Source organism: Cucumis melo, chromosome 1 (assembly GCF_025177605.1).
Source record: "Cucumis melo cultivar AY chromosome 1, USDA_Cmelo_AY_1.0, whole genome shotgun sequence".
Taxonomy (NCBI): Eukaryota; Viridiplantae; Streptophyta; class Magnoliopsida; order Cucurbitales; family Cucurbitaceae; genus Cucumis; species Cucumis melo.
In genome coordinates, this window is record NC_066857.1 from 8,479,529 (window position 1) to 8,551,617 (window position 72,089).

At 35.3% G+C, this 72,089-nt stretch overlaps 4 protein-coding genes across 9 annotated transcripts in view; 3 read left to right on the plus strand and 1 right to left on the minus strand.

The window, feature by feature from the left end:
* Positions 1-4,069: 4,069 nt before the first annotated feature.
* LOC127151379 (CDT1-like protein b) lies at positions 4,070-5,012 on the plus strand. Its single transcript, XM_051090960.1, has 2 exons — positions 4,070-4,211; positions 4,623-5,012. The coding sequence occupies exons 1-2, from the start codon at positions 4,089-4,091 to the stop codon at positions 4,923-4,925; spliced, it is 426 nt and encodes a 141-aa protein (XP_050946917.1). The 5' UTR covers positions 4,070-4,088; the 3' UTR covers positions 4,926-5,012.
* A 437-nt stretch (positions 5,013-5,449) lies between these two features.
* Positions 5,450-7,212, plus strand: LOC103500400 (uncharacterized). Of its 2 annotated transcripts, XM_008463686.3 has the most exons (4): positions 5,458-5,709; positions 5,870-6,028; positions 6,280-6,498; positions 6,844-7,212. In XM_008463686.3, the coding sequence occupies exons 1-4, from the start codon at positions 5,494-5,496 to the stop codon at positions 7,183-7,185; spliced, it is 936 nt and encodes a 311-aa protein (XP_008461908.1). In that variant the 5' UTR covers positions 5,458-5,493; the 3' UTR covers positions 7,186-7,212. The 2 variants fall into 2 exon arrangements, with proteins under 2 accessions (XP_008461909.1, XP_008461908.1); XM_008463687.3 differs by lacking the exon at positions 5,870-6,028 and having other exon boundaries at positions 5,450-5,709.
* A 2,676-nt stretch (positions 7,213-9,888) lies between these two features.
* LOC103500402 (protein GIGANTEA-like) lies at positions 9,889-55,141 on the plus strand. Of its 5 annotated transcripts, none has more exons than XM_008463690.2 (15): positions 9,889-10,162; positions 10,431-10,819; positions 21,187-21,258; positions 21,491-21,545; positions 21,634-21,776; positions 22,618-22,889; positions 27,602-27,657; positions 45,772-46,012; positions 46,099-46,249; positions 48,268-48,477; positions 48,612-50,153; positions 53,312-53,380; positions 53,587-53,805; positions 53,927-54,019; positions 54,494-55,141. In XM_008463690.2, the coding sequence occupies exons 2-15, from the start codon at positions 10,733-10,735 to the stop codon at positions 54,788-54,790; spliced, it is 3,507 nt and encodes a 1,168-aa protein (XP_008461912.1). In that variant the 5' UTR covers positions 9,889-10,162; positions 10,431-10,732; the 3' UTR covers positions 54,791-55,141. The 5 variants fall into 5 exon arrangements, with proteins under 5 accessions (XP_008461912.1, XP_050942197.1, XP_050942201.1 ...); XM_051086240.1 differs by lacking the exon at positions 9,889-10,162 and adding an exon at positions 10,197-10,272; XM_051086244.1 differs by lacking the exons at positions 9,889-10,162; positions 10,431-10,819; positions 21,187-21,258; positions 21,491-21,545; positions 27,602-27,657.
* Positions 55,142-71,116: 15,975 nt separating this feature from the next.
* Positions 71,117-72,089, minus strand: part of LOC103500403 (40S ribosomal protein S18) — a 2,559-nt gene continuing 1,586 nt past the window's right edge. The window contains exons 3-4 of the mRNA XM_008463694.2: positions 71,619-71,807; positions 71,117-71,494 (exon numbers count right to left, since the gene is read on the minus strand). Of these exons, the coding sequence (XP_008461916.1) occupies positions 71,389-71,494; positions 71,619-71,807 (295 nt within the window). The 3' untranslated portion in view covers positions 71,117-71,388. The remainder of the gene's footprint in view (positions 71,495-71,618; positions 71,808-72,089) is intronic.

Genomic DNA, 72,089 nt, shown 5'->3' on the forward strand with positions numbered 1-72,089 from the left:
ATTTAATCGAAATTAAAAGTTTAGAGTGACATGAAAAATTATTATTATTATTATTATTATTATTATTATTATTATTATTATTATTATTATTATTATTATTATTATTATTATTATTATTATTATTATTACTACTACTACTACTACTTATTAACGTAAGTATATGCTATATTCTCACTATATTTTCTTTTTTTAAAAAAAATCTCGTGATTTTGGAATTGATTTTAAATTTTGAAATAGAAAATAGAAAAGAATTTCTATTTCCTTATTCTTTAATGATTTTGATTTGTATTTTTTTAAAAGTATAAAAACGGTGATCGACTCCCAATATTTATTAGGATAGTTGCAAATGTAGCAATTTTTTTCAAAATAATTAAGTATATAGCAACATTTTAAAAAAATTGAAAAATATAGTAAAATCTGTCAAAATCTATCAATGATAGGAGTCTATCACTGATAGACCATGTAGCAAATGTTGGTCTATCACTAATAAACCATAAGAGCCTATCAACGATAGAAGTCTATCACTGATGGACTTTGCTATATTTGCAATTTTTTTTAAATATTGCTACATACTTAATAATTATTCTAAAAATCGTTATATATTTTAATTACCCATATTTATTCAACTTCGTTCTTCTCAGTTCACCACCTCCCTTTGACGAGCCCACAACACCCAAACCATTTTCGCAGGAACTCCACGTATCAAGCTGACTGTGCAGTGCCATCTCCTCATTCCCGCCAAAATCCAAGAATCTCCCATTTCCTCTTTCTTTTCCTTCTTTCAATCGATAACAATGGCCGACTCCTCAAATAAAATTTCTTCTTCATCATCATCATCAACTTTACCACCCTTCAAATTGAAGAAACCTTTGCGTTCTAACTTCAAATCTTTACTTGAGGATCCACAATCCTTGAGCTCCAAGATGCCGGAGAAGCCAGGGGAGCTCTCTGTCAGAACTAAGAAGCGTAAGGTTGCGCCTGTCCGTGGATCAAATCGTCGGTTGCCTACTGAAGATAAATCGGTCAGAAGAAAGATAGATTTGTGGTCGAATGAAAGTCAGTAGGTTGAAAATAAGTCTAAGAAATTTCCTGAGAAGTAAGTGTTTTTGTTTCTCGATCTTGGAATGTGGTCTATTGATGGTTCGTGGCTCTTTTAGATCTATTTTGAATGTTTTGTGAATGAGTTTTGTTATTATTGTGGTGTTTGCAGGTTTGAGAGTAAGTTCTTTTGTAGTTTGGATTCTGCAATGCAGTTGTCGCGATTTAAAGGTGTTGCATCCAACTTCTCTAATGTTTGTCCTAAGATCGAAGCCCTCACTGATGGGCACTTATTCTGCCTTCCTCATCGCCTTTTTCTTTTCCATCCATTTACATGTTGATGCTACTGCAGATTAATTTAGTATTTTAGGATAATTTATCTAACTGGCCGCATAAGTAACAATGAAGAAGTTTGTTGTAACGACCCAACTCTTTATACTAAGCCGAAGTCATTACTATTTTAAAAGATAAATAAAATTCATAAATTTTAAAATAGAAAAATAAAACAAAACCTCAAATTTCTCATTTAAAAGCTTAAACAAATGTCTATGGAAATAAATCTAAAATAAAATCCTAACTTGGGCCTTATCTAGTTTTAAAGAAATAAAATAACAATAAAAGAATAAAATAAAAATGTAAATACTGGAATTCGAACAATGACATAAAGCGGAAGCAAACGGGTCCCTATAGCTCGCCACAGTCACTTCTGGTCATTCGCCAACTTACCTTTATTCTTACCTCTGCCTCTGCTTGAAAAATAGAAATAAAAAGAGTGAGTATAAAAATATACTCAGTAAGGGACCCACTATTAGTCCCGCTAGATGCCTGTTAACTTCCTATTAGAGTCCTGAAAAGTGGTACCCCTGAACTAGCACGTTCTCGAACACGTGCAATCTGTGATCCTGTAGGAACATATCTGGTCATTGGTGAACCCAAAGGAGCACCTAGGACAAACTGGTCTTTAGTGTACCAGAAGGAAACACTAAGACAATCGGGCTGCGAGTGATCCCGTCGAATCACTCGAATCATGTCTATGTCAATGTCAATGTCAGACTGGGGGTCTCGTTGGACTATGCAGTCCTAAAAAGGTGGTGATCTCGAAGGACACCCATGCGGGTACGACTCTAAGAGCTAAAGCTAACAAACACCATATCCATAGCATGTAACATGTCATAACATCATCGTAAACATGTCGTATCATAAAAATCATAACATACTTAACCAATATCGTAAACATGAACACAACGCAGTCATCCTCATCGATATACTACTAGTCATAACATAACATCAATTCTCAGCATCAGTAATCAACACAGTGTCGGTCATCATCAATATCATGGCGTTATGCAATTCAGCTACCATCCAGGCATAATTATAAATACATGCGATCTCTTAATATCACTCGTAGGTCTAGTAGTAGAATCTCTTACCTGGAGATTAGCTCACAGTAAAATTATCCTAACAGTCACGGTCAAGCTCCCCAACAGTCAAGCCCTAAGCACAAATGAACCCAACACTAAAATTAATAAATTAATTACTAATTGCCTAGGGTCCAATTCCAATTATCTCAACTTACCCAAAGTTGAAGAAAAATTCCAAAGTTATCCTCGGTTTGGGAAAAATCTTCGGATCAACCCCTAATTGACCAATCATGAAAATAATTCAATTAAATACATAATTAAATTATTTAAGGTTTAAAATTGATCTTTGTTGAGAAACAACCAAAACCCAAACAAAACTTACCAAAATAGGTGAAAAGGATCAAAAATTGGTTTGGCGGCTCAAACGGCTTGAAAAACAGAGGAAACAGCTAGGCGGCTCGACTAGAAGGCAGAAGGTGGCTCGGGTAGGCGGACAGCTCAGCTGCGTACGGTTGGGTAGGCGAGCGGCTCAATTACATGCAGCTCGGGGCAGAGGAGGGCTGCTTGGGTTGCGCAGGAAGGCGACACGTCGACCTGCGAAGAACACTTGCTGACGACACCGAGCGATGACCGTGACGGCGAGCCAGCGATCGACGACTTGCAGCAGAGTGCTGACGGAGACACTGCAGCTGACGGAACAATGGAGGTGACAGGCTGCTTATGAAGGTGGGGAGACGACTCGGGCGACGGCTGTTGGCTCGATGCCACTGCTGCTCGGCGGAAAGATGATCGGCTGCAAAGACAGGGGCAGTTGTTGACGGTGGCTGGCGAACGCAAAGGTGGTAGTGGTGGCGGTCCTTGAGGCTAGGGTTTGTGGAAGAAGATGAGTACTTATTTTTCCACTTTCACGCTTTACGAGGGTTCTTTAAATAATAATAATACTACTACTATTATCATTATTTCTTTTCTTTTTCCTTACTCCATTCCCTGAAACAAACTTAAATCTCAAAACTTTTCTCTCTCCGTTTAAACCCCTCAAATCTCCATTTTTAAACCAATAATTCCACCAATCACATCCACCTTTCCCCAAATAAAAATATCATAATTATCTTTTACTAAATAATTATTATATTTTCCATTATATAATTATTATTTTAAATTTCTTTCTCTCTCCACAAAATATTTTTCTCCAAAACAAATATCTTTACATAACCATATTATCCATATAATATAATTATTCCAACTTCAAAGTTAATTAATTACATAATCACATATAGTCCATCAAATTTCTCCTAAATACAAATCTCATTACACAAACAACTTTAATCAAAATTCCATTAGCACCCAAATTAATTTCAACACTAATTAAAATTAACTTAAGATAGTTAAAATAAATTACCTTAACTTGGGGGTTACATTTGTACATTTGTTACTTCTTTAAAATGCAATTGTGTTTGTCCCATGATATTGTGATGACTGTTTTCAAATCCTTCTAGTTTTAGTTAATTCTGTGTCATTTCCTTCATAGACTTTTATACGACTTGGAGAGTTTCTCTGTTTTCTAATTCTGAATTTGATGGCTATGAGCGCATGAGGTTTTCATATGGGCATTTAGCTCAATTTAAGTTTATTTTACCTGAAGCCATTATTCTAAAAAAGGTTGTGGTCTATGATGAGCGGATCAGCTGTATGAAGCCGGATCTTCACATATCTTTCAATTTTGGTGTTCTAGGGAATCAGGAGGACCAGTATATGCAACTGAGGAAGTTGTTTCGGGAACGACTTTCAAAATTTCTGAGTTCCTATCTAGAGGTATGCCAACTTTTTCCTTCTGCGATTTGTAGATTCAGTATTTATCTGTATCTTTGCTCATGAATCCTATAATGTTTGTTCTTTCTATATGAAATGGGAATACTGACATCCCTATATCATTGTTAGCACTTTGCTCTTTTTTTAAGTGGATAAGAATGTCTTTAAACATAGTACATTGGTGCTCGATGAATATTGCTTTTCATAAATTGTATAGTTTAGGAATTAAGTTATGAAACAACAAGGAGTTGTAGCATTCTGGTTATAGAAGTTTGTTGTTATCATTTGCATGATGACCACCAAAATGCCTTGTTTTCTCTGTTTCGTTTTGGAAGTCATTTTTCTTATATTTTGGCTATATTATCTCTTGGTCGTTCAAAACTTCTAGGTTCTAATACATGCTTCTATATTCAGATTGATGATGTTCCAAAGGATTTGCTGCCGAATCCATTCAATTTCCGAAGTAAAGATCTTGTCGCAAAATCCAACTTGCTATCTTCTATCGAGACATCGATTAAGCAATTGGCCCCTGAACAACCGATGCAATCAATAGAAGGGACTTCTGTTAACCACCATTTAGAAGAAATTCGAGGTTTTCGAGCTGTTAAATCTACCACTGGCTCGAGTAAGCAGAAGGAATTCACGGGGTTATCTCATTTCTCACCATCTTTTAGGTGGTGTTTCTCTTGTAAAGTTGTTGATAAATCAATATATTAAAAAAATCAATATTTAAATCAAATTCGAAAATATTTAATTGTAAATATCTGTTCCACTATGTATATTTTTTTAATCTTTTGTTCCCAACTACCTATTAAATATGATTGATAATCCAATTTAAAACCAATAAAACTTCCCAATCAAATCTATTATAAATAAATCTATACATTAATATTTTATCTACATAAAAGCTATAATTTTTTTTAATATATCTATAATCTATTAATTTTTATTTGGTAAAATTATATGTATCACTACAACAGATCACTAAAAAAACTAAATGAGGAAAACATGTGTATCTTTTTATGTATTTTAGATAGTATAGATTTTTCAAACTTCAAAAACTAAAATGTCCACAAACCAAAAAATATCACCTTTTTATTTTGAAAATATATGACCACTTTTAATTAACAACTTAAATGAGCCACCACTTTTGATGTCATTGAAATATTGAAATTAAATTAAAATAGATGGCTAAATTAGGAAGAATCTTTTTTAAAGATGAAAATGATAGAATTGTAAATGGTCAAAGAGGCCCAATTTCCCAAATTTTGTAAAATGGATCTAAATGCAGAATTCAGCCAAGAGTGTCTTCGGAGCAATGATATTATTGATACAGCATTTGCCTCATCTTCATTCTACTGTTGCCAAGCGGGAACAATTCTATGACAAATTTTATTCAAAATTACGCCATTTTCCCCATCTTTGCAGTTTTAAATTCAATTCTAAAGCTCCCTTGAAGTGCTTTTGCAGCAAGAACCAAACTACTCATGAAGCTTTTCAGGTGAATTCCAAAAAAAAATTCTTCATGTTTCTTCTTTTCTTTTGGGTATCTCTGGATCTCTAGAAATTCTTGTTGAAATATTCAATTTTGTTGTTCAAACATCTCTGGTACTGTTGCTTCTCATTCCAAAGTTCGACTGCAATTTTCTATTTTGAATTAGGGCTTTTCTGCTCTGCCACGGGATACCCCTTGGGACAATGATACTGTTTGGAGCACAATGGCTCTTTACATTTTCAGTTTGCATATTCCTCTGAGCCTTGGAAGCTTGTCTTTGGTTTCCCAATTAATGCATATGCCTATTCTTGATCCTCAAACTAAGGTTTGTGCTTCTTTAGATTATATCTTTTGAACCATGACTCTGAACTAAACTTCATATACATATATTACAATCTTAAGTGCAGTATGGCAAATGGGTTTGGTTTGAATTTGAACAAAATTGAGTTTTATGTCATTTGATAAACATTTCTGTGATTATCTTAACCATCATCAGATACTTAGTTTGGTTTGTTTATAATTGTAGTGACAATTACTCTTTGGCTCATTTCTACAGTTTATTCATTTGCAATGCAGGCACTATCAAGGCTTGCAATTCAAACTCTAGAGTTCATTCTGACCCTTCTTCTACTAAAGCTCACTGCTAAGCCAAATTACAGATTCAGAAATTTCTTTAGAGATAATGAGTTATGCAGCAAAAGGAATTGGATATTTGCATCAGCGTTTGGAGTTGGGTTCCTATTGTCATTAGTTTTCCTTACATCACTCCTTGCAGAGAGAGTGATTGGACCAAAGGTCAGTATGGCGAATTTCTGTCTGTGGCCTACTTTTGCATTTCCTATTGAATTTTTTAAAATTGCTTCAGATCGCTTGGTAATAGCATTGTTTGGTCTGTATCAGAATTGTAAAGTTTATAGGACTACAAGGCCTTGCTCCATTTATTGATCACAATATAGAATGTATAAATCATTTTTTTAGTTGTTTTTACTTCTACCATATCAAAACCATATTCATCATTGTTAATATTTGAAAATTCATTAAACATAGATTTTCTTGAGACTTGCAAATTTTATGGACATTTTTTTATAATTCAGAAGTGTGATTTCGCGTTCACAAGATTACAGTTCCACTCGATTGTAGGCTGTAAGCAACCTTGTGCTGAAAGAGATTCTTGACTGCAGCAACATCTCAAGAACAGCATGCTTCATAGCATATTGTGTTGTGACTCCCTTCTTAGAAGAGACTGTATACAGAGGCTTTCTATTAGCATCAATCTCATCTGAGATGCAATGGCAGCAAGCAGTAGTAATTAGTTCTGCAGTCTTCAGCGCAGCTCACTTGTCTGTTGAAAATTCCTTACAGCTCTTCATTATTGGGTGTGTCCTAGGATGCTCATATTGTTGGACTGGCAATTTAAGGTCTTCAATCCTCATACATTCTTTGTACAATGCAATGACCCTTCTTTTAACTTACCTATCCTAATGATTACATGCACGCATTTCTTCCTAATCGTACTTTGCAGCCGAGATGTGTTAGCTTTATTACTATGATGTTGGATTGTCGTGAACGACATTCAGGTCAAAGTTACAAGTCATCAGAGTTGTATTTACTTGAGATCTTTTTGGATTAAAGTTTGAATACAAGGAGTTGATGAAAGTACACTTGAGAGAGGGAGAATTACTCATCTCTTTAAACTAAAAAGAAGTTGAAGGGACTTCTTTTTTAAGGTTTTGTCTGATTTAATATGTTCCCTCGTAAGATTTTTGAGTTGATGATATTAAAGTTGCAAAATTTTAAGGTGCCACTGCCACCATCAATGCTACCCACCTTTCACCTACACCAAAAGGTTCTATTTCCACTTGTCAACTTACACCAAAAGGGTCTATTTCCACAGAGAGATATGTGTCTGCAATCACTCCCAATTAGGTTCTTTGGCTTTAGCCTCACCTGTCTCGTTCATCAACTTTGTTTTCCTATGGCATTGTGCATTCAAAATTCAAGATCAAAATCCCAAATTCCCATAAATTCAAACGATAAAAAAAAATATATTCATTTTGAATAGTAATACCATTTGACTCTTGCTAATTTTATTATTTGGCATGTATAAAGCACTCCTTATTCTTCAGATTAGTAGTAAAAAAAAGCTGCAAGCGTGTTAGAATACTAGGTAGGTTTCGGGATCAGACCAAATGCAACATATTATTCATTAATTGCTTTGCAGCTCATCTCAATATGGTAATATTGATGTTTCATTTGACTTGTGTAAGTCTTGGGCTTTTGTTTCCTTTCATGGTGTCGCCAATTGCATCACAAAACATTTTCGGAAGGTAATTGTTGGATTTGTACCTTCAAAAGAATGTTGAGAAAAGTGAGATCAGGGCAGAGACCATGCATTCAAGATACAATTGAAAGATTCTTTTTTTTTTTTAAAAAAAAACATTAATTATTTTCATTTTTTAAGAATAAAAAATTTCATTCTTAAAATAGGATTTCTCACCTTAATAATTTTAGAAAATGAGACTGATATCTTTTAAGTTTTGTTGTATTTTTTTTTAGAAAAAGAAAAACGGTCAAAAACTATTTTTTTTAGAAAATATTGATTAAAAAACTTTTGAAATAATAATTTTATAAACAAGTAAATTCACAAAAATATAGTGAAAAAAAGAATCTCAGGAGAATATCCAAAAATACAACCAACTTTATAATAATTATATCTTGAGAGCTAAAGTCTTAACTTTGTTAGTACAAAGTATTAGTGTGGTGATTTTATTCCAACGTTGTTCCAAGATTATTATAACTTTACCACTACAAAACATTTATGTGACACTTATAGTTTTTATTACATAGTATTGTCAGACTCAATATGAGAATGATTTTTATTTTATTATAAATTTATAACAATATATTTGTGTGACTTAGTCATATGGAGACTTCATTTATTTTGTTATATATATTTGTTTATGTATGACTAAATCTTGAGTTACTATAATTGAATGTTCTTGACCACTAGTTTTTCATTCTAATTTCTAGTTTCTAATGATAATTACTCACTAAAAGTATATAAACAAAAGAAACCTGACACCTTTTTTACTATGTCATTGTGAATTATCGTTGTATCTAATTCATGATGAAAAATCTCATGACAATTTTTTAAAATTATAAGAATGAATACGCTCTAGTGATCAAAGGTATTTTTAAAATTTGACGATTACCATACCTAAATTACTTTTAACTTTTGGGACTAGAGCTCTAACACACTTGGTAAGCATGAAGCATAAAGAGAAAGAATCAAAAGGTTGTAGTAAACAAACATAAAACCAACACTGATGCACGTTTACCCTACCAGACCTAAATTTTTTAACTAATAGATTATGATAAATTTAATTATATCAATACTTTAACACTCTTCTCACTTACAATATGTACAAAATCCGACATGTAAAAATATTAATTGGGGGATGAGAAAATGACATTGCAGAAGTCTGGACACGTGGCTTTTTTGTGCCCTGCTCCTAAGAGATTATAGTAAGTTTAATATTACATTATTACTCTTCTAACATTATTCAACATTTCTTTTACTAAAAAAAAGTAATATTAAGGCTACGTATATGAAAGGTATATTCCCATTTAACATTATTCAAATTTTTTTAGTAAAGCCAGATTCTATAATCTATATTAAGGCTACGTATATAAAAAAAAAAAAGTCATGGTTGAGAATAAATAGACACCTCCAACCCACTAAAACTGTGTTAAGATTATTTAATTAGGAAAACAACCTTTTGCATCTAAAAAAAAAGGTGAAAATAAAGTTTTGGGGGTCAAATGATTCAATCAATATTTAAAATTTAACGAAAATAAAATAAAAACTAGGAATCCAGCACATCAGAAAACAAAATTATAACGCAGCAGATGATTCCATTAAAAAAAAGAAATCAACGGCTTAAAAACGAGAAGAACACTGAAGCCTCGCCACACTGTAACATAGCTCCGAGTGGAAATATCTCATCAAGTCATCACGGTCGGTTTGTCTTTGCCTTACAAATAATTATTTTTTACGCACTAAACTTTCTTAATGATTAAACTATTCCCACATATTGAGGGTAATTTAGTATTTTCACCTTCATTTATGATGATATAGTAAAATCTATGTATGAAAGGATTTCAAAATGAAGAAGAAATAAATATCAATGCCACGTATGCAATAACGTTAAGCTCTCACAGCGCTTCTAAAGATCTTCCCTCTTTCTCTCTCTAAATTCACAGCCCTTCTAAAGATCCTTTCTCTCTCTCTCTCTCTCTCTCTCTCTCTCTCTCCCTCTCTCTCTCTCTCTCTCTACAAAAATAAAAAATAAAAAATAATATTAATAATTAATTCGCATTTAAACAGAGGAATATACTTTCTAGAGAGAGAGAGTTACAATTTGTGATTTTTTTTAGGTGAAGCGAAATCGATTTCGAGGTACTTCTCTCTCTTTTTACAATTTGTTCTCGTGTATTGGTGACAATTTAGAATAGAAGTTCTGAATTTTGAATTGAAGCTTCTTGTTTTGATTTTTATTATTTCTTTTGGTATCTGTTGTTTCTGTTTTGAGTTCAATTTCTTGTGTTTCTGATTTGGTCTGAATTGTTTATCTTTGGTTTAAGAATTGTTCATAATTTCATTTTGTTGGTTATGGTTTATTGTTTGTTGGATTTACGTTTTTTTTTCTTTGTATTTATCTTTGTAGAGGTTTGGTTATGGCATTTGTAAATATGGGATTGTGAACTTGGGAACTTCTCAGAAATTGAAACTTGGAACATCAACAGTGGAACAAAAGGGTCGGATTTTGGTGAACTTGGGGATACATTTCTTTAAGCGAACTTTCTTTTTCGAGTTCGTGGCTTATCAAAATTGGTTGTCGTTTTGGGATGTTGAATTACGACATTTGGATTCTTGATTGGTAGTATATGAAGATGGAGTTTGTGCATTTACCTGGTTAATGTGTTGGTAATTGAGGAGGTAGCTTTAAGTGAAATTTATAGAAAGTAGATGGCAACTTCGAGTGAGAGATGGATCGATAGACTTCAATTATCCTCTTTGTTTTGGCCTCCCCCAGATGATGACCAGCAAAGAAAGGTACAGAAGTTTTCATGTTTGACATATAAATTTGGGATTGTACTTTCTCGCATATTATGGCATTGTTTTTCATATAGTCCAAGTTGATTAGTATGTTTGTGTATCGGCCTGAAGTTGTATTTGTCATTCTTCTGAAAGCTGCCGAATCGTAGCTCTTAAATAATGTTTTATTGGTTTCCTTGATTTTTTCTTCGTTGATAACGTTGTATGATGTGTTTTAGATTTTTAATTCTTTATCATGTGGAGAATTGCTTTAATTGCTCACAGAATTAGAATATGCTTCAAATTTGCCAAAATGATAGTGCTCTATCTCCTTTTCTCATTGGACCGAATTCTCCATTAGCTTCAGAGGTTCTCCTCCCTTTTGTATATTTAGTTTAATTAATGAAATGTTGTACTTTTAGGCTATTTCCTTTAAGAAAAGAAAGAAAAAGAAAAGAGAGGAAGTAGCAAGCAAGCAAGTCATATAGTTTTAGTTAGCTACATCATGCTAAAGGATTATATACGTGTGAACATCTGCTGGAAATAAACATGTTTAATCTATGTATATCATATGTAATGGATGCATGAATGGATCTTAATTAGATATTCACACATATAGTGTTTTGAGATCCCTGAAATGTTGATATATACGTACGTGATGTGCTCAATTTGGGAGACTTAGCAAACAGAGTTTGTGTTTTATGAAAAATTTCAGTACAAGGGTCTTAATATTTTTGCTTAATTTTCATTTGCGACTGTCAGCCACATGCTTCTAACTACCTATTAACTTTGCTTGTGACGGGTTCACTTAAAGAGTAGATTATTAAAAGGGGCTGCCCTCTTACCATATGTGTGTATCTGTTTTAAAATAAAAAAAAATGGAAGCAGAAACTTTTCATTGGTGTAATGCTAAAAGATACAAGTGACCCCAAAGGGGAAAGAAATACATAACAAACATAGAAACAATAGAAAAGAAATATAATGGTAATATAAAAGCGTTCCAGTTAAGACAAATATTCTGAATTCATGTGTATTAGAATAGACCACCTCAGGTGAAGATGATATTGAAAAAGGATATGATTGCAATGGGAACAAATGAGATACTATATGAATGGCCTTAGTGGCCTTATTTTCCTATGTAAATACTGGGTTGTGGTGTGAATATCAAAGGCAAAATAACTGAGACACCTTAGTTTAATAGTGTGGCATTGAACGTAAGGGATTTGACCTATAGCTTCTAAGTATTATGCCAAGCCTTAGGAAAGTTGAACCTAATTATGTTCTTTAGAAATAAAAAATTAGGGGTAGTTTGAGAAAAAGTTTTTTTTTAAATGGATTTAATATGTTTTTGTACCAAATGGGAACCAAATCTTGATCTATGAGGCCTCTTATCATGCAAACTTCGTCTAGTAGGGGTAAAAAAGGGATCTAGTTAAAGACAGCTAGTGAGTGGGGCAAGGGAGACTTTGCATGGTATGGAAAAGGAAGTTTATTGTCTTTTGTAGGGGAGGGAAAGGAGGTGAAGGCATTGTGGAATTTTGTGGTTGAACTGCTTGGTAGTAGAGGTTCCCTACTCTTTAGTATTAGGCGGTTGTTGTGGTCTTTTCTTATTTTTTCCTGGCGCATTTGTGCATAAAAAGTGAGAACGACTTTCTGGAGCCTTATTTTTCATCTATAATTGAAACACAAGGAAATTTCTGCCTTGCAATTGATTTCGGAGATTCTTGCTTCTTTGAAGGTTGGCTCTTATGAAGATTCCAAACTTGGACTCTTGGTGCATCAGGATTGTTTCTAATGAAGTCTTAGACTTGACATTTAGCCTTTTTGGATCTCCTATGCAAAAAGACTTATATTAAGCTATTTGAAAATCGAAGAGCTCCAAGAGAGTTAACATTTTTCTTTGAATTATGCCAAATGGAAGTCCTTAACTCTTGTTAGAAATAGTGGGCTTGGGTCATGTTAGTCCAAGGGTAGTTGAGATTTACTTTGCACTAATTTTTTATTATTTTAATCAGGCTCGTGTTACCTATAAATATTTTCCCCCTTGTACCTTTATTATCATAAGAAAATAATAAGAAATATTGGCATCGTGGTTTAACTCCCTATACTAGGGTTTCCACATAAATTTTTGTTTGTTCTACATCTCTACTTTCAATATGGTATTTGAGCGAGATATCAAATAAACCCTAGACAATCAAACACTTAATGGAACCCTAACAGAAGGGACAACTGTCGACATCAGTGCAGCCGTTGCCACAATAGTTGATGCCCAGATCAGCGTTTGTCATGGATGAGTGGTTTCGGCGTCTTCAGAACCCACTAGCTAGCCTTCCTGCTCAATTGCAATTGTCTGGCAACCAGCAGCCTTCAGCTGCATTGGTCCCATACATGCCGATGATTTGGATTCCCTCATACGCGCCGCCTGGTCCTCAGAATTGTCGCCCGCGCCTACACCTTCATTGTATGCACTGCCGCACGCACCGCTGTCAAGACTTCTTCAACTATCGACCTTGGTTCAGTCTTCTGCTGTTGGTGTGATTGCGTCGTCTCCTGCTGGGTTAGCCGCAAACCCTAGTGGCTGCCCTGAGGTTGGAAATCCAGCCCACTCTACCTTTGAGGTAGGTGAATCCTCAGTGCAGTCAAGGGACCATGAACAGGGCCTGTCTCTCGGTATTGCTCATTAGTTGACATGCTACGATAGCAAATTGCAACGATTGAGGCAACGCTAGGGGCTCCGTCCAACAACTGTTTGACCTCACCGGTGTATTATGAAAATCTGATAACCTCGCTCCCTTCTTTGTCCTCTTTTTATGTGTCTAATTCAGTGGCACAATCTACATGGTATTTTCCAGGGGAGAAGTTGAATGGTCAAAACTATTTTTCGTGGTCCCAGTCTATTAAAATGATTCTTGAATGGTGCCACAAGTTTGGTTTCTTGACAGGGGAGATACCTTGCCTTACATCAGGAGACACTTAGGAGCGATACTGGAAATGGGAGGACTCTTATTCAGTCCACATTGATCAACAATATGGATCCATAGATCGACAAGCCTTTACTGTATGCTGCAACCGCTAAAAACATTTGGTATACGACTCAAGAATTGTATTCCAAGCGTCAGAATGCCTCTCATTTATACACTCTGCAAAAACAAGTTCATGAATGCAAACATGGGACAATGGATGTGGCATCCTTCTTTAACAAACTTTCTTTTATCTGGCAGGAAATAGACCTATGCAGAGAAATTGTTTGGAATTGTTCCAGCGATGGTATACAGTACTCCAGGATCAAGGAGGTTGACAGGATATATGCTTTTATTGCAGGTTTCAACCTTAAGTTCGATATTGTTCGCAGGAGTATATCGGGCCAGAGACCTATACCCTCCTTGATAGAGGTTTGTTTTGAGGTTCGCCTTGAGTAAGATCGTACTTGTGCTATGAGTAGTCTAACGAACCCCGCTATTGATTCCACTACCTTCAGTGCGAGGTCCCTTGTCATGACAGTGAGAAGCATACTGGAAAACTGATCTCTGTCTGTAAACACTGTAAGAAACAGTTACATACCAAGGAGTAGTGTTGGAAACTACATGGTTGTCCCTCAGGAGGTAAGAAACGCCATTCCAACGACAAATAGAACATGGGGCGAGCTTATATGAGTGACTCTGCTAGCCTTTCTCAACTACCTGGGGATCCCAGTTCAACTACACTAGGAGCTATTGCCCAACCAGGTATACCTCAATCCTACAGTCTTATTAGTGTTGGTGGGAAAAATCCCTAGATTCTTGACTCCTGATCATTTGACAAGATCCTCAGAACATTTTGTGTCCTATATTTTGTGTGTTGGTAATGAGAAGATACGAATAGCAGATGGTTCCTTGGCTCCCATTGTCGGGACGAGGATGATTTTTCCTTTTGAAGGATTGACTTTACATAATGTGTTGCATGTACCCCAAATTTCCTATAATGTATGTGGGATCTCATCCTGCTGATACACCCATTGAGTTTAATGCCAAACTCGGAAGTAGAAGTGTGAGAATAGCTTCAATAATCCGAAAACTCGAACTATCCAACCCATATTATATGGGTATGGGTTGGGTTGGGTTAGTTTAAAATGTGGGTTGGGTTGGGTTGAAAATTTTGATTTTCTTTAGGTTAGGTTGGGTCTCGAGTTGGAGGGTTGAAAAATTCGAGTCAACCCAACTCAACCCGAATTAATATAATATATATATATATATATATATATATTTATTTATTTATATTATATTTATATGTATGTATGAAATTTTGAATTAATGGATGCTTGAAACTTTGAATGTACAACAATTTTGATTTTTTTTCTTTTTAAAGGAACAATTTTGAACTTTACAAACATTAGAATTTAGAAATGATAAAAGAAACAATACAACCCGACAACCCGACAACCCAACCCAACCTATATTTTACGGGTTGGGTTGGAAACTTAATTCAAGTTATTCGAGTTGCCAACTTAACCAACTCGAAAATATGGGTTGGGTTGAGAATGTCTTCCAACCCAACCTAACCCATTTACACCCCTACTTGGAAGTTCAGGTGATAGGATTATTGTTGAGAAAGTGAAATATCAACGTCTTGTGTGAAAGCTGATTTACTTGTCTCACATTAGGCCTGAGATCTCCTATGCTGTGAGTATTGTCAGTCAGTTCATGAAGGCTCCTTATGAAGACCACATGGAGACCGTTAATAGAATTTGAGGTATTTAAAAGCTACTTTGGGTAAAGGGTTAAAGTTGGAAAACTGCAGAAGGTGTATTGAGGCCTATATTGACTCTGGCTGGGCAGGGGCTATTGTTGATAAAATATCCACCTTGGGATATTGCACTTTTGTGTGGGGCAATTTTGTTACTTGGAGAAGTAAGAAGCAAGGCGTTGTGGCTCGAAGCAACGTTGAAGCCGAATACTGGGCTATGAGTTTGGGAATTTGTGAGGAAATCTGGCTCTAGAAGGTGTTGTCTAATCTTTATCTTGACTATGAGGTGCCTACGAAACTATTATGCGATAATAAGGAAACTATTAGCGTTGCCAATAACTTGATCCAACATGACAAAACCAAACATGTGGACACTTTATATCAAAGAGAGACTGGACAGTGGTAGCATCTGCATCCCTTACATACCCTCTAGCCTTTAGATTGCTGATATATTTATAAAGGGGCTTTTTAGACAAAACTTTGATTTATTTGTTAGCAAGTTTGGTCTTTTTGACATTTACGTCCCAACTTGAGGGGAAGTATTAGAAATAGTGGGCTTGGGTCATGTTGTCAGCCTAAGGGTAGTTGAGATTTACTTTACCTTAATTTTTTATTATTTTAATTAGGCTCATGTTGCCTATAAATGTTTTTCCTTTTGTACCTTTGTTATCATAAGAAAATAATAAGAAATATCAGCATCGTGGTTTTTCTCCTTGTACTAGGGTTTCCACGTAAATCTGTGTTCTACGCCTCTACTTTCGATAACTCTTTTTTTAAAGGAAACTAAAAACTTCGTTAAGAGAATGAATGAACAGAAGAATACAAGGACAAGATATAACAAAGATACAAACAATCTTAGGATCAGAAGGTCCATCTGGGCACCTTAACTAGGTTGACACGCCCTTAGCACCCTCATCACTTTCAATATCTAAAAGAACAAAATCAATCCAAAAGTTACTGAAAACTTTCACTAGAACATTGATAAGAGAAAAAAAAGATCATAAGACCAATAAAGGAACATAACACCTTGACAACTTGAATGAAGAAGTCTTCAAATGGCTTGGAAGAAGCGCACCAAGAAGAAACATTTAAACGAACTAATTCAAATCGATCCATCCATCCAATCTTTTTGTCATGAAACACCCTTTGATTCATTTCAAACCATTTTCGCAAGCAACGCCTTGACAACATTAACCCATAGTATCCGAGGGCCTTTTTTAAGACCTGGACCAACGAGGGTCTGCCCCTAGGAACATCAAAGATAGAAAACATCTTCCACCAGCATCTAGCAGCATAAATGTCCATTGTAGTCCCTCCAGATTTGAACCATTGCTGCCTTTCCCAGGTTTCTCTCGCATGGGTGGATGAGTTGAAGCCTTGCTGTTTGTGGTAGCCGGCTTCTTATGGCTTTTGTGTTTTGGTCTCCGTTTTTACGGCTTGCCAAAGGGGAGTATTTTCTGGGGAGTTCTTTTGGAATAAGTTTCTGTTTGTTTTGGAAGATCTTTTCGAGTTTTCTCTGGGTTCTTGTTGGCACTGAGAAGAACAATTTTGAGGTGGCCAGCTACTTCTCCTTGGTGTTTCTCTTTCTCCTCTCATATAGAAGACTTGAGTGTGCAAGTTATCATATTTGAATGGGCTCCTCTTGATAGAGTTGTCAAGTTTTGCTTTATATTTAGCTTTCTTCAGTTTGTTTTGCCTTGAAAAGGCTTTATTCTGTTTAACTTCGTTTGTTTAGGTTGTCTTCTTCTTGTTGCCTAAGTTTTCAATTTAGTTTGTATTCTCTCATAATTCTTTTGCTCTTAGTACAATATTCTTGTGCTTTGAGCTTAAGTCTCATATTTTATCATTAATTAAGAGGCTGTCTCTGTTTAAAAAAAATGCAATAAAAAACAAATGTTGCAGGTCTTCACCCACCGCTTCAAAGGTAACAAATGGATGGAGATAGGCCATGTGAGGGTAACTACAAAGAAAGTTACCCTCGCTTCTTTGGGAATCACTTTTTGGTCTGACGTATAGGTCGGTGGCATACCCCTTAATCTTCGACTCCCAAAGCTATTTAGAATTGCATTGCTACCCTGTGGTTTTGTCACACCCAACTGAGTTCGAATTTCAACATGGAAATTGCATAAATGAGAAAGTAACTCAGAACGATCTTTTGTAAAATTAACCAAATCATGTGAGAGTGATTATCAACAAAGGTAACAAAATATCAAGATCTAGTTTTGGACACAACTGGACATATACCCCAAATATCAGAATGAATGTGCAGAGGGGGAATTTGCTCGTTTATCAACTCTAGGATTGGAGCTAAGACGATGAAATTTGGCAAACGGACATGAGAGTCACAATTCAATGAAGAAAAGTTATGAAACTGAGAATAAAGCTTTCTTAAAACTGAGAGAGATGGATGACCAAGATGGCAACGTGCATAAGAAAGAGAAACAACTCTAAAACAAGCAACAATTGTTGATGTCGATACTTGGTGATAAAAAATTTAAAATCCTCCTGATTCACGTTCTTTCCAAATAATCTTCTTTGTTACAAGATCCAGAAACAAGCAATAGTCAAGATAAAATGAGACACAACAATTAAGGTCACGAGTGATTTAACTAATAGAGATCAAGTTAAATGACAATTGAGGTAAATGAGGATAGATGACAGAGAAAGGAATGTGGTGAGATTTACCGTGCTAGATCCAATAACAAAATACTTTGATCCATTTGCTAAGGTAACACTGGTAATGGTAATGGATGTAAATGACAAAATTATAGAATTTTTTTTAGGATTACCTGTCATATGAGTACTAGCATTGGAGTCTATGACCCAATGTGTAGAGGAGGAAAGGAGACAATGATTCATGTTACCTGAATTAACAATTGTTTTAATAGGGGCACATGCAAACGATGAAGGAGATGCTTTCGACGAGGTTTCGTAATTTTGAGACAGAGTAGATAAACCATGGATGGATTGAGGCTGCAATTGAGCCACATTAGACATCACTATGGGATCTTCTTTGGCCATAGGATAGTAACAACCAAACCAATGAGCCACACCAAACCAAATGAACAAAAAACAGTCACAGAACGAGAAAACAGTACCCACAAAATAGAACAAAGCAGCCACAACCCCTGGAAACAAGTCAAATTTCTTTCAGATATCGTTACACCTAAATGGATTTCAATGGAACTGAAGGCCCAAACCGACAGAAAACCAAGTTTTGAGACGCACCTAATCACCAATGACAACCCAAATTGGAACAAAACAACGACAAACCCCAAGAATAAAGGGTATTTTTCCAAAGAACCTCACATCCGATTAGATTTCAGAGGAACCAAATGCATAAACCAACCGAAAAACACAAATGGAGACAATTCCAGCCAACATAGCACAAATCAGACCTCCCATGCACTAGCGCGAGGAGGACAAGGCAGCGACTTATGGAGGCCGTGAAGCCCACGTGTGGCTTTAGCGAGAGACGAACTCATACAAGGGAGGACAGTGGCTACACTCCTTCTAAGGTGGGTAGTGTCAATAAATGGACACTCGAACTTGGTGACCCAAACTTAAACCCTAACGTAGCTGTCAAATAATAAACAAATAGACGAATGTTCTAAACCCTAGATGGGCTCTGGTACCATGTTGTAGTTAGAGCAAAATATGAAACAACTCCCTTACTTCATTCTATACAATAGTGTCCAATACATATAGGCATAAATGGAAACCCTAAATAAATACTAGTAAATTACAATAAAGGACAAAAGACTAATAAGCTCCTATAGGTACATATATACTACAACAAGAACATTGAATTAATTCTTGCGTAATGGAGTCACCAGAAACAAGAAAGGTATCTTTATGCCATAGAGTAAATATGTCATTGATTGCTATTTGGGATATGAAAATTGGGAGCCGAGCAATGTAGTACTGCAATAATACCTAGTTTGCAACTTACAAAAAATGGAAAACCATTAAAAATCTTGAGAAATGTAGAAGATTGGTTGGCAATTTGAATTATCTTACGGTGACTCGACTAGGTAGCATATTTAGTAAGCATTGTGAGTCAGTATATGACTTCACCCAATGTGGATCATTGGTAAGAAGCATCTTAAATCACCAATTGACCCAAAAACTTAAGCTTATGGTTGAAGGAAAATTTAATATTACATCATTTAATGCTTGCCTACTTGTGAACTTGAAATATCTAGAAGACCCAATGAGTGAAAATCAACATTAATCAGGGAGGAAATAACATTGCAAGGGTTATAACACTCAACCTCTTGGACCACCCACTTTAATAACATTTCAAGGGCATGATCAAGGGCATGATTAACATATGTGCTCCAACTTGAGGAGAGTGTTATATTGCAAATATTAGTATGATTAAATTATTGTAAATTTCCTGGTCATGTTGTTCTTTACTTCTCCTACTATGGTTAATGTTTTACACTTATATATATAGATGGAATATGATTGTCGTGCTCTCAAACCTTAGTTTTTCCACGTTATATTAATGAAAAGTTGTTTTTTGTGTAGTAATTGTTGTAGTAGACTTAGTAGTAGTAATAGTAATTATAGTATAACTATAACAACAAATGTATTGAGAACCTTCACTCTCAACTCCAGCACATTCCGAAATTTTCTCCTTCATTAATCTTTCTGGTTGCGTTAAATAACTTGTACAGAATATCCTGCTATCACTATTGGCACCTCCCTAAACTACTGCTAGAAAATACTCCACTAGTTTAGCATCCTCTAACTGTTTTCATGTATGTTTTTGTGGCCGCTTATCCTTGTCTGTGATTTCTACTAACATGTGTATCCAATTATTTTTTAATTTATTAGTTTTTGTTATATCCTCAAGTGTCTGGGCCAGCTTACGTGCACCTTGACTAATCTCAAGAGACAAACCCACCCGATCCTACAACATTAGGGTGACAACTTGTAAGATATTAAATCCTAGGTAGGTGACTACCATAGATTAACCCTATGACTTCTTAGCAGTTTATCAAGGATATGTTCCCTTATTTACCACTAGGCCACCCATGATGGTTCACATGTATCTCATTAAAAAAAATTAATTACATAGGTTAGGTTATCATATTTTGCGGCAGTAACTACCTCTTAGTGGACATGCATACATGTTGAATTGTAAATTTAACCTAATTTATTGCCGATATAAGTTTAAAACCAAATAACAAAGAACATACAACACTTGTGCCTATATACCATTTATTTTATTAACCAGAAACAAAAGTTTCAATGATAAATGAAAAGATAGAGCCGTTGATATAATATATTTCTTGGGTACTTTCTTGGATTGCATGAAATGTTCCTTGTAGCTTTGTATTTGTTTCTCAGCTGTTCTTTTGCTTAGTTCTTCTAGCTTGGTTAAATATTATTATATTAAACTGGTTAACTTTGAACTATAGGATTTACTCAGTTGGTTTTTTATTTTAGCAGTTTTGTTGGTTTTGGCTTTGTAAAGGTGCTGTCCAGCCTATAAATACTTGCAAACACGAGCTATCTTGGCTAATTACAAATTCGATAGAGAAGTTTCTTTGTTGTTTTACGTCAGCTGTTCTTTAATATTGTTAGAAATGGTTGATGCATGAGATAAGATGCATTTACATGTTTCTTAGTGCACTTGCTCTTTCTATTTACAGGTTCAGTGTTCTGCATATGTTGAGTACTTGGGTCAGTTTACATCAGAACGATTCTCAGAAGACATTGCTGAGGTGTGCTATGTGTTTTTGAGCAAAAATTCTGTTTTCTACCAGATTAGAACGGGATCTTACTCAAATTATTTCCATCATTTGGTTCATTAGGGAGATTGTTCACTTCTATGATAAGAAAGAAGATACTTGAGACCTTTGAGACAACTTTTGTTGTTTTTATTTTATTTTAATTTTTAGTTCAAGGCTTTAGTAGTAGATATATGTATAATACTGACTGTTATTTAATTAACAGCTGATTCGGATCCGTTTCCAATCGAAGGAAAAGCGCCTGTTTGATGATGTTTTAGGTATCAACACTTTAATTTGTGACATCTTAATTTTTAAATGTGTAATCATCGATTGATGAGTATTCTATTTCATATGTTCTTTTTCCAGCTTTGTTTGTTCTTCATCATCCCGAGAATGGGCATGCTATTATTCTTCCAATAATTTCTTGTATAATCAATGGCGCCCTGGAATATAACAGAAACGATCCTCCATTTGCGTCTTTTATATCCTTATTCTGCCCTGGCATTGAGGTACAGTTTCACATTGTATGTATTTTGGACTTCTTTCGTATGTATAATTTTTGTGAGATACTAAAGTTTTTTTCATAAATGAGATGAATTCATGACGTAATTAGCTAGGTGGAAAAAATTTTTACTGAGGAAAAACTGTGTTTTGTTACAAATAAGGTTCAAAGTGTTCAAGAAGCAGCCACCCTAACCAACTAACTCATCCAACAAAAACCTAAAAACAATAGAAGAGAATATTTGTGATGCTTGATGATTTTGGATAAATTATTTTCTTATTTTTCAAAGAAACCAATAATGGATAAAAATGATAAAAGAGAAGTTTCAACTAAGGAAATTAAGAGTTTGTTTGGAATGATTTTTCAACGCTTAAAAATACATTTTTTTTAACCCAGTAAAGATTTAATTGATACAACTTCTTAAGATCGGGTCCCATTAAGCCAGTAAAAATTTAATTGATTCAACTTCTTTAGTCCCTTTTTATCATTTTTGTTGAGATGTTGAGAATCCCAAGTTGGAAAAGGCAAGGGGACTCACACTCTATACAATAGGTTTTGAGATAAAACCTTATACTATCAAATAATTGTGAATTCTGTGGAATTAAAGAAAGGTAAAGAGGGTTTGAAAGATGAAGGATTCCCCTTTCTAGGCAATTAAAATTTAATTGTAGAGACTGATATTCCGAAGGTCCCTACAGTGCACAAAGACTTCATTAATGATGCAGCTTCAAGGGTTAAACTACACCAACTTGGTTTAGGTCTCATTGTTAGGTTGCTTTATTTTCTGATATCTATTCCATAATTGTGAATGATGTGAAGATGCTGTATAAATTCTTTTCTTCCATCAGAACGATTATTCTGAACAATGGGCCCTTGCATGTGGGGAGATTCTGCGGATCTTGACTCATTACAATCGTCCAATATACAAGATGGAACAAAAAAATGGTGAAACAGAAAGAAGCAGTAGTTGCAGCCTTGCCACGACAAGTGACACCGATGATAGGGAACTTGTTGGAGTGCCTCAGCAACAAGAGAGGAAACCTGTACGACCTTTGTCCCCCTGGATTACTGATATATTGCTTGCCGCACCATTGGGCATCAGAAGTGACTATTTCCGCTGGTAAGGAGTATGTTGAGCCTTAAAAGCCTTTTTGAATTATACATGCACATGCATGCATGGATGCATACATACATACATATATTTCTTCTTTTTTGTTTTTGGAACAGAAACAGATTCATTGATGCATTTAAATATATAATAAAAAAGGAATTAGAAGCTACTTCCATACGAGAATAAAAGAGAAAATCCTCAATCTAGCCCAATTTTAATTTTTGCAATTACATTCCAACCTTACAAGAAAGCTTCTCAATTTGAATGAATTAAATTTGAAAAATAAATTAAAAAATGTTCTGATAGAAGACATCAAAAGGATACAGAAGCCTATTTTGTTGCAAACTAATGGCATGTCTTGACGATAGCTATCAACAAATTAGTAATTTTGTGATGAACAAATTGGCAGAGAAGGAAGAGACAAACACTTGGAAGAATGAAGCTTTTATTAAGAAGTACAAAAGATGGAGGAGAGAAGACTCTCTCAGTCTCTTTTGGTTATTCATTTACTTAAATCATTCTCTTGTTTTTCTTCTTCCTCACTTCCTCTAGCTTCATGTAGCTTCTCTTGCAAATGGGAATACAACTTCCATTTTAGATATGAGATCCTTCGGCCAAAAGAAACAAAGGATTTTTCTGGGCTTTTCTTGGGGTCTAAAATATTCTAAAAAGTATTTCTGTTAAATTATTCTTATCAAATATTATCTTAAATGCATTAATTTTTGAAGCTCGAATTCTCCGTGAATTGTTGATGGATTTGATCATGAACTCGACAAGCACTACCACAAGGATCTTCCTATAATTCTCAGGACTTAGAACAAGAACTAGATTGTGGGATCTAATTTGTGGTCAATTTTAGAGAATTTTGTGTCTGAGAGAGTTTGAACTAAGAACATTTTACAGCCAAAACCACTAGGTTTCTTTAATTTTTAAACAAATTAATTATAATGTATATATAGCTTAGTCTCATGCAAATTTAATTTGCATTTTAATTTGACACTTAGCAATTAAGGGTGAGCACGATGGATAAAAAAACCCAGCCAACCAATGGTCGTTGGAGAATGAGAGGGGTGTTCAGCATCGGTTTGGAAAGTTCCAAATCAAGAAATTCCAAATAATATTTCTTAGTGTTAAATCAGCCGATGGACAAAAAGCCGATCCACTTATTGATGATCACCCCTACGTAACATATACAAAATTAGTGGATTTGGTGGCAGACTTGGCAATTAACTCAAACTAAGCTCTTAGCTTAGTCATGTAATCCCACTAATTAGTGGAATTCGCCACCAAATGGATCAAAGGTCACCTATTTGACCTTTTGTTGATTTGGTCAACCTTTGACCAAAAAGTCTAACATTTTGACTTTTTAAAATTTTCATAACCAACTTTCACCTTCTTTTATTTAAATTAATCCAAAATTAATTTTAACTCAATTAATTTGATATCCACTAATTCCGATCAATTTGATTGACCTAATTCCAATACCTATTCAAATTCAGATATTTAAACTATTTAAATATCATTTCTCTCGTTACTAAGCCGTTCATTATATCAATATGTATTCAATGTCATATTCTCTAAACTAAATCTAAACAATTCGAATTACTCTATCACATTGTTCTTAGGTTAAATTCGGACCTAATGGACTTACAGATTATGAGCTCCAATGATTCGAGATTAACCGGCTGAACTCTTTTGATCTAGCTAACCAATATTCGTTACTAATGGGACTATCTGCTGTAGCCCGTAGTTGCACTCTCCTCACTGCAGATAAATTTTTGTCAACTTGATATAACCATCATCAGTATGTCAATCCTTCATAGGTTGATTGTGATTACGACTAGGGCAAGATACTATTTTATCCCCAAAATTACATCTTGTTCCTTAAGTCTCGGCTGATCCTTTAATGAAAAATTGATTTATGGTCCAACCATTAAATCGAATCCCTATCGAGCCAATGAGAGGGTGAGGCCCCTTGTTTAAGATATGGAGTTAGCACTTAGGGTAACTACTTCTCTAGTATCTCTAGAAGCGAGTAGGAGTAAATTTCGTCTTGTGCTCTATGTCCTTTAGCTATCTACCCGGTCTTACTCCTGAAACAGGAGGCTTGTTGAGCCAATGTTGTCAAGTTGCTCTCACTTATGTAGATCTAAGGATAATCTTGAATAAACAGGAGTTCATAGTTAGTTTAGGATTAAAATCAAGTTACTTAGGTCGTCATAATTGAAATAGTCAGATTTAACAACAAACCGTGTTATAAAGTAAAAATGACTTATTTTATAGTTTGGTCTTATACAATCTCATTGTATAGGACACTCGTACTCGCATGTCTTTACATAGAATCACATCATTTTTATTAAATACAAAGTGGGCCGCTTCCATAGTGTCCCCAGAATAAGGCATCCAACCTTATTCTTATACTTTGTTTTTTAAACGGAGACAAGCCTTTTTATTAATAATAAATGAGATTAATGCTTAAAGTACTAGAGTATTATACTGTGAGCAAAATAAGAAAAAAGACAATATCATCCAAACAGACTAAACAAAGATGAACTAGGGCAATACAAATATGAAAATGACCTACAAACGATCACAATGGAGAAACAACGAAAGAACCAAAGCAACATAGAAGTTATTTTAAACAAGAAACAACCCTCTTTGTTAAGATAATCATATGAGACTAATGCTCAAAGTACAATGGAAACAACAAGCATAAAGTTAGGATCAGGAGGTGCTATCGAGCATCTCAACTAGGTTGAAACCCCTTAGCACCGTTATCACCTCCAAAAAGAAACTTAGAAACAACTTAATCAAGACTTAAAAGTTACCATCATCGCCAAGAATATTAAAAAATAACAAAACAACACTATGAAGTGTAGTAGAGTAAGAGAGCCATCTTATCCATTGTTGCTGTCAACAATTTAATTCATGGAGATGAGAGCACTCCAGCTTAAATTGATATCTTGACTTGAATAATCAGCAAAAGCCTTGGAGAGAGAGGTCCAAAGGGATGTGTTCAATTCAGATGCTCCAAATCTTGTAAACCCAGGAGTTTCTTTATCATGGAAGACTCTTTGGTTTCTTTCAAACCATAAATCAGTCAGCATAGCTTTCACCCGATTACTCCACGGGACTTGTTGGTTCTTTTTAAGCTTTGGCCCTGCCAATATATGAAAACATTGCTTGTGGCTGTTTTTCCAGAAGCCCGGCTGATGTAAAAAAAACTTAAAAAAATGCAAACCAACAATTTGGAGCACAATTGCACTCAAAGCTGACGTGCTGAATGTCTTCCTCTTCTCCTTTGCACAGTTCGCAAATGCTTGGAGACAAACAATTGGGAGCATAACTGCACTCAAAGAGGATGTGCTGAATGCCTTCCTTTTTTCCTTCGCACAGTGCGCAAATGCTTGGAGATAAACAATGGGAAGGACACTTTCTTTGTAAGAACGAGGAGCAATTTAAGTGACCAAAAATTATAATCCAAACCAAAATATTAACTCATCTCATCTTCCATAAAGCCTTCTTTAGTGTCGTGTCAAGTGGAGAAGCCAAAGAGAGATGATTTGACTGTGAAGGATCCATTTGCTTCAAAGGACCAAAAGCGTTTGTCACTAGAGACTGTCACCTTTTCCTTGACTATGATACTTAACAAAATTCAGAATTCAAGTATCTCATCATCCTTTAAAATTCAGAATTCAATTAATAAAGGACAATATCGGCGCCTTGTGAGAAAGTTGATTTACTTGTCACATACTCAACCATATATTTCCTATGCTGTGAGTGCCATTAGTCAGTCCATGCAGGCTCCCTATGAGGAACACATGGAGGCAGTTAACAGAATCTTGAGATACTTAGAAACAACCCTTGGTAAAGGGTTGATGTTCAGGAAGACCGATGGAAAAGCTATTGAGGATATATTAACTCTGACTGGGTAGGGTCTGTTGTTGACAGGAAATCCACCTCCGGGTTATTGTACCTTTGTATGGGGCAATCTCGTAACTTGGAGGAGTGAGAAGCAAGGGGTTGTGGCCAAAAGCAGTGTTGAGGCAGAGTACAAGGCAATGAGTTTGGGGATATGTGGGGAAACTTGGCTCCAGAAAGTTTTATCTGACCTTCATCAAGATTGTGAGGTGCTGATGAAATTATTCTGTGATAATAAGGGAGCTATTAGCATCGCCAACAATCCAGTTCAACATGATAAAACTAAACATGTGGGGGTTGATCGAGACTTCATTAAAGAAAGACTTCACAATGGTAGCATATGCATTCCATACTTCCCTCGAGCCTACAGGTTGCTGGTGTTCTCACCAAGGGGCTTCTCAAACAGAATTTTGACTTTTGTTTTAACAAGTTGGGTCTCATTGATATCTAAGTCCCAACTTGAGGGGGAGTGTTAGAATTAGTGAGCTTGGTCCAATGAAGGATTTACCCTAATTTCCTTTCCTTTTTTATCATAAGCATGTTGTCTATTTATCTTCCCTTTTTTATCTTTTGTTAATATGGTAGATTAATAAGAAAGTCAATTGTGGTTTTTCTCCCGGTACTCGGGTTTCTACGTAACTTGGTGTCTACTTTAGTTTACCGCTTTTAATAATATTGATTCTATTATGAAGTTGGAAGAGGTATTCGAAATCTCCTTACGGAATAGTGCTTGACTTTCCTTTGTACTTTTATGTCATCTATGAAATTGTTTCTTGTAAAACATTTTTACACATAAACAGGTGCAGTGGTGTAATGGGTAAATATGCTGCTGGAGAACTCAGGCCACCCACTTCAGGTTTGTGAACATTTTACTTAAATGTCGAACTATGAAGTGGTATTTCACTTCATGTGACGGATTTGCAACTTATCTATGTTTTGATAATAACAAAATATGTGCTAAAAGTTGTGCGGAATGAACAAGGAATGGGCAAAGGGGTATAAACCAGTGTTCCTTTACTGTTTGACATATAAAACAGTGCTTAACAAAGGTATAGACACCTTTTCTAATTTGTGGCCAAAATTATCAAGTAGAGACTAAGTCAAAAGTCTTATATGCCGTTTGACATATAAACCAGATCTTGAACTCATTTCTTGGAGAATCTTTTACTTCTATTGCTGAATCATTTTTATTGCTGAATAATACCTCACTTTTATTGCTGAATTAATACCTCATTACATGTAAAATATTTCATCTTATGTATCAAGTCTTTCTCCTGTGTAAAAAGTCTATGCTGTCTTACATTAGAAATTGGAATACAAATATTTATTATGTTATAATATGTCTTTATATTGTAATAATATGTGTTTATATTGTAATTATGTATAGTCGTTCTTTATTGTAATTTTACATTCTCTGGATTAGAGTTTCTTAGTTGCCTATATATATGTTTCTTCAGTCTGATTAATAGATATGATCATTATATTCTCCAATAGTACAGTTTACATGGTATTAGAGACCATTTAACGTTTTGAACATTTGTTTCATGGCTACTTCACGCAAGGTTAGGGCAAGGTTAGGGTTAGGGTTTAAGTTTGGGTCATCAAGTTGGAGTGGCTGTCGGTCTTCATGTTTGTCCCTTGTCTCATCCCCATCTGTCACCTTGGCAGATGGATCAACCTGCTCTATGCTTGGATCTGACACCATTACTTTCAGCTCATCACACTTGCCTCAATTGTCCTTCAATTTAATTTCTATTAGCTAGTTTACCTCTGATCTTAACCGTTTTGTCTCGTTTTTTTTCTGGTTATTGCTTGTTTCAGGATCGTATGATGAAGAAGATTATTGGTAGAGGACATGAGTCGAGGGGTCTTTACAATTTTTACCACCCGATACTGAAAGTTGTAGCTTGCTTTGGCGTTACATCTCCATTTGAAGTTCATTGTCGCTTGGCCCATCCATCTTTGTTCATGTCAAAGAAAACTTGTCCAGAATTTTGTTCCTTGTCATCTTTGAATTGTGGTTCGTGTCAGTTTGCTAAATTTCATCGTCTTAGTTCTAGTCCTAGAGTCCATAAAAGAGCTAGTGCTCCTTTTAAGTTAGTTCTTTCTGATATTTGGTGTCCTTGTCCATTTGTGTCTTACAACAAATTTTCGTTTTTTTTGTTACTTTTGTTGATGATCACTCTCGTGTAACTTGGCTATGTTTAATGAAAAATCATTCAGAGTTTTTGTCTCATTTTTGTGCTTTCCATGCTGAAATTCAAACTCAATTTAATGTCTCTTAAAACCTTGTGCACTAATAATGCTAGTCAATTTCTCTTATGTACTTGGCTCTTCCTTACGTGATCATGGCATTATTCGTTAATCCTCTTGGACAGACACCCTATCCCAAAATGGGGTCTCTAAAAGAAAGAATAGGCACCTACTTGAAACAGCCCGAGCTTTATCATTTCAGATGCTTATTTCGAAGCCCTTTTGGGCTAATGCTATTTCCACGACTTGCGTCTTTGATTAATCGAATGCCTTCCTCTGTCCTCAATGGTTAGATTCCTCATCGTGTTCTCTTTCCTGCTAAATCTTTGTTTCCCATAGCCCCTAAAGTTTTTGGTTATGTCTGTTTTGTTCAGGATGTTCGTCCTTATCGTTCTAAGTTATTTTCAAAGTCTTTGAAATGCATTTTCTTAGGCTATTTGCATGTTCAAGAGGGGTACTGCTGCTATTTTCCTACTTTAAACAAGTATCTCACATCTCCTGATGTTACATTTTTTGAACTCTTCCCTTTAGTCAACCATTGTCCAGAGTCCAAGTTAATGGGAGAATGATCTTTTTCTCTGTGCGAGATTGAGATTACCTCTCCCGCATCATCCTTTCCTCCACTTTCCTCTGTGTCTCTTTCCTCTGGCCCACCTATCCATCGTGTCTACTTTAGGTGACTTCCACAGCAACCTTCGAACTCATGTCCTCCACCACTGACTTCTTTGCCATTTGATTCAAGACCAAGTGATGATCTTCTCATTGTCCTTCGCAAAGGTAAATGCACTTGTATTTATCCTATTTCTTCGTTTGTTTCGTATACCTAGTTGTCCTCTCCCACATATTCCTTTATTACTTCTTTTGATTCTACATCTATTCCTAACTCTGTTCATGAAGCCTCATCTCAACCTGGGTGGCGTAGTGCAATGATTGAGGAGATGACTGCTGTGGATGATAATGGTACTTGGGATATGGTTTTGCTTCTGGCCGAAAAGAAGGCGACTGCGTGTGTGAGAAATTTCTATATTATTGAATAAATCACAATAATTCAGAGTACATAATGATGTTTTACATAGGAATATATAGACCTCAAAGAAACCACTAAAGGAAAATTCATAAATGGAAAATACAAAAAAGGAAAATAATAATGGAAAATACTAATAATTTATAAACCCTAATTTTTCTTTAACACTCTCCCTCAAACTCAAAGTGCTAGAATCACGAACTTGAGTTAACTAAGAAAACGTCTGAATCAAATGAGTAGATCTAGGATAGAATAAGAAATCCACGAAGAACAAAAGCACAAAGAACTTCTAGGCTAAAGACAAACCCATGAAGAACAAAACAAAGAACTTCTGGGGTAAAAACATAGATCATTGCATAGAGATCTATAACATAACCTACGAAGAACTTCTGGGTAATAATAAAGATCCTCATAGAGATTATAACAAAACCCATAAACGACTGACTCAATGATTGAACCAACCAAAAGTTGACCAAACAGGTGAACCAAGACCAAACCAAATTGAATCAATTGAGCTAATTAATCAAACCAAACAGGTTGAGCATGAATTTTCCATGGATAAAGGGCTTTTACTCAAATAAAATCTGGAAACAGTTGTGCGAACACAAGTAGAGAATGAAACCCATGTGGTCGTATGGAAGTGTGAACTCCCCGAGACAGATCAGGAGCGAACTGGGCAGCAGATTGGGGAAACCCATGGAGACAGATCTGGATGGTGGATATGGATCTAAGTGATGGTGAGCTGATATGAAACGGATGACAAATGGGTCAAAGACGCACTAATCTGGACAGAAGATGGAGAATGCTTTGGAACAGAGTGCTGGCTGGTTTGAACTAGAATGTTCGATTTTGCAGCAGTTTGTATGGCTAGTTGGGCAGAGTTGGCACTGGAGAACGGTGAATCTACACGTGGGTCTAGCTCCATCGATGGCTAGTCAAATTGACGGAGGTAGAGGCTGAACAAGGCTAAAGGCAGCAGTGGCGGCTAAGACTCAATGAGAAAAAAAAAGCCTAAAGTTCTGATACCATGTGAAATTTCTATATTATTGAATAAATCATAATAATTCAGAATACATAATGATGTTTTACATAGAAATATATAGAAACCACTAAAGGAAAATTCACAAATGGAAAACACCAAAAAGGAAAACAATAATGGAAAATACTAACAATTCATAAACCCTAATTTTCCTTTAACATGGTGTAAATTGGTGTTTGCTATAAAGGTCAATCTTGATGGAACAGTGGTTCGGTTAAAAGCTCGTCTCGTTGCCAAAGGTTATGCCCAAATCTATGGGATTGGTTATTCTGATACATTTTCACGGTTGCCAAGTTAACTTAATTCAACTATTTCTTTCCATGGTGACTACTCACAGTTGGCCCTTGGTTAACTCGATATTAAAATGTTTTTTCTTCATGGTGATCTTCAGAAGGAAGTTTATATGGAGCAACCACGTGGGTTTGTTGCTTAGAGGGAGAGTGGTAAGGTATGTCGCCTTCAAAAGTTTTTGTATGGATTGAAACAAAGTTCTCGTGCATGGTTTGGTAAATTTAGTCAAGCACTCAAATGTTTTGGTATAAAGAAAAGTACGTCTGATTATTCTGTATTCTATCGACGATTTGACAACGATATTACTTTGCTTGTTGTATATGTTGATGATATCGTTATCACTGGAAATGATGTGTCAGGTATATCTTCTATTAAGACTTTCCTTCAGGGTCATTTTCATACCAATGAATTGGAGCAATTGAAGTATTTCTTGGGTATTGAAGTAATGAGAAGCAAGAATGGTATTTATTTATCCCAACAAAAATATGTGGTTGATTTGTTGTCTGAGACAGGTAAACTAGGAGGCAAACTATGTAGTACTCCAATAATACCAAATTTGGAACTTATTAAGGATGGAGAATTATTTAAAGATCTTGAGAGATATAGAAGATTAGTTGGAAAGTTGAACTACTTTACAGTGGCACGACCTGACATTGTCTATTATGTGAGTATAGTGAGTCAGTTTATGTCTTTCTCGATCGTGGATCATTGGGTTGTAGTAGAACAAATCCTATGTTATCTAAAAGTTGCACCTGGATGTGGGATTTTATATAAAGATCACGTTCGTATAAGGGTTGAATGTTTTTCAAATGCTAATTGGGTCGGATCTCGAGAAGATAGGAGATTGACCTTTGGATATTGTGTTTTTGTTGGAGACAACTTAGTTTTGTGGAAAAGTAAGAAACAGAATGTAATTTCACGTTTGAGTGTTGAGTCAGAGTATAGAGCTATGGCACAATCTGTGTGTGAAATCGTGTGGATACACCAACTTTTATCTAAGATCTGCTTCAATGTTACTATGCTTAGCTATGGTGTGATATTCAAGCTGCTTTTCACATTGCATCCAACCCGATATTTCATCAACGAACTAAACATATTGAGGTGGATTGTTATTTTATTCACAAAAATATAGGAAGGGTTGCTATCTACAGGACATGTGAAGACTAGAAAACAATTTGGAGATATCCTTACCAAAGCAATAAATGGAGCAAGAATAAGCTATTTGTGTTAGCTGGGCATGATTGACATATTTGCTTCAGCTCGAGGGGAAGTGTTATAATATGTGTTTATATTGTTATAATATATATTTATATTGTAATTATGTATAGTCGCCCTTTATTGTAATTTTACATTCTCAAGATTAGGGTTTTCTAGCTGCCTATATATATGTATCTTCAGTTTGAGTAATGGATTATGATCATTATATTCCCCAATATTACAGTTTACATTCAATTCAAGAGGCTAAAATCCAGCCGCTGATATTAACTAAACCGAACTTAAAGACAGGAACACCTTAAGTAACAACACATGGTAAACGGTAAAAACTAAAACATTAGAAAACTTAATCAACAGAACATTAATAAATGTTCAAAACAGATTTTACAAATCACAACTAATCCATATATTACATCAATTTTCCTTTTCCAATTAGGATGGTGTCCGGTCAGCATTTATTGTGGTTATTAGGAATTAATTGTGATGTAATAGGATAGGGATAATTTGGTCAATTTTAGATCCTTTTCTAGTTAGATGTGCATTGCTCGGCGACGACCATAACACTCAAAGCCCCCTCTTGCGATTGGCATCACCAAGAGTTTCTCAGACTTCCACCAGCGGCAGTCAGCTTGGCTTAGAAGAGATGCTCTGGTACCAAATAGTCCCAATCCTGTTACATCAGATTGGCTTGTAGCCTTTTTACCTTTGGTTTGTTAAGCTTTCCCTTTACTCTTATTTTGCTGATTGGAATTTTGCGAAGTTTGTTTTTTGCTTTTTGGGAAGTATCTAGCTGTGTTTTGCTTACTTGCGGGTTGGAATTTCACGAGGCGTCAAGTATAACTTATAAGTGGAGAATGTGGATGTGGGGTTCTGTCAAGCATAAGTGGAGAATTAGGAGAATATAATTCTTCGAAGAGGTTGATAAAAGCTTTTAGAAGTTTGAGACAGGGGGCCCTTTATCTCCTACCTTGTTCCATTGGCTGTGGATGTCTTAAGTCGTATCATCTATAGAGATGGATGGAAGCATTGTTGAGCCTTTTAATGTTGGATCCAAGGACGTGACTTTGTCCCATCATCAATTTATTGATGATCCGATGTTCTTTTACTCTTGAAAAGAGGAGTCTTTCCTTATCCTAAATCACATTCTTGAGTTTCTTAAGTCCTTGTCTAGGCTTAAACTTAACAAAAGTAAGGATAAGGTCTTCAATTTAAACTGTGATCGGGGATGGGAAGCTTAATAGATGGTCGAGTTTGGTTGGTTGTGAGGTTGACTCCTTTCCTTTTTCCTACCCTGGTCTCCTCCTTGGAGGTAATTCTAGGTATCTCTTTTTGGGATGGCGTTATTGAGAAGATAAGGAAGAGGTTAACCTCGTGGCGGGATGGCGTCATTGAGAAGTTAAGGAAGAGATTAACCTCGTGGAGGAAAGTTTTTCTTTTTTTTTTACGAAGTTGGTAGAATTGTGCTGATCAAATTGGTGTTGAGTGGAATTGCTACCTATTACCTTTTTATTTTTTCTGCACCTGTGTCAGTTTGTTAGAGCATTGAGAGGCTCACGTGAGACTTCCTTTGGAAGGGGATAGAGGAAGGGAAAGGACCTTATTTGTTTAGCTAAGAAGTGTGGGGAAGTGACGAGTGACGAGTGACGAATTGCTATCCTAAGACGTTGGAAGAATGTATGAGGGAAGTCCAACTAGTTAATCATCGGAACTTAGCCCTAAAGTTAGCTTTCAATGAGTGGGGGGTCCACGGGCCGAGAAAGAAAGAAGCCCAAGGCCAGGCCAACAATAAGTCCACTAATACTCAGCCAGAAGAAACTAGACAAGATGGGCGTGAAACTTATATGAGACAAATCAAGATTCCCAATCGGGGAAACTACGCAAAACGTGAGCCACCGGTGAAGAGGTTGTTTGATGGTGAGTTCCGAGTTCACCTCGACAAAGGTTTGTGCTTCCGCTACAATGAGAAGTACTCACCCACGCATCGTTGCAAGGGGAAGGAAAATCGGGAGTTGATGCTGTTCATATTCTACAATGACGAAGAAACAGAGGAGGTGGAGGAAGCCGAGGGAGAGGAAGCTGAAACATTGGAATTAAAAAGGATGGAAATCATAGAAGAAACAGAAATCTCACTTTGCACCATCAATGGGTTTCTCGAAAGGGGACTATTAAGCTAAAGGGTGGAATTAACGACAAAGGGGTTATTGTATTAATCAATAGTGGAGCACCACGTAATTTCATTTACTGAATCTGAAGGTAACAGAAGGAATGAAATTTGGAGTTATGATAGGAGATGACACTGAAATCAAAAGAGGCTAGAATTTGCAAGAGGGTCGAGGTGAAGCTACCAGAGTTGAATATTTGGGCTGATTTTCTAGCAGTCAAATTAAGTAAGATGGATGTTGTTTTGGGAATGCCATGGTTATGCTCCACGGGCTTTATGTGTGTACACTAGCCGACAAAGACGATAGCATTCATGAGGGGAAAGAAACCGATAGTAATCAAAGGGGACCCGATGCTAACTACAGCAAGATGTTCCCTAGAAACCCCGACGAAAACATGGGAGGAGGATGACCAAGGGTTTTGGATTGAATTTCAAAACCTTGAGATAGAATTTGAAGGTGACGAAGTCACAATGAGGGGAGATGAAGAGGGAATTCAGATGATGCAAGCTTTATTAAGGTCGTATGAGGACATATTTGAAAACCCAAAGAAGTTACTGCCTAGGAGATATATAGTTGAAGCCACCAACCCAACCGTTCTCCTTAGCCACCAACCTTTCTTCATTCCCCGGTCCATGAACTTAAGCTCCTTTGACTTCTTCTTTTTTATCTTGTTTGATATCCCCCTTCGATTGAGCCACTACCGCAACCTTTGCTTTGCACTTTTTTTTCCCACATGTAGTCTTTCCGATTACAAGTCTTCTCTCCTTTTTCGTTCCGTTGACGGTGAGTTCATCAGTGGGTTCTTCTTTGTTTTTTTTCTCCTCGGATTGTTCTTCATCTTTCTTGTTTGATTTCCAACTTTGATCGAGACCTCGCCTCTCATGCACCGTACGAACGACTTCTTCATGTCCCAGGCATCATCAATCTTCAACTCACTAGTAGTTTTTTTTTTGTCAGTTTCATACTTGACCATCGCAACCCAATTTTTGCTCATCTCTCAAATTTTCTTGCACTTTCTTCTTCCAAGCCTCTTCTTCTGCCATTTTCAATTGTTCTTTGCGGTCCACTTTTGTGCTTGCTTCCATGTACATGGAATTCCTTGGCGTTCCTCCCATTCGCTTTTGAAATCCTTAATTCACTTTAACACTCACTCCCATGACCAACCTGCTTCTTTTTCCATTTTCTCTTTATGTTTCATTGAGTACCATATGAAGTTCTTGATTCTTCAATCCGATGACTCGGAGTACTACCTCGCATTTCCTCCATAATATTTTCTATAATTTTGCAGAGATCCAGCATCATTTCGTTCAACTCTGAAACTTCCTTCTTGTTGGTCCTCATCCGTTCTTCGAGTTGTTTTTGTGTCATAGCTCTTATCGCCCCAGGATTGATCTTGCTCTGATACCAATTTGTTAGGATCCCACCTAACAAAGACTATCTCAAGACAAAGGATGAACTCAAGAACAATTAATGACAATCAAATATGAAAATATATGAAATATATTCTAAATTATCATAAAAACAAGTAAAAAGCAACCCTAGCCTTTTGAGAGGGCCCGTCTCTTCCAAGATCCCCTTACAAGGAAATCCCTGTACAAGATTCTTCACACCTCTCCCCAATCCCTCTCCTACTATTTATAACAAAAAGATCTAACTAACTTACTAACTTTTTACTAATACGCCCCATTAATAACCATCTTCATTTCCTACTAATAATCCACTATTTTGCTATCTAGGGTTCTTACATGAGGATCCTTAAAAGCAACCTTTTATGATTGATGTATAGATGGGAGGTTGATCTGGTGCAGCCAAAAGAGTGTTATTTTATAAAGCTTCCATAGTTGGTATCTTTAATCGCAGAGATGAACTTACATCCCTTCTTTTCTTTTCCCACAAGGATGAATACTTTATTTTTCTTTGAAACGGAGACAAACTTCTTTATTAATAATAACTCAATGTACAAGAGAATTATATAAAGAGTGTAATAAAGAAGTCTAGACAAGCGAAAGAAAAACCAAGGGGATCAAAAGGTGCACCCGGACATCTCAACTAGGTTGACACCCCCCTTATCACCAAAACATCATATCCCAAATAAGACTAGCCTATTACAGCAATGCGAATGAAATCCAACCTATTACAATGAGAGCGAGATCAGCTTATTACAGCAAAGCTAAAAAATCACCAAAAACTTGGAAAAGAAAATAGGGCAGAAACACAATGCAAGACAGTACAAAGGCGGAGCCTTCTTAATACAGCAAAATGCTACTGTGAAAATAAAAAAGAAAGCATAGAAATAAGCTCCATGGAAGTTCAGACAGGGCACACCACATCATAAGTAGGCCTAGGAAACTGACTGAGATAGAAAAACTACTTAGTTAAGACAAAGGTCTTGGGTGGAGTAATTTGCAAAAATCTTGTTTAGAGAGCAGCAAGCTGCTGTATTACATTACACTGAACTGAAAATTTCTGAGCTTGATCTATTCTTGTTGTGAAAGATCCATTGGATACGTTCAAACCACAATTTTGCTAAAAGAGATTTAATAGATTTAACCAAATCAGCCGAGGCTTCTTCGGTAGAGGTGGTCCCTCCAATAACTGAAGCACCATGGAGCTGAGGGAGGCATCAAAAACCCAAGCAATATCAAAGATGGAGAAAAACTTATTCCAACAAAAAGAGGAATAGGGGCAAAGCAGGAAAAGATGAAACAATGACTCATTATCATTCATACAGAGAGGGCAAACTGAAGGCTGGAGTTGCCTGCTTGGGGACTTGTTTTGAAGAATTTCTGCACAATTTAGGGACCCATAAAGCATGATCCACATCAGAATGTTCACTCTCCGAGGGCAGCTTGATTTCCATAGGGTTTTAAAGAGTTTTTTACCCATTGGGGAGGCAGAATTCAGGTGGGCTGAGAGATTTAATGGAGAATCTACCTTGCTGTCCAAATTGACCAAACCTTAGAGTCATCAGCATCAAACACATCTTCTGGCGCAAGAAGAGCTAATAAGAAACTGAAGGCTACTATTTCCTCTTCTTTCAAGCTTCTAAAGGAGAGGACCAAGAGAGGGTAGTAAGATCCCAATGATCCGCAACTGAGCCCTGTGGTAATAAAGCAATTCTGAAATGCAAAGGAAAAAGTTGCTGAAGAGTAGAGGGACCAAGCCAGAGTGTCCAGAAACCAATTCGGCTGTCACTGCCAAGTTTAAACACAGCTAAATGCTCCACTAACCTCCACATTCTAGAGATACTGACCCAAGGACTCCTTAGGCTATTTCCAGATTTTCCCAAAGTGAACCAATCAAATGTATCTTTGCCATGGATACTACAAATAATTCTCCTCCAGAAAGCTGAAGCTTCCTTAGAATATTCCAACCCCACGTAGCAAGCAAGGCTGAATTTTGAATTTTAATGCCCCCGAACCGAAACCCCATTTTTTAAAGGAAGGGAAACCAAGCTCCATTTTACTAGATGATTGATCTTGCCACCAGCAAAAAAGTATGAACAGTTTATTAAGACCTCCATTAATACCAAGCTTCACAACTTCTGCACAATGTCCTTTCCAGCTGGTGATTTTTCTACCCATAATTTGCATTCGTCAAGATGACTATTCTGGAATAACTTTTGGTCGAGGAGTTGATGATCAAAGCTTCCAAATAAGGATGGCGATGAACGACACTTATTCTTCAAAGAAACAGGGAAAGATCTATCTTTGCAACTTGGAAGCCTCAGTGAAGCAAAAGCCATATTCAAGGTCAACATTGTAGGTCTTGTTGTTGATGGTGAAGGATGGGGCATGCCAAGACATGTTGTCGTTGATGTAGCCTAGAAGATAAAAGGAGAAATTTCTCCCAGAATCAAATTAAAGTCGCTAGTATCTATTGAAAGTTGTTTAAAAGAGAAGAATCCTCTATGCAGAGAATTAAATGAAAAATAGGATCCTAAAAGGATAACCAAAAGGAAACTACCAACTAATCAGGAAACTAAAATGTAATTAATCGAGGATTTACCAAGGTCAATTTGAATTTAATTATCTCAATCCTATTACATCAGATTCTATCTCTCCTAAAAAAACTCGAACAGAAACATCTCGACACATCTGACACCAATAACACCATATATCATGAGTCAAGCCAATAAATGGAAGATTTGACTTGCAAAATGAAATAAACTTTTTGTTAATCGTAGAAAAGAGATCACAAGGTTTACGTGGAAAACCCTAGAATAGGGAGGAAAAAACCATGATAGAGAGTCTCTTTTATTATTTTCATACACAATGAAAATTACAAGAGAAGACAACTTTATAAGCTCTAGTAAGCCCTGATACAAAAAGGAATTAAACTTAGGGTAAAATAAATTACTAAAATACCCTTGGGGTTATAAACTATCAACAGAGACCGTTATTTCCAACACTTGTTGTGAAATAACCCAAGAATTATGTTTTTCAAGAAGTCCATTGTGTTAAAAGATATGCAAGACTCCTCAAAGAATGGAGGAAAAAGATTTTCAATTTAAACTTTTCAACAAGATTATCATGAATTAAACCAATAATTTTGTTTTTCAAGAAATCCGTTGTGGTCAATATATGCAAGACTCCTCAGAGACCGGAGGAAAATTTTTTCAATTATCTTTGAATGAGGTTGCTGTCGCTGATGGGTGTCTTTTTCTTCCACACTTGAAGAATTCTCATCCTGCCAATATTTCCTTTGATATAACCTTAATCTTGGTTGTTCTTGAACGATTCTTGGTAAATCTTGGACATTTCTTGCATACGATTCGTTCTCTTGATTCCCTTGTTGTCTTTCTTGGTGGCAAGGTTAATTTCTGCTCTATTCTCTTGCAGTGGAGGTAGTTGTGGTTTGTTGTTTAACTGGATGGACACATTCTTTGCAGTGGCTATCTTCTTCAACACCTCCATTTTGTAATTCATAAATTAATTGTTCCGCGTCTAGTTCGAATTGAACAGCCTTTGTGTCAGTCCCATTGATTTTTCTTCTTCCCACTCAAGCTCCTCCTCAATTTCTCAGCCTTCCTTATTCGAATCGTCTTCAGCTGATTTTTTTTCTTCTACTTAGTTCATTTTCTGCACAATTTCACAGCTTATCTGCATGAGTTCTTGATCTTAATCCAACAAGTTCTTGGTTTTGATTTTCTTGAATGAACACTTTTTTGAACGCTTGCAATCGTTTTGAAAGTTGATAAATGTTTTGAGTCATCTTTCCTAACAAATGTTAGTTCTTTTACTCCCTTCTTCAGTTCCTTCAACTAAGATTAATTTGAAATACCAAATTATCTCAATCCTATTATATTGATCGTTCAAAAAAGATTTTGCGTTGGTGAATTGAAAGTGGGATGTACGGAGAGGAAACCATCTCCATTCCTCTAATCCAATTCCAAATGAATAAAAAGAAAAAAAATGTAGTGTTTCTTGGGAAGATCAATGGGTGGAGGGTAGACCCTTCTTATCAACGTTTCCTCGATTATATCATTTGTCCTCCTTTAAAAAATGTAGTGTTTCTTGGGAAGATCAATGGTCATGTGTCTAATTTTAGGTTTGGTTAGAAAATTGTCTTTCTTCTTTGGTTTCTATTGAGAGCAATAAAAATATGAAACACCAACTTATGTGGAAACCCGAGTATTGGGAGAAAAACCACGATGTTTTTGTTCTTACTATTTTTCTTTTATAAAAATACAATAGGTACAAGAGGGAAATAAATAGAAAAGTACAAAGAGATAAAAAAGGAAAAATATTTAGGGTAAATCTCCCAATGGGCTAAGCCTACTAATTCTAACACTCCCTCTCAAGTTGGGACGTAAATATAAATGAAGCCTAACTTTTTAAACAAAAGTCGAAGTTTCGTCTAAGAAGCCCTTTGGTGAGGACATCAGCAACCTGTTGGCTTGAAGGGATGTCTGACACTTCCGATGAAGATATGACAAGACTTTTTGGAGTCAAATTTACTCATATATTTTCAAACTCATAGCTTGGTATTCGGCCTTATTACTGCTCTAGCTACAACACTTTGCTTCTTATTCCTCAAAGTTACAAGATTGTCCCATACAAAGGTGCAATAATCAAAGGTAGATTTTCTGTTAACAACAAATCTTGTCCAATCTGAGTCAATATATGCTTCGATGATCTTTCTGTCTGTCTTTCCAAACATTAACCCCTTACCAGGTGTCGTTTTCAAGTATTTTAGAATTCTGTTGACAGCTTCCATGTGTCCCTCATAAGGAGCCTACATAAACTGGTTGACAACACTCACAACAAAGGAAATATTAGCACGAGTATGGGATAAGTAAATCAATTTACTCTAAGGCACTGATATTGTTCTTTATAAGCCGGAACTTGATCATCAAAGTTTCCTAGTTTACAATTGAATTCGATAGGGGTGTCAAAAGGACGACAACCTAGCATACTTGTCTCTGTCAGCAAATCAAGAGTGTATTTTGTCTGAGATACGGAGATGTTTTCTTTAGATCTGGTCACCTCCATTCCAAAGAAATATTTCAAATTTCCGAAATCCTTGATTTCAAATTCATCACCCATTCTCTTCTTTAGTTGAGTGATTTTTGCCTGTTCATTACCAGAGAAAACGATGTCATCAACATACACTATCAAAACAACAATTTTCCCTGTCTTGGAAACCTTTGTAAATAAAGTATGATCAAAATGCCCCTGATTGTACCCTTGAGACTTCACAAAAGTAGTGAACTTGTCAAATGCTTTAGGTGACTGTTTCAGACCATATAGGGATTTCTGGAGTTTACTTACCTGCTGACCAAACTGGGCTTCAAATCCTAGTGGGGGCTCATGTAGACTTCCTCCACCAAGTCTTCTTTCAAAAAAGTATTCTTAATATCCAACTGGTATAGAGGCCAATCTTTGTTTGTAACAACAGTTAGCAGGATTTTAATAGTTTTCCACTTAGCAATAGGAGAAAAGGTTTTTGAATAATCAACACCATAGGTTTGAGTAAATCCATTTGCAACTAATCTTGCCTTGTGTCTGTCAAGTGTTCCATCTGCTTTTTATTTGTGAGTGAACACACCCATTTGCATCCCATAATTTTGTATCCCTTGGGTAAAACACAAATCTCCCAAGTTTTATTCTTTTCAAGAGCTTTCATCTCTTCCATGAAAGCATTCTTCCATTCGGGACACTCTAAAGCAGTGTGGATGTTTTTCGGTATTATCGTAGAATCAAGGCTAGCTGTAAAAGCTCTGAAATGTGGAGAGATTATCATAGGAAACATAGTTACAAATGGGATGTTTTGTACAAGATTTGGTACCTTCTCTCAGCACAATTGGGATGTCTAGAGAGGGATCATAGTTATCGATTTTCCCTATATGACCCTGTTTAGCTTCATTATTCTTGGTTGCTGCTCTGATCTCAGTCTTATCACTACTGTCCTTTTCTTCCACATTTTTAAGAATGACAACATCAAACCTGTCATTCTCACCCATCTTATTATTTGCGTAAGGTTTAGTAAGATTTTCCATACCTTGATCTCGAGGAGGTTTAGAGTCTTGGATCAAAGTCGTCTGACTAGTAGGGTTCTCAACTTCCTTTCTAAGATACCTCCTGTAATACGTTTTCTAGAGAACTTGGTTTGTGGGTAGGACAATGGGATGCGTATCGAAGTCAGACACGGACTAGGAGTAGGTTTAATAAACTCTAAGGTACAATTAGACTCTTCACTCCCACTCTCCCCTTGAAGATGGCTAACGAGAAAGTAGGGTTGGTCCTCATAGAAAGTAATATCCATAGTGTCAAAGTATTTCTTGGACAACGGATGAAAACGTTTATAATCGCGCTGATGAAGGGGATATCCAATAAAAACACAAGCCTGAACCCAGGGGGAAATTTGGTTTGATTAGGGTCGAAAATATGGACATATGTGGTACACCTAAATACACGAAGTGGAACCTCAGAAATTAGATGAGTAGAAGAGTAGGACTCCTTAAGAAAATCTAAGAAAGTCTGAAGATGTAGGATATGAAAAGACATTCAATTGATTAAATAAGGTGTTGTAAGAATAGCATCTCCCCACAAGTATGAAGGAAGGTAAGTAGATAACATAAGAGAACGAGCTACTTCTAGAAGATGACGGTTTTTTCTCGGCTACCCTATTTTGTTGAGGAGTGTAGGTGCACGTGTTTTGGTAAATAATCCCCTTGAAGGTTAGGAACTCACTGGGGTTATGATTTTGAAATTCCCAACTACTAGAACTCCAAAAAATTGCAATTTTTGTACGGAATTGCATTTTAATGGTGTGATAGTAGTTTTGAAAAGTAGAGGAAACCTCAAATTTTCGTATGATAAGGTAGACTCAGGTAAGATGGGTACGATCATCAATGAAAGTTGCAAACCATCGTTTCCCAAATGGGTGGTGACCTTGGATGAACCCTAAACGTCACTATGGATAAGGGTAAACGATTGTGTGGGTTTATATGGTTGTTAGAGAAAAGAGACCCGATGTTGTTTTGCTCGAATACACACTATCACATGATAGAGGAGAGACACCAATTTTAGAAAATAGATGGGGAAACAAATATTCCATACAAGTAATGTTCGGGTAACCCAATCGAAAATGCCACAACACACAGTCATGTTTAGAAGTGCTAAAGTAGGAAGACAATAAACTAGTCTTAGAGATACTACTACCGAAGGTATCATCATCAGGGATGTAAAGTTCCCTACTATGTCAGGCAATGCCAATCGTCCTCCTCGAGCTCAAGTTCTGAAAACAAACAGATTCAGACAAGAAAGTTGCTTTAGTGCAGCTCACAGGTAATCTTAGAGATAGATAACAAATTGTAAGAAAGCTTAGGCACATGCAAAACATTTTGGAGAAGGAGAATGTCAAAGAGAACTATTTTCCCTTTACTAGCAATCGGGGCTAAAAAACCATTGGTTATCTAGATTTTCTCATTATCAGCACAAGGGGTATAAGAGACAAAGTGCTTCGAAGAATTTGTCAAGTGATCTGTAGCCCCTAAGTCCAAAATCCAGGGATTTTTCCCATCAACAATAATAAGGCCAAGGGACCGAGACATACCTAACTGAGCAATGACACTTAGAGGAGGAAGGCTAGTTTGGCTAGCAGTAAGGCCAGTTGACTGAGAGGTGTTGCCAGTCTCGCTAACATTGGCACGCCCTGAGAATCGAGCACTAAAAGCAGTAAAGTCAATTATAAAAATTGAAGGCAAATTAGGGAGCGAAGTTACCGGGTTCTTTAAATACATCGGTAGATCGGTTGATTTAGACTGCGCCAAGGATTCACCAACTTCAAATGCTATGAATTTGGATAATCTGGAGACCACAAAAATATGGCTGCTGTAAAGGGTCAAACAACAACTGTGCGTGGAGAGAAGGAATTGATGGTTGTCCATAACCTGAGGGTGCCCGCGGCACGTGGGGCTGTGGCTCACTAGAAGGGTTAGACGGTTGGACAGGCGATGACGCGTAGAAGAGGTTGGGCTGGGCGGTGAGATGAACGAATGGCGGTGCATGGGCCCACGCGCTTAACAGAGGTCGTGCGTGAGGGTGGTTCTGACCGTTTGGCTGTGCAGATGACGGCAAGGGTCGGTCCAATGTGACCGTCGACGACTTCTGTATCTGGTGGAGTACGTTTTTCATGGCGGTGGCGAGATGTTTGGTCTGTGTTTCATCTAAATTGTTTTCTAGAGTTTCGTTGTTGCTTTGCTCATACCATATTTAAAGCAATAAAAATACGAAGCACCAACTTACATGGAAACTCTAGTACTGGGAGAAAAACCATGATGTTTTTGTTCTTATTATTTTATGATAAAAATACAATAGGCAGAAGAGGGGAATAAATAGAAAAGTACACTGAGATAAAAAGGAAAAAATATTTAGGACAAATCTCCCTATAGGCTAAGCCCTCTAATTCTAACTGTTTCCATCATTTGTTGTCCAATAGGGAAACAATGTTTGTGGTCTTTCTTCTATCTCTGGTCGAGGATTTTAACTTTAGGCTTGGGAGACCAAATATTCATGTCTAGAGCCCTAGTCCCTTACGGGGCATCTCTTATGAGTCTTTCTTTAGGATTTTATTGGATTGTCTTCTGTTTGGGATTCAGTCTTTGGCGCTTGATGGAGGATTAACATTCCAAAGAAAGTCAAGTTTTTATCTTGGCAAGTTTTGTTTGGTCGTGTGAACATGATAGATAGCATTTTTTAAGAAAGATGGAATGGGTCCTTTCTGTCTTGTATCCTTTATCAAAAAGTGGAGGAAAACCTGGATCACCTTTTCTGGGAGTGTCAGTTTGTGAGGTCTATGTGGAATTGTTTCTTTCTAGAGTTTGACTTTGCGTTAGCTCACCAAAGAGATGTTCGTTCGATGACTAGGGGGTTCTTCTTCCATCCCCCTTTCAAAGAGAAAGGTTGCTTTTTGTGGTTTACGAGGTGTGTGGTTTGTTGTGGGATCTTTGAGGCAGAGGACCAATAGAGTGTTTTGAGGTGTTGAGGGACCCTAGTGAACGTTGGTCCTTGGTGAGGTTCGATGTTTCTCTTTGAGTTTGTAATTATTCCCTAGGCAACATCTTACTTGGTTGGAAACCTCTGTAGTGGCTTTTTTCGGTAGCTTGGTTTTTCTGTATGCCCTTTTCTTCTTTTATTTTTTTTTTCAACGAAAGCAGTTGTTTCTAAAAGTTAAAAAAGGAAAAAAAAAAAACTGCATATTTTCATGCTCTTTTAGATTTTCTTTTCTTATTTTACTTTTTCGTTTTGTATCCGTGTATCTTTAGTTGTAAAAATAATGAAAAATTTTCTCTCTCCAAAAGAAATAGTTACTTCTCTAAGATTTCTTTCTTCGTTAAATGAACAAGCCGTATGACGTGAAGTGAAAACCCATCATACCATATTTTCTAGTAGTGTGTTAGTTAATGCTGTTTACTAGAATATGTACATCAATTTCATCCTTAAAGCAAGGATATCACCCAGCAGGCTTTCTTGTCTATAGCTTCTTCCCGTGGATCTGGAAAACACCCTCAGCTTATTCCATCAACTCCAAGGTGGGCCGTTGCAAATGGTGCTGGAGTCATATTAAGTGTTTGTGATGAAGAAGTTGCTCGGTATGAGACTGCAACTCTTACAGCAGCTGCTGTTCCTGCGCTTCTTCTTCCTCCCCCCACAACAGCTTTGGATGAACATTTAGTTGCAGGGCTACCAGCTCTTGAGCCATATGCACGCTTATTTCATAGGTTAGCTTATCTAAACCTTCAAAGGAAAACAAATGTCAAGTCCTTTATGTTGGTTCTTGTAATTCAACTTTTCCTCCCCAGCGCAGGTATTATGCCATTGCTACTCCCAGTGCCACCCAAAGGCTTCTTCTTGGACTCTTAGAAGCACCTCCATCTTGGGCTCCAGACGCACTTGATGCAGCTGTACAGCTTGTAGAACTCCTTCGGGCTGCTGAAGAGTATGCAACTGGCATTAGGGTAAGTTGGATACTATACCATGCTAAGACATGTGGGTTAAGTCATTCATGAATTTTTATTTAAATTTACAGTACTGAGCGAAATTTTCACTATAGTTTGACAATTTATTTCTTTTATTAATTCATATCAGTAGCATGATCAGGTGTAGCAGTTATGTGTGTGGTGGTTTCTGGGATTCTATTCTTTTCATTATTGTCTCATAGTTAAATTTCTTTTTATGCTTTTGTATGAATTACTATTAGGCATCAACAAACGGCCACTAGATCATGATGATCCAAAATTAAACCTTAATGGAATGTAGCCTTCAAAGAATAAACAGATAAACAAATGTTATAAATCCTAGATGGCTCTGATACCATGTTGTAGTTAGAGCGAAACATGAAATAACTCCTTACTTCATTCTATAGAATAGAATTCAATATATTTAAACCATAAACAATGACTAGTAAATTACAATAAGGGACAAAAGACCAATAAGCTCCTAATATATACTATAATACTCACCACCTCCATTCCTAGAAAGTATCTCAAACTTCCCAAGTCTATGATTTCAAATTAGTTGCAATCATCTTTCTAGATCATCCCTTGTATACATGTACAATAAGCATTGCAATTTAATCACTTTTAACATAACTTCGGCAAATTTGTCAAAACAAGCACAAGGAGATTATTGAAACTCATGTAACGACTTTCTCGACTAGGATACCATTAGACTTATTTTTCATTCAAGGAATATGCATGTAAGCTTCTTCCTGTAGATCAGCATTCAATAATTTTTATACAAATAATAACAATAATAATAAGATCCCTAAGTAAACATATGAGAAATTAGAAAAACTAGCACACTTTTGGTTTTCGTTTTCAAAACTAGCACATTTTTTTAAAACTCATAAAACTGTTTTTTTCGGTCAATCTCGAGCGAGATCGACTACATGATTTTCTAAAATATTAAAGATTTTCAACTTATTGATTGTTTTCAATTGTTTTGGGTTTTCCTAATGCATCTCGGTAGACAATTAGACCGATATTCTACAATTTTTCAAATCTTCCAAAATTTTATTTAATTTTCTTTATTTTTTAAAAAATTTATTCAAACTTTCCCATATCTTCCACCAAAACTTAACTAATTTTGCTACTTTTGACAATCTTCCAAATCTTATTTATTTATTTTTTTTGATCTTTTAAAAAAGAAAAGTATTCAAACCTTCACAAATCTTAACTAATTTTTGTTACTTTCGCCAATTTTCCCAATTTCCTCAACTATTTCTTGTAAATTACCCTTTTTCCTTTTCCTAATTCCTTCCCTTTCTTTAATCAATATAATTATGTTATCATAACTTCAAACTAGAATGTCGAGAATTTGGAAAAGAGGAAAAGAAGAAAGAAGTAGGGGAAACAATATCGTTGATGAGAGGTGGAAGAATTGATTGGGCACTGCAAGAAAGAAAGGAAGTGGCGACATTTGCTATGGTTGAGTAATGTGAAAGAAGGTTTTGGGTTGAAGAAGAGAAGAATTAGGGAAAGGAAAAATGGTAGTTTACAAGAAATAGTTGGGAAAATTGGCAAAAGTAGCAAAAAGTAGTAGTTATATTTGGTGGACGATTTGTGAAGGTTTGAATAATTGTTTTGAAAATATAAAAAAAATAAAATAAAAAAAGATTGGAGAAGATTTGAAAAATGGTAGAATCTCGGTCCAATTGTCTACCAAGATACACCAAGAAAACCCAAAACAATCTATAAGTTAGAAAATTTTAATATTTTAGGGAAATCTCGGTGGTCAATCTTGACCGAGAAAAAAAAATTACGAGTTTTCTTAAAGTGTGCTACTTTTGAAATGTAAAACCAGAAAGATGCTATTTCTCAAAATTTTCCAAATATAAGAGGTTTTCAAATCATGTACATGGGATCATCATTTGACCAACTCTAATATTGTTCTCTCTGAACCGGAAAAGTTTGTCAAATTGAACCATGGCACAGTTTCTTTGGAAGAAGCAATTACTATCTGTTCATTCATGCAGCTTCCTAGGAACTGGATGCATTTACATTTCTTGCGTGCCATTGGCACTGCAATGTCCATGAGAGCTGGAATTGCTGCTGATGCTGCAGCAGCCTTACTTTTTCGCATATTGTCACAACCAGCATTGCTTTTTCCACCACTACGACAAGTTGAGGAAACTGATGTTCAGTGTGAATCTTTGGGTGGCTATGAGTCATTATACAGGGAACAGGTATGGGCATTATAGCACAATCTCTTATACATCATGCTTCCAGCTTCCCGAAAGAATTAATGAATTGGGTTCTTTGAATGTAGTCTTGTTTTCAACTCTAACAACTCCAAATATCATCTGTATACTTATAACAGATTGAAGTGTCTGCAGCGGAAGCTACAATTGACGCTACTGCACAAGGAATTGCGTCCATGCTTTGTGCACATGGTCCTGAAGTTGAATGGAGAATTTGTACAATCTGGGAAGCTGCTTATGGCTTGATTCCATTAAGTTCTGATGTAGTCGACCTCCCTGACATCATAGTTGCAACACCATTGCAACCTCCCGTATTATCATGGAATTTGTACATTCCTCTCCTTAAGGTTCTTGAATATCTTCCACGAGGTAGCCCGTCTGAAGCATGTCTTATGAAGATATTTGTTGCTACTGTGGAATCAATTCTTCAAAGAACATATCCTTCTGAGTCTTCCAGAGAACAATCTAGGAAAACAAGATATTTTTCCAGTCTTGGTTCTGCTTCTAAAAATCTTGCCGTCACAGAGCTTCGGACCATGGTCCATGCGCTTTTCCTAGAATCATGTGCTTCTGTGGAACTTGCTTCACGCCTACTTTTTGTAGTATTGACTGTTTGTGTTAGTCATGAAGCTCAATCCAATGGGAGCAAGAAATTGAGACGTTCACAAAGTAATCTTCTGGATGAAAGGATTGAGGACTTGCAAGCAGTACCAGAGAACCATACAGGATTTAGGAGAAAGACTAAAAAGCAAGGTCCAGTTTCTGCATTTGATTCTTATGTCTTGGCTGCTGTTTGTGCTCTTGCCTGTGAGGTCCAATTGTTTCCCTTTACGGCTAGGGGAAGTGATCATTTAAATACTACAGATTTACAGGATGTAATTAAATTGGTCAAAGTAAATGGTACTTCAACCGTGCTTCAAACCAGTGTTGGCTCAGCAGTATGCCACACTCACCGAATTTTGGCCATCTTGGAAGCACTTTTTTCTTTAAAGCCATCTTCTGTGGGAACTTCATGGAGTTATAGTTCAAATGAGATAGTTGCTGCAGCAATGGTTGCAGCTCATGTTTCAGAACTCTTTAGACGATCAAAGGCTTGCATGCATGCTCTCTCTATCCTGATGCGATGCAAGTGGGACAATGAAATTTACAACAGAGCATCATCATTGTACAACCTAATAGATATTCACAGCAAAGCAGTTGCTTCCATTGTTAATGAGGCGGAACCTTTAGAAGCACATTTAATACAAGTACCGAAATGGAAGGAATCTCTCGTTGGGTTAAATGGAAAAAGACAAATTCAATATGAAGACGGTACCCGCTTTTATCCTGGACAATCATCTGTCCAAAAGTGTGATAATTCATCCTATTCAGAAACTAAACTTGTGTTTGAGCGAGCATCAAATTCAGATGAAGAGTTGGGTAGCACTTCAGTGAAAGGATTAGCAAGCTTCTCAATAGATGCTTCCGATTTGGCCAACTTACTCACAATGAACAGACATATAGGATTCAGCTGTTGTGCACAAGTTCCATTGAGATCGGTGCTTGCTGAGAAACAAGCATTATGTTTTTCTGTTATTTCTCTACTGTGGTACAAGTTGATTTCCGCACCTGAAACTCAACCTAGTGTGGAGAGCACTTCAGCCCAGCAAGGATGGAGGCAGGTAAGCTTGTACAACTTTCTTCTCCTTTGGTTTTCTCTTCTATATTTTTCTCCCTTCCTTATTCCTATTACACTGCATGAAACATGTTTTTCTCCTGCATGATGCATGGACTTTGTAGGTTATAAGTCCTAGCATGTGCATTGCAGATGGTGGTATTTATTTTTTTTAACATTATATTAACTTTTATCTTCTTTTTGAGAATTTGTCTGTCAAAATTATGGATATGGTTACAAAGGTCTGATAAAACTACAGTCAATTCTGTCAATGGATTTTGAAACTGCTTAACCAGTAGTTTTTCTCCTATTTCTCTTAGAAAGAAATATTTTCTTAAGTAAAAAAAACACACCATTACAAATAAGAAAATATAAATACAGAAAATATAATACAGTAAATATAATGAAATATGAAAAGGAGAGGACATAATCAACAGAAACTGGAAGTATGCGCAAAGATTTTTAACTTAAAAAATTTCCTGGCACATTCACCAATATATTTTTCACAGCTCAGTTTCCATATTTATTTTGCTAAGAATAACTTTTGGTCAGTGCTTCTTGTACGAGTTAAACTGAAAAAACTGAATTTGATGGAATCAACATATTCATAATGATATCAGTTATCACCCTTCCAATGAACTTTTACAGTCAACTTGCGAATTTAACTGGTTTCTTCATTGTTGTCTATTGTTAAGTTCAATATGGCACTTTTATCGGAGACACGTCGGAGTTATTTGGTAAAGTTTTTTGTTTGTGGTTTTTAGTCTTTTATTTGCAATCTTTGGTAATTTTTCTTGTTTCTTGTTTCTCATTTTCAAGAAATATTTTCAGAATTATGTATAGGTTTTATAAACAACAAAATTAAATTGTTCTTGTTCCTATTTCCAATATTTTCAAAAACTATAAAGAGAAGTGCTAATAAAATGCATGGTGAGTGAATAGTAGAAAGGTTAAATACTATTTTGGTCCTTGCACTAAATTTTTGTTTCATTTTGGTCTACATATTTCAAAGGTCTAAATTTAGTCCATGAGCTTTCAATAAAAATTTGAAATACTTCTTGGTGATAATTTGAAGTTAATTTTGTTGAAATAGGTTAAATAATATTAGTGCTGTTAAGATATTAACGTAATTATATTCATTGTATCCCATCAATTTAAACTTTTGGGATGATAGGTGATTTAACATGGCATTAGTATGATGTCCTATTTTCAAACTTCTTTAGTAACTAATATCACTCTCTCCCAATTAATATTGATTTCCACATGTTGCATACCTTCTATAAATTTTCAAACATACGAGTGAGGAGAGTTTTTTGAGTATTAATATAGAAAAAATTACCATAACCCATTTTCGCAAGATTTTGAGTTGGTTGATGAGTTAACGAATAATAATAATAAATTTCATGGTGAAAAAAATCGATGCATACGAATATATGTTCAAAATTCATAAAGGGATGAAAAACAATTTTTTTTGGAAAAGTTAACCATAAACTAATTGTTGGGACTAACTTTAAGATTTATCGTAAGTATTCGGACTAAATTTACCATCTTAAATCACCAATTGACCCAAAAGCTTAAGCTAGTAGGTGAAGATAAAGTTAAATAATATCCAACTCTCCCCCACACTTCCGGGCTTGAAATATGAAGAAGAGCCAAGCAAGTGAAAATTGATAATATCAGATAGAATAACATTGCACGAGCTTGAAAACTGGAGCTTCTTGGAACATCTCCTATGATATCATCTTAAATCACCAATTGAACACAAAAGCTTAAGCTAATGGGTGAAGTTAAATTTAATATAATATCGAACAGAAAGTTTAGGAACAAAAATGGTATCTCAACTTTAACTGAAAAATAATTATACCACAAAATTTTGAGTATTTAATTTTTAAAAAATATTTTATATGTCAACTTATATGGTTTTTCTAATTTCATATTAGAGAGGGAACATTTTTATGTAAACTTTCATTTCTTTATATTTATTTAGAAAAAAAAAAGAAACAAGAAACAAAATTGTTACTAAACAAGTTTTAGCTGTTGAAATTTTAGTTCAACGTAGTATTTCTTTTATCCTGCAATTTACATTACTCAAAATATTTGTTGAATTTCATCTGGCGCTTTATTATGAGTGGGAATGGCCTATTATTATCCTTTGGGGTTCTTCAAAATCTCCTTGGTAGTTTATTATTTAGACTCTTGATTTGATTGCTACTCAAACTCAAAATTGTCTTTGTGATAGTTCTTTTTCCTTCGGGAAGGATCTTTGGTTTAGTTGTAGTCTTCTTTCCATTGTTTTCCCTCTACATTTTCGTCTTGCTCTCCATCCAGATGTTAAGGTGGCCAATGTGTATCGGTGGATTCAGAGGTTTGGGATATGCGCCTTTGTAATAATCTCAATGATTTGAGACTTCTGAATAGGCTTTTTTATCTCATCTTTTGTCTTCTATCAGATTATGTCCTCTGATTCTTGGTCTTGATCCTTTGATTCATCTTTGTCTTTTTCTATTAAATCTCTTGTGGCATATTTGGTGGGTACCGTTGAGCCTCTAGTGAAAGGATCTTTATTCTGTTGTTGAAAGGATCATTATATTAAGAAAATAAAAATTTTCCTTTGGAGCTCAGTATAGGTGTTGTTAATACAGCTGACTGTTTACAAGGACAAATACAATACACATGTATCTTTCTCCATTTCGGTGCATCATGTGTCAATGCTATTTTGAGTCTCCAGCTCATTTATTCATGCATTCTCCATTCGCTTCTCGTTTTTGGCATATTACTATGGAAGCTTTTGGTTGATCTCTCACTTGTCCAATGACATTTTTGTCTTCTCGGTTCATTTTTAGTGGGTCTATCCTTTTGGTGGTACTAAAAGGATGGTTAGGTTGGCAATCAGGCATGTATTCTTCTGCATTCTTTATGAGCGATCACGACGGTCGCGTTTTCAGAGAATCGTTTTTCTCCTGTGATATATTTATGGATGTGGTTCTGTTTACTACTTTTTATTGGTGCAAAACTGAGCACTCTTTTACTCATTTTAGTTTGGCTTATTTAGTTTCCAGTTGGAAATGTTTGTTGTAATCCCATATAGGTTTTGGTGTTGCTCCTCATTTTATTTATCATATCTAAAAGATATATTTATTGAATTGCACTGTTTCTCCTAAATAGGTAGTTGATGCATTATGCAACGTGGTATCAGCATCCCCAGCTAAAGCAGCAACAGCAATTGTTCTTCAGGTCTACATTTCTTTACTTTAGTGTTTGTTTTTCCTGTTACCTTTACCAAAGAAAGCGTCTTTAATTGATACTATTAGGGATTATTTTTTACATCTGGGTAACCAGTTTTTTAATCAAAACCCTCATTTTCTGTTTCCTGGTGCTATTGTTAATGATCATAAGACTTCATGTATTTAGTCATTTTCATGGCCTTGTGTGCTTGTCAGGCCGAGCGGGAGTTGCAACCATGGATTGCAAAAGATGATGATCAAGGTCAGAAGATGTGGAGAATCAACCAGCGGATCATCAAATTGATAGTTGAGCTAATGAGAAATCATGAAACTCCAGAATCACTAGTCATATTGGCGAGTGCGTCAGATCTTCTGTTGCGTGCAACAGATGGGATGCTTGTAGATGGAGAAGCATGTACTTTGCCACAACTAGAGGTAATTAGCTTTCAAATTTGGATTAGTGGAATTATGTTTAATTCCTCGGTCACATTAGGGAAACAAATAGTAAAATTTTATAATTCTATGCCAATGTTCTCTACTTCCCATGGAAGCACAGCTATTAGAAGTGACTGCTAGAGCAGTTAAGCCTGTACTGGAGTGGGGAGAATCTGGACTTTCCATTGCTGACGGCCTTTCCAACCTCTTAAAGGTAATATACATCGTTGTTGCACCTAAAGTAATCGAATTTCAATTTTTTAATGTCCATGACTATTTTGCAACCCAAGCAAAAATAATTGTCAGACCTAAGAACAACCCCAACTTGTCAAGACACTACCGGCCCCTCTTAGAATTCAAAGTTTCGAATTCTCATCTCCTTTAAACTGTAAATGTAAGACTGTGGGTACCCACTGGTAATAATAGTCGATTTGAACAATTGAAAGTTCAAGAGAACAAATTCATGCCGTTGCTACAACCTGACTACGATTGCCCACCAGATACAAATTCTCTCACATATTTAATATCCTATAAGTTTCTTTAGCAATGAAATTTAGTAACGTAGGCAAAGTTCTAGTTCGGGTATTAAAAATAGGTTTTAGTACTCGAGAAAGAATCAAACACAATTTTTTTCCCTTTTCTTACTCTCCATAGGGTACCTTCTGCTAATTTCTGTTTGTGCTTACAGTGTCGTCTACCAGCTACAGTTCGATGCCTTTCTCATCCAAGTGCACATGTTCGAGCTCTTAGCACATCAGTTCTTCGTGATATTCTGCACACCAGTTCGATAAAGTCTAGTTCAAAATCGGTTAACATAAATGGCATCTATCCCTCTTATCAGTATTTCAGTTCAGGTATCATTGATTGGAAAGCAGATATTGAGAAGTGCTTGGGATGGGAAGTTCGTAGCCAACTTGCAAGTGGACAATCAACTCAGTTTCTTCAAGCTGCTGCCAAGGAATTAAGCTGCTCTATTTCCCTATAACATCCGTGTAAGCATAGGTTTGTCAATCAATGTAATGACACAGAATTATACGAGTTTGTGGAGACTATCCATGTTACATTTCTTATACGATACCATAGATTATAATGATCCAATAATTCCTTGTTTGGTCCTGTGTACACATCCTCTCACCAAGATGGTTGTGTATAGTGAGACAATTAGACATTTCATAGGACCTAGAGGGCTTATAGTGATGTGTTCAATTAGTTTTAGGTGTTTGCTAGTTCTCATGTACTTTCCCATAGCATCAAACTCAAGTACGTGTTGTTTGGAACTAACATAGATAAGTTTCTCTGATGCAATTTATTTTACCTCCATATCCTTTCATTCCAAGTGTATCTCAGGGCAGATTGTACTGATTGCTGTTTGAAGGTTAAAATCTGTCTAGTTCTTATTGAGCACAGTTCTTTTTTTTTCTTTTCTTTTTTTACTTTTCTTTTTTGGAAAAATAGATTTGGTTGGTTTCTAAGTTGAGTCTAGTTTGTTTTTTTTTTTTTTAAGTTTTAAAGTTTCAAAATGTTACATATTTAGTCTTTTAAGTTTTGAATTTGATTTTAATTTAGTTTCTAGGTTTCATAATACTACTATTAGTATGAATCGGTAGTTTAATAGTCACGATCTTCATAATAAGAGTTTTACTTTGATTTGGTCAATGGGTTTTAAGATTTAATGTTTTAATATTGATTGATTATTTTCACTAAATACTAACTTTTAGTTGGGCATTAATGTTTATCAATTAATTTCAAATAATTATGAAGCAAAAATTTAAACTTAATCAAAATAGGGATGAAAAATAGTCGAACTTAGATATGTAATCATGGATTTAAATAAAAGAGAAAAAAACTTCTATACACATCCACTTCTAAATTTTGAAAAAAAAAAAGTTTTAAAAAAAAGGATGATTTTCAAATATATCAAAATAAAATATTTATAAAATATAACAAAATTTTAAATCTATCATTGATAGACTAGTAATCTTACTATATTTTATAAATATTTCTAACCATTCTTCTATTTTGAATAATTTTTTATTTAAAATTTTATTTGTTAATAATTTTTCATTTAAAATTTTATTTGTTTAAGAATTCAAATAAGAAATATGGAGTTAAATGAGGTGAATTTAGTTTTAAAAACAAAAAATGAATTTATAACCTTGTTAATTAAAAATATTAATTATTTAAAATTAATTAATAGATTAATAGATATTTATACAAATTTATTATATGAAAATTCAGAGGTTAGAAATGAAAATTTTAAATTCTAGAAACCAAGTAGAATTGTAAATATTTTGGAGCGGGTCAGATCAAATGAAACTAAACTCTGGATTTTTGGAAGAAGTCTTATTTTAACTGATCCAAAAGGTCTGTTTTGATTTTGTAAAAGATTGTTAGAAGTATAGTTGAAAGTCAAAAAAAGAATAAAACAAATAGCAATGAAGATTTGTGACATTGCGGAGATTTGGGATTTAATTCAAACTCGTAATGTTAGAGTAGAAGATAACAATTGGTGACTTTGTAACATTTATTCTAGGTTATGTCCTTTGTAATTTATTTATTAACTACTAAGTTGGGAAATTATATCTTTTATCATTGGAAAACACGTTGGTAAAGTAGAATATATTTTTTCATATTTCTTCACCTCTCTTAATTAAGCAATTAAATAATGAGAAAGAAAAGAGAGGTTCAAAATTGAAGCCTAAAAAAACAGTGTAATATATCAATCAATTAAGCAAATAAAATATATTCTTTCTTTCATGTGTTGTAGAGTGGAGATAAAAATGATTGTATTCTATTTGGCATATCCTTTGAAAATGGACAAAAGAAAGGTTAAAGTGATGGAAAAATAAGGAAAACAGAGAGAAAAAGAATAGTAATGTAAAAAGATGATTTACTCATCTTACACCACCTACCTTGTACTTGCACTATGATTAGAATGATGAATCATATTTTCACTACGCTCAAACTCAAGGTTGTTTATATGCGTAATTAATTCTATGCGATAAGTCATCGGTCATGATCATTGTATGCGAATTAGTCACTATATATCTCTTTATCGCATGAGAGCTAAGTCATCGTTGAGTACAAGTTTTTCTATTGCTTGTCAGTATGAGGGAAACAATAGGTTTATCTGAATGATCTAAAGTCGAACACAGGAAATTGATATCAAAGATTAGTTTTAGGATTCACTCATCATTACTAAAGAATAATGAATAAATAAATAAATATAAGCTGAACTATAACTATTTATGTACGCTAGAGATTTTGTAAAGGGGAATTACATTGGCCAAGTGACGAAAATAGCTTAACTAATGCGATAAGAGTTATAAACAAAACAACTTATCAAGAATCTTTCATAAATCCTAAACTACGAATAGCACATTAGCAGATGAAAAGTAAAGAGATGAATGGATTGAAGAGGTATAAACATGTAATATATATTTAAAAGAATATAGGCATTCGACCATTGTACAATATGAACAACATATATTACAAAGACTACAAAAATGGAGAGAAAAGAGAATGGAAAATGATTACAAGTTAGGGGAAAAAGGGAAATGAACTTCCTTTCCTTCAAACTCCAAGCTTTTACTTACAGCATGATCGGAGAAGAAGAAGAAATCTCTTTACAGACGATGGAAAGGCAAATTTCTTCCACCACTCTCTAGGGTTTGGCCTATTCATGCACTCTTTGGTCGAGCATAAGCATATGACGTTTCACACACAGTCGGCCTCCTTTTCGATCCATTCAGACCTCATTTTCTTGGTAGGGAAGGAATTCTTTATATAGGCAACTTTCGGCAAAAAACTTACATCCTTCTGATCATGTCAGTGTCGAATGGAGCCTTTGTCAAGTCATATCATCCCCAACTACCATTCTTGTCCTCTGATGAATCGTCCTTGCGTGATGACGTGGATCCTCATCTAGTAGTTGTCCTCGTCAAATGGGCTCTTCTCGTGTAGCTCTTGCATGAGATCCTCTGCGATTCACTAGTCTCTTCTTCTATTTCTATTCTTGCCTTAAGACATTAAAAACACGGTAAAACATGCATGGATACTTATGTAAAGTGTATTTCTAAATATTTATGCTTTTTCAACATAATCACGACGTTTTAATACACTTCTTGTACATTTTGGCCTTGTTATTCTATAAAAGAGACTATAATAGCTTGTATTTCTACAAGTTATCACTTCACAACTTGAATCCATTTCTTACACTTTCTTGTTTCTTCTTCTCTGTTATCTAATGTAATTGTTTCTTAGACCTGGTTTTTCTACCTTCAACACCAAAATATGAAAAAACACATCAAAATTTAACTCAATTTTTACATTTATTCCACTTCATTCCATAAATTAAGGCTAAGAAACATATCATTGTCTTGTTTCTTACATTAAATCCCTCAATCTACCATATAAAATATTTTATATGAAGTGTTTTTCTAATGATAAACTTAGTTTTAAAGACTCGATAACTCTAACAAAGAAGAGTTATCAGTTAACCTATTCATTGTTTAGATAGGATATAAGATTAAAATCTAAAAAAGTTTTTTGAGGGTGTTTGGTTCACTGATATGAGTTGGGTTGTACTATAGTGGCTCACCAACTTCAAATGTTAACATAATTGAATTTTTTATTTTTACCTACTCTCCAAACCTAAACTCAACTTTACTTTTCTCATATCTTTGAAATGACTCCACTAGTTGACAACTACCACTACCTCACTCTAGTGACATATTCCAATGACCTTCTTCACAACACCAACTCTGGCAAAATCTTCAATATAGACCACCTTTGAAAAAAAAAATCAGACAAAGATCACCTCTAGTGATCAACTTTGATGAGGACATCTTTTTAATGGTTAATTCTAACAATCACCTCAAGCAACCAATATAGATACTTATTATTAACTCAACTCACATCAAACATGCTCGAAGAGGTAAGTTAGATAAGTGGCGGAGCCACATTTGAGGCAAGGGGGACATGCCTCTTCCCCCCTCAAATTTTCCAGTTTTGTATTTTTAATACAAATTATTAAGTAACAATTAAAAATATAAATTATAAAATCAAAAATTAATTGTACCACATGCTTTTGTGAGGTTGGTTGGCGATGAGTAGTACGATAATAGGTTTTCCGACAACCCTTACAAGGAGCTTTTTAGGAACTCTAAATAGTTGTTTGCAAGCACGCCCCACCTACGTTGGAAGATTCCACGTGATGCTTCTTTTTACGCAATTCATTTCTAGGTTAAATCAAATACGTAGATTATTTTGTAGTGCACTCGTCTTACAAATAATTAAAAATGGAAATTTTATTAAATTCTTAAGTATGAAATATAATTTTTTTATTAAATTCTAGATATGGTATATAAGAAAGAAGTTACAAAAAATTTTAAATAGTGCACTTTCTCTAAATTTGTTGAAGTTTTTTTTTCTTAGTTAAAAATTTACTTACCTTTTTTTTTTCTTCTAAATTTCCATATTCTCATTAAATATCACACCGTTGATTGATTGATAAGTAAGTTTACCCTTTCTTTCTTGAGCTTTTTAGTTATTGTACTTTTAAATCTATCTGATACATTAGGGTTTTGGGCGATAGATTTTAATATTTTTATTTTGAATACTTTTATATTCAATTTGGAGAGATGAAGACTATAAAGTCAACATCTTCAAAGAAAAGAGTAAGTCAGAAGAACAAACAGCATATCTTAGTTTAAGAACTAAAATTGTTGATTATAGTTGTAATATTAAAGTTCCATGAATCGATTTTAAAACATGAAAACTCATAAAGGGGAGACATAGTAGTTGAATTCTCGACCAAACCTTGTTGTCCTCTTTGAAACCTAAGCTTTCTTTGCAATTGACAGTTTTCAATGCTCTCTTTAACAATGTTTTCAATGCTTTTATTCCTCTCTCATGTTTTATAAAACCAATTTCTCTCAAAATGTGAAGGGAAGCTACATCATATTGCGAGTTTGTCCACGACTTTCGGATTTAATACAAATGACTTGTTCACCGAGTTAGAGCAGGTGCGCACAATATAGCCCATCCCGTGTTTGAAAAGTTGCGATTGTGATAAGTGGTTTCAGAGCTTTTTTAGCTCCTTGGCTAAGCAAGACACAATTATTTCGGCAATGAAACAACTGTCGAAGTCATAGTCTGAGCGACTGACTGAGGTTAAAGAGCAATTCTTGTATTTAAGATGGAATTTGGAGAAAGAACTTAGGTTTGAGATTATGGAGAGAAAAAGAGTACTAGGTTTATTTTGCTATTCCAAATTACAAAAATTACCAAAAGTTCTTCTACCCATTTGAAATAAAGTCTATTTATAAGTAAAATTGCATGTAATGAGCTTGACAAATCTCAACACCTAGCATTCCATCAATTGCGAGCTTCCGAATATGAATCCATATTCATACTTTTTAATATTTAAATCACATTTAAACATAATGCTCTATCTCAAACTTATAACCGACGCCTATATTACATATGTTCGTCAATTTCTTTCTCTTTACCTAATTCGAACAATTTGAATTATTCCAACAAAATATTCTAAGTTATTTCCTTATGAGCTAGAAAAGGAACCTAATGGATCTATAGATCATGGGCTCCAACGATCTGAGGTTAAGGGGCTAAACTCTTTTAGACCAAGCTAATCAACATTCGTTAACTAACAGGTCATTCCACTAAGGTCTCATAGTTGCACTCTCCTCACTATAGATATATTTTATGTTACATTTGATGTAACCATGATCAGTAAGTTAATCATTCACATGTTGTTTGTAACCTTGGTTGGGTCAAAGTATCGTTTTACCTCCAAGATTACATCTTGCTCCTCAAGTCCCCTTGATCTACTATTAAACAATTGGTTTAAGATCCAACCTATAAATTGAATCCCTCTCAAACCAATGAGAGGGTGGGGCCACTTGTTCAAGCCTTGGATTCAATCCTTAAGGGAACAACCTGTCTACTAACCCTAAAGCGGATATGAGTGAATTCTGTCTTGCACCCTATGTCCCTAGCTATCTTCCTGGTCTTATCCCTAAAATGGGAGGCTTATTGGGTCAGCGCTGATGAGTTGCCCTCACATATGCAGATCTAAGGATAATTTCATTTAAATAGAAGTTCATAGTTAGCTTAGAATTAAAATTAATTTACCTAGGTCATCAATAAACGATATTATAATGAAAAAATGACTATTTAATGGTTTTATCTTATGTAAACTATTTAATAAACGATATTACATAGGATGTCCCCACTTTCATGTCTCTACATGAACGATTCAGGATCACATCGTTTGTACTAACTACACATGGCGGGCCAAATCCATAGTGTCTCCAAGTAAGGCGTCCAACCTTTATTCATAAACTATAGACCGTTTTAGGCTATATACTTGAATTTGATCCAAGTTTATATCTTTACATAAAGTTAAAGTTTACTCAAAATAGATTTGGGACCTTAGTTTATTGGATTTAAGATTATAGTACTCAATCTCACTAATAACTTCTGAAAAATGACTTTATTGAATAGAATATGAATACAAACAACGAATTTTGGGATAAATTCCAACAAACTCCCACTTGGACTAAAACTCCTAGTGGGATGAAAGAATATTGAATTTAATCATGAGAGAGCAAAATACATATAAGTAAAATAAACATATGAATATAATAAACTAGGACACATGCCCAATAAGTCTCTCACCTGTCCTAGTTTACACACATCGTTGACCTAAACTCTGTAGGTGACCCTCAAACACTTTAGTCGTGAAGGCTTTTGTAAAAGGATCACTTATGTTATGCTCAGAAGGTATCTAGGTCAGTACAACATCCACGATGTACAATTTCGCTAATAAGATGGTACTTGCGTTCAATATGTTTTTCTCATTTACGACTTCTAGGTTCTTTAGAATTTACAATTGCACAAGTGTTGTCACATTATAAAGTGATTGGTAGATGCATATTTGAAATAACTTCTAGATCTGTCGAGAATTTTCTTAGCCATACTACTTCTTTTGTCGCTTTACAAGCCACTATGTATTTAGCTTCCATTCTCTACACTACTGCTCCTCCATTTAAAGTACATATTGATTATAATGTAGACTTTCTAGTATCTTTATCAGTTTAGAAATCAGAAACAGTATATCCAGTAAGGATCAATCCTTAGTACCATACATGAGCATGTAGTCTTTTGTTCTTCTAAGATATTTTATAATATTTTTAACGATTGTCCAGTGATCACGTCTGGGATTGGACTAATACCTACTGACCATCCCTACTCAGTAGCAAATGTCAGGTCTACTACATAACATTATGTATATCAAACTCCTAAGAGTGGAAGCATATAAAGACTATTTTTCATATCCTTAACTTCTTAAGGTGCTTTAGGACATTGTTCCTTTGACAAATGAATTCCATATCTGTATGGCAGCAAATCTTTTTTGAAATTCTACATTTTATATCTAGACAATATTTTGTCAATATAAGATGCTTGAGACATGACTAATGTTATATTCTTACGGTTCCGAACAATTTGGATTCCAAGAACATATTGTGCATTTCCCAAATCTTTCATTTGAAATTGCATAGCTAGCCATTTTTTGATGTCATTAAGATAACCTACGCCACTCCCGATGAGTAGAATATCATCGACATACAAAACTAAGAATGCTACAATAGGATTGATGATCTTTTTTGTAAATGCAAGGTTCATTAACACTTTGCTCAAAACCATACGACTTGATCACAATATCAAATCTTATATTCCAGGATCTAGATGCTTGCTTCAAACCATAAATGGATTTTAGAAGCTTACAAACCTTTTGTTTTTTACCCTGTTCTATAAACCCTCTGGTTGAGCCATATAGATACTCTTCTTAAGATTACCATTCATAAATGTTGTCTTGACATTCATCTGTCAAATTTCATAGTCATAAAAAGTGACGATGGACAAGAGTATTCTAATCGACTTGAGTATAGAAACAAGAGAGGAAGTTTCTTCATAGTCTACTCCATCTCTCTAGGTATAACCCTTTTGCCACAAGTCGAGCCTTAAGTCTGTAATTTACCGGCTTGATCTTATTTTCTCTTGTAGATCCATTTACAACCAATAGGTTTTATGTCATTTGATTGATCTATTAAAGTCCAGACAGAATTAAAGTAGGTTGACTCCATTTCGAGGTCCATGGCTTTAATCCAATGGTCACAATCTACACCATTCATTGTCTGGTTATAGGTTAATGGGTCCTCTACGCCATCATCAGGTATGACAACTTGAGTTTCAATTAATCCTAAGTATCGATTAGGCTGATGAATAACCCTCCCACTACATCGAGGCTTTCTCAACTTTTAAGAAGGATGTGATTGACTAGATTTCCTAGTTTTATCAACTATTTTGGTGGATGAACTATAGGAATATTTGTAACATCTTTGAAAATCTCACGTAATACTAGTTTACTATGAGGTTGATGATCCCTAATGTAGTCTTCCTCTAACAACGTGACATTTTTTGATACAATTACTTTATTATCTTGAGGATCGTAAAACAAACCACCTTTCGATTTCTTTTGATAATGTATGAATAGTTGTAATTTTGAACGGTGTTCCAATTTTTTAGGATTTTGCACCAACACGTGTGTCGGGCTTCCCCAAATTATAAAATGACGTAAACTTCCTTTACGCCCTTTTCATAGCTCATAAGGTGTTTCTGAAGCACTTTTTGAGAGAACATTATTCAAAATATAGACAATTGTCTCTAAAGCGTATCACCAAAAAGAATCTAGTAGCTAAGCATAACTCATCATCGAGCGAACCATGTCCAACAAGGTGTGATTTCTTCCTTCTAATACATCATTCTACTGAGGCGTACTAGGTGCAAAGAGTTGTGGCTAGATTTTTTCATGTTCTATCAAATAGTCTTAGAATCGCAAGTCCATGTACTCTCCACCTTGATCTGATCAAAATATCTTTATTGTTTTACCTAATTCATTCTCAACAGCCTTATATCCTTTGAACTTTTCAAGAGAATCAGACGTATGATGCATTAGGTAAACATGATCATACCTTGAATAATCATCAATGAAACTAATGAAATATTCGTACCCTCCTCGAGCTTTGACATTCATTGGTCCACATAGGTCCGGATGTATGAGTTCTAAAAGTACTTTGGCTTTGAGACCCTTTCCACTAAAAGATCTCTTAGTCATCTTTCCTTCAAGACAAGATTCACATGGAGGTAGATAGTTATATTCTAACTGATTTAGTAGTCCACTCTTAACTAATCTCCCAATTCTATTGAAATTTATGTGACCAAGTTTTAAATGCCATAAATAGACGTTAGAAGAAACTTTTTTGTCTTTTATTCTGAGTTTCGACTCTTCTAAACATTTTAGTATTTAAGACAAAGTTTGCTCTAGTTGGTCTTAACTTATATAAGTTTTTTTCAAATATAGTAAAACATATTTGAATATCTTTACAGAAAATGAACACTTCATTAATTTCAAAATACATTTTATACATATGTTCCAAGATACAAAGGATAGATATCAAGTTCCTCTTTATTTGAGGTACATACAATCTAGGGTTCATTTGTTCTCTATATATATGTAACTTTATTATGACTCTATATGAATAAGAAATATATTTTTTTCTGACTTCTTGAGTACACATACAAAACATTTTTAAGTAGTAGATATCTGTCTTCAAAAGATAACTCTAAATCTCTCATTGCTTCAGTTGAGAATGCCTCTCTCGTTCTAACCTTGAGAGTAATCCCGTCTTCTGCAAGCCTTTTCCAAGAACTAGTTTCCTGAAATGAGAAGCAAATATAATTAGTGGCTCATGAATCTAGTATCCAGGTTGAAGTATCATATTCCACTAAGCATGTTTCAGCAACTAGTAAATCGTACTTACCTTGTATTGCTTTCTATGCATTCTTCTTTGAAAAGTATTTTGGGCAATTCCTTTTCGAATGCTCAAGATGATTGCAGTAGAAACATTTTCCTTTTTCTACACATTTCTTTGTGTTTCTTGTCTTGGGAGTCTTCTCTTTTCCCTTCTTCTTCATTTGAGCTTTAGGTTTTGAGGGACCAACTTTGTTTTTAAAGGAATATCCTTTTAAAAACTTCCTTTTGGTGGTAGCAACATTTGCTTCCATTTCTTTTCCCTTACCCAAAGTAAGAGTTTGGAATCTTTGAAGCTCATTTGGAAGAGTGGTCAAGTCTAACTCTATCTTACTCAATGACGCATTTGTCTGAAATGGTATGAAACTTTTTGGAAGAGATTATAAGATAAAGCTAACCTGATTAGCCTCATCGATGGGTCAATCATTCACCTTAGCAATGTCGAAGTGCATCATCATGTCTAGGACATGTTCTCTAATAGAGCTCCCTTCTTTCATTCGCTTTATGTAAATGTGTTTAATTGCTTCATGCCTTAGGGAGTATGACGGTTTTCCAAACATCTCCGTCAATGAGTCCGTAATTTCTTTAGTCATGGCTAAAGGCTCATGTTTCTTTTCCAAAACATTAGTCATGTTGACAAGAATGTAGACACAAGTTTTCTCATTAGCTTTGACCCATCGATCAAATACTTTTCGAACAGTTCGGTTAGCATTTAAGACCAAGGTTTGAGAATATTCCTCAGTTAAGACGAATCTTAAACCATCAATTACTAGTAGTGTATTTAATTTTGATGTCCATGCCGTATAATTGTTGCTGTTAGCTTCTCGGAAGATAAAAATTTAACTATAGAGCTATTCATGTTGAAAAAGATAAACATATTCATTTAGAAAAAAAACTATAATCCTTAAAGAAGCCAACGTAGTTTAGCAAATACTAATAATGTACCCATCATTATAAAGTTTTGATCAAAAAATATTTCAAAGGTTTAAAATAACCTCTATCGAAGGGTAGTCGATTATTCCTCATTTGAACCAAAACAATCTTGATCAGATGCTAACTCCTGAATATCTCATATTCCTATAGCACTTAGTTATTGATACTTCGGTCGAGAATATACTACCAACTTAGTAATTCTTGTAAGTGTAACCCTCAATTTTTGGATCTCAGAGATAAGAATCATTATGCTCTCGAAAGTGGAAAGTCAATATGAAAATCGATCAAAGAGACCCTATCCATATATGGAGTTCGCAGTGTTCCGAATCCTATAATACAACCCTTTGAAGGGAACGTCGCTCTAGGACAGACAAGTAAGCACATTATAGAAATCTCATGGTGGACCTAATGGAAGAAATCGTGGGATGTGCTGTTACATATATCTCACCCACTTACTATGAACTACTTCCCCTATTCACCTTGATATTGATCCATGCAAACACTCTCTGAAGAGAGTCCGCTCCTATGCACGACCCAAAGTCCTAAATGCATCTCACGGTATGAACTCTTAGGGACGCTAGAGCTAAAAGTACACTACTTCTCTCTAGCTAAAGTGTTATATAACGGTTTTAAGGATATTTTACTACTTTAGGATTATATTTAGGCTAACTTAAACAAATCCTAAATCTAGGTGAAACATACGAGCATAACCATTATACCGGATTTTAACCTATGATGCCTAGGTCATAAATCAGTTTTATTACATCACATCTCTCATGCATGCTCATAAAACTAGGTTAACTAGGCTCAAGTACTGATTACGATCTCCAGGTAGCAGGTGTTCCATAAACCATCAACTTAAGAACCTCAAACCTTAGTCATCTTATCTGACTTGTTGACAAGATCAAATCGGGTGAGCCTCTCGTAACCAGTTTTACAAGATATTGATTTATAATTCTATGAAAAGAGGTAGATATGTTTAACCTAGGTGAGCATGCAAATTATATTTGTTATAGATTTTAGAAGTCTAATTAATTTTATAACACTTATAAAACTAAAGACTAACCTATAACAAACAAACATTATATAACCATTATAAAAAAATTAATTAATATGGATTTTAATTTATTTAACTTTTAATTAAATAATATTTAATTAAATTAAATAAATTAATGATTAGTTTTATTAAAAGGATCTTTTAAAAAATATAACAAAGTGGCAAAATATTTACATTGTATAGAACAATTTCAAAAACAGAAAAATCTCAAAGCCCACAGTGGAAAATACAAAAAATGTCTCGTGATTATTGGCACCTAGCTTGCATAATATATTTGGTAAATGATCATTTAGATTTGGCTATTCTTTCCTACTCGATCATTTAGATTTGGATCATTTAGATTTGACTATCCAAATTTGAACGATTTTTTCAAGATTCTTTGGTACACAATCATTTAGATTTGGCTATTATTTGGTATGCGAACGTTTATATTTAATCATTTAAATTTGGGTAGCCAAATCTAAACATATTTAAACGCTACCCAAATTAAACACTTTTTTTTTAGATTTTCTGGTACATGATTGTTTAAATTTGGTACACGATCATTTAGATTTGATTGTTTAAATTTGGGTAGCCAAATCTCAACGATTTTTTTTCAAGATTTTCTGGTACACAATTGTTTAAATTTTGTACACGATCGTTTATATTTGGTAGATGATCGTTTAGATTTGAGCGTTCAAATTTTGCTACCCAAATCTACAATCTTTTATATTTGGCACATGATCTTAAACAATCAAATAAAGATTTGAAAAAATAAAAGAAAAATTGCAGAAGAAGAGAAAAAGGCGATGTAAAGGAAAAGAAAAATTACAAAAGAAAGAAGATGGATAAAAAGGGACACGAAAATATTTTTAAAAAATTGCATAAGAAGAAGAGAAAAAGACAATGGAAAGGAAAAAAAGTCACAAGAGAAGAAAGACGATAAAAAGGAAGGACAAACCTGAAATATTTTAAAAAATGGCCAGTTTAATAGACTTTTTCATTTTGTTACACAAGTCGTAAATATTTTGCGAGTTTGTTATATGTATGAAAATTAATCTTTATTAATTAATTTCTATATTAATTAATTAACATGCGTACTATATATTATAACAATTATAACATACTTTCAATGCATGAACATGTTAACTTAGGGTAAAATTTAAAATTTATATGACATACTTTATACCCATACAATTTAAACTTTTAATTAAAACATACATCACATACATAATTAATTAAACACCCTAAATAGATGGTTTTGGCTCTTTAATCAAGTTAAAAACTAAATTATGACAATTATAATTTGGTGAATACATAAATCGCTCCCAAACACTCTGAACCGACTGAAAACCCAACAATTGGGTTTGAACCAACCCAAAACCACCAATTCATACCATCAGGCATGCGGGTCAAAAGAGGGTCAGATCGGGTTGCGGAGCAAAGCAGAAGCCAAACACGTAGGCTGCAAGTGAGAAGGGTAGTGCATGAGAGACTGGGCCGCTTTAGGTGGGTTGTGCGCGAGGCGTTCAGACACAGGCGAACTGATCGGGTCAAACGCGCGAATCAGGTGCGAAAAGAAATGGCGCGGGCTTGAGGAAGTCAAGTCGCAAGCTGGTCTACAGGTCAAGTTTGACGCGTCCAACCAGGTTTGAATCTTCTTTTCGGGTTTGTTCTCCAAATTTCTTCAAATTTTACCTTTTCTCTCTCCTAGTTGAAGCAATTACAACCTAAATTCAATTCTAAAATACAGACACTTTGCAACAATAAATAAGCCACAAAATCAGACTAATTACAATAGTTAATACAAAAAAAAACTCAATTTAGGGCCAAAACCATAATATATCCATTTTGATTCAACCAATTTATCTAATAAATTGACACCCATCTATGAAAATGAGTAAAATTAGACATGCTCTGATACCACATGATGGAAAACGAGACATGCGCAGAGGAATAAAAGTCGAATTCTACTATAATTTCAACCAAACAAATTAGTGATCAACCTGCATCAAAACTACCCTAATTAAAAGAAATAAGAGTTAAAAGAAAAACTCACCTTTGAAGTTTCCCAGTTCTCGTAATCTCCACTCGAACTTGAAGCCGAGACCACCACTAATATTAACCTACTATTATCATAGTATCGGGTTGTAGGATGTGTAAGGTGGAGGAAATAAATATAGAGATGGAATTTGGAGGAAGAACTTAGGTTTGAGATTATAAAGAGAAAAAGAGTATTAGGAGGCAGCGAATGCATTATCTAGAATTAACCATCAAGCCGAATTAATGACTACCCTAGGTTTGATGAATGTAGGAGAAGTAGTTTTACGGGAAGTTGAACAAGATGAGGAACTACCAAAAATCATAAAAACACTAAAAAGGGATCTCGAAGGAAGTGCGAATTTCCAGTGGAAGAATAACAAACTGTTGTATAAAGGCAGATTGGTGTTGTCTAAGAATTCTTCACTAATACCATCTTGTTGCACACGTATCATGATTCGGTGTTGGAGGGACATTCAGGATTCCTAAGAATTTATAAAATGATGAATGAAGAATTAATTGGTTGGGAATGAAGGTAGATGTGAAGAAGTATGTTAAACTTTGTGAAGTTTGCCAATGAAATAAAACAAAAGCCTTATCACCAACAGGACTTTTACAACCTCTGCTCCTTCCTTGACTGAGTTTAAAAGATTGGACAATGGATTTCATCGAGGGATTACCCAAGGTTGGAAGGTATGATTCAATAATGGTGGTGGTCCAATTATTTGAGCAAGTTTGCACATTTTATCATCTTGAAGCATCCTTTTTCTCCCAAGCAAGTAGCTGAAATTTTTATCGGAAGAGTAGTCAATAAACATGGGGTGCCTAAGTCTCTTATATATGACTGGAATAAAATATTATTGAGTAATTTCTGGAAGGAACTTTTCTTAGCCTTGGGGACAGTATTGAAAAGAAGCACAATGTTCTACCCCCAAACGGATGGGCAAATGGAGAGAGAAATAGGTGTTTGGAGACATTCCTAAGATGCTGCTATAATGAGCAACCTGGGAAATGGAATAAATGCGCTCCACGGGACACAAAACTAGAGTATAATACCAATTTCCACACTTCTACAAGGACAACACCCTACCAAGTGGTGTATGGTAGGCCACCCCTCTGATCGTTTCTTTTAAGGGTAGAAAGACCCAGAATAACAGTGCTGAGAAGCTCCTCAATGAGGGGAATTTGATCATTAACACTTTAAGGAGATCTCAATAATAACGTAGAACCGAATGAAGAGACAGGTAGACTTACATAGGAGGGAGTTAAATTTTCAAGTGGGTGATGAAGTTTTTCTGAAATTGAGACCATACCGTCAACGCTCTTTGGCTAGGAAGCATTGTGAGAAGTTAGCCCTTAAATTTCATGGTCCTTACAAAGTAGTGGAAAAGATTGGTGAAGTGGCTTATCGGCTGGAATTACCACTAAAGGCAAATATCCATAATATATTTCATGTCTCCCAGTTGAAGCTTAAAATGGGACAAAAACATAAAGTGAAACATTGCCCCTACCCTCATAGAAGAGTTTGAACTTCAAGTCTGTTCGGAAGGGGTTTTGGGAGTGAGATAGATCAGTGAAGTGGGAACAACTGAATGGCTGGTGCAAAGGAAGGGGTTCTCGAAAAGTGAAGCCACATGGGATCTACTTGATGAACCAACGATTTCCTTCCTTTCACCTTACGAACAAGGTGAGTTTCGAATTGAGCGGAATTGTTATACCCACCAATATTAAGCACCTATAACGGAGGAACAAGAATGGAATAACACCAACAAAGACTTATAGGAATATTGCTGAGAAAGGGGATTCCACTTGATGGGTCCCACAATGATTAGAGAAAGTTTTTTTTTGTAATAATTGTTGCTGAAGCTTTTAGAGGGAGAGGTCGTCGGTCGATCTTATTAATTCCGTTGCCATTTTCTTTTCTTCGAATCTATCATGAACATCATATTTTAGATTATATATATATCATTACGGCTATATTATATATATATCATCACAGTCATAGCCGTGAGGCCAATGAGAAAATGGTGGAAAGGAGAACTAAGACTCAAGAACATATTTGACATTTGACTGATCATTTATCCTAAAACTCTTCCTTTCATCAATTCCCCTGGTTTTTTCTCCAGTTAGGATTACTTTTTCTTAATAAAACAGCATTACTGGGCATTGAACTTACTATTATCCTAAATCTGTGCCTTTGTGTCAACCAATTTCTAGTTGATCCATAAAACAGCATTACTGGGCATTGAACTTACTATTATCACTGTTAATATTTTAACCGAAAATATATATTTGCCCTAGAGTTTATAAATTCAATTAATTAAAAAAACAAAACATTTTTTGAAAATCAACAAGATGATTTCTCAACCCTATTAAACTGGCACTCTGACTTCAAGTAAACCTGATTGCACCAAATAACAACTTTATAAATAAAATCTCTCAACACTTTTTCACACCAAAAGGATCAATATGGATTCATAATCTTTACCATTTGCCACTATCAAACTTCCTTTTCTAGCCTAATCAAAGACATAGAAAAAAAGAGTTAAACTTAAAACAAAAATACCACATCCCAAACAAAAGTTCCAAAAAGAAAGTACAGCTCAAATGTTCAACTAAAAGGCCAAAGAACTTGATTTGCCCAAACACATACTCGACTATAAAAACAAGCAAATGCTCAACGCTTCTTGGAGACACCGACAGTTTTCCCTCGTCGACCAGTGGTCTTAGTGTGCTGACCACGGACTCTGAGGCCCCAGTAGTGCCTTAGACCTCGGTGGTTCCTGCATTCATCATGTCGAAGATTAATCATTGTGAACCATGAATTTACATAATGCAAGGAGTGAGACTCAATATCCAAGAAACAAAATATATCAGCCATTGGAAGAAACACTTCAATTATATTACCTAATCTTCTTCAACCGCTCCAAATCATCTCTCAACTTCATGTCCAATGCATTTGAAACTACTTGAGAATATTTTCCATCCTTGTAGTCTTTCTGCCTATTCAAAAACCAGTCGGGAATTTTAAATTGTCGTGGATTGGCAACAACCACCATGAGATTATCCAACTCGGCAGCAGTTAGTTCACCAGCCCTGTTTGCAAAATAGCAAATGAAAACAAAGATGTATATTAGTCAAACCAGTTGAGTTTTTCTCTGAACACTGAATCGTAACATCCTTTAGGCTGGTAATAAAATGGTCAATAAATTAAAACCAAATTTCGTCAAGGTCATTAAACATATAACAAAAGAAAGATAAACTACTAGATGTGCAAAAAACCATACCCCAAAACCATGAACTTCCTAAATAAACTACAGCACCAAGCAACAAATGTGAATCAATTGCTCTTACCCCAGTCTCTCTAGAGATATTAGT

What these genes read in the sequence shown, in the direction of transcription:
- LOC127151379 (XM_051090960.1), top strand. Translation starts at nt 4,089, where the DNA reads ATGAAGCCGGATCTTCACATATCTTTCAATTTTGGTGTTCTAGGGAAT. An exon ending in TTCTGAGTTCCTATCTAGAG is followed by an intron (nt 4,212 to 4,622) that starts GTATGCCAACTT and finishes TTCTATATTCAG; the next exon opens with ATTGATGATGTTCCAAAGGA.
- LOC103500400 (XM_008463686.3), top strand. Translation starts at nt 5,494, where the DNA reads ATGCAGAATTCAGCCAAGAGTGTCTTCGGAGCAATGATATTATTGATA. An exon ending in CTACTCATGAAGCTTTTCAG is followed by an intron (nt 5,710 to 5,869) that starts GTGAATTCCAAA and finishes ATTTTGAATTAG; the next exon opens with GGCTTTTCTGCTCTGCCACG. An exon ending in TTCTTGATCCTCAAACTAAG is followed by an intron (nt 6,029 to 6,279) that starts GTTTGTGCTTCT and finishes TTTGCAATGCAG; the next exon opens with GCACTATCAAGGCTTGCAAT.
- LOC103500402 (XM_008463690.2), top strand. Translation starts at nt 10,733, where the DNA reads ATGGCAACTTCGAGTGAGAGATGGATCGATAGACTTCAATTATCCTCT. An exon ending in AGAAGTGACTATTTCCGCTG is followed by an intron (nt 22,890 to 27,601) that starts GTAAGGAGTATG and finishes ACACATAAACAG; the next exon opens with GTGCAGTGGTGTAATGGGTA. An exon ending in GTACTTTGCCACAACTAGAG is followed by an intron (nt 53,806 to 53,926) that starts GTAATTAGCTTT and finishes ATGGAAGCACAG; the next exon opens with CTATTAGAAGTGACTGCTAG.